This window comes from Bos javanicus, chromosome 25 (genome assembly GCF_032452875.1).
Source record: "Bos javanicus breed banteng chromosome 25, ARS-OSU_banteng_1.0, whole genome shotgun sequence".
Taxonomy (NCBI): domain Eukaryota; kingdom Metazoa; phylum Chordata; class Mammalia; order Artiodactyla; family Bovidae; genus Bos; species Bos javanicus.
This window is the reverse complement of record NC_083892.1, coordinates 33,305,008-33,364,038: the sequence shown is the minus strand read 5'-3', so window position 1 is coordinate 33,364,038 and position 59,031 is coordinate 33,305,008. Positions and strand designations below refer to the sequence as shown.

General features: G+C 47.2%; 1 long non-coding RNA gene across 1 annotated transcript; it reads left to right on the top strand.

The window, feature by feature from the left end:
* Positions 1-1,762: 1,762 nt before the first annotated feature.
* On the top strand, positions 1,763-52,074 carry LOC133238596 (uncharacterized). The gene is made up of 4 exons (XR_009733577.1): positions 1,763-2,620; positions 13,850-15,928; positions 40,684-40,798; positions 48,101-52,074. It is a non-coding gene; the product is annotated as an uncharacterized LOC133238596 (long non-coding RNA).
* Positions 52,075-59,031: the final 6,957 nt, after the last annotated feature.

Here is a 59,031-nt window from a genome sequence, read left to right as displayed (position 1 = left end):
AAGAAGTGTTTGTACCTAAACAGTATTTCCAGGGTAACTTGCCTTCCAGGGGGTGGGGGTGAGGAGCGTGGGGGAAGAACTGGTTCAGTGCTGACGGCCCCCACCCCCCATGACCCACAGCCCCTCTGGGTTTAGGAAACTTGTGCCCTGGGAGACCATTTCACACTTGGATCTTGGATGGAGCCTCAGGATGACCGAATGAAACACTCATTCCTTCTTTGTAGGGCATCCTGCATGGATGGGCAGAGTCCAGGAGTTCCTTAAGGAGACAGAGGGGTAACCCTACAGTGACTAGTCCTGGGACCCCCTTTTCCTTCTCCTGCTCCTCAGGGGACCCTCTCTCTGGCAGTGCCTGATTACACATCTCCGTATGCCCCTCGACTTGTAAGATGAAATCCTATCCACATGGCAGCACTTGCCAGGCTGTGTGTGGCAGTGCCTGTCCCCTTCTGCAGCCCTGACCTTGCCCTTTCCCCTGCCATGCCTGCCACACACCTGCCCTTGGATGGCCCCGCTACTCGCGGCAGCCAGGCCTCTTTATCTGGCTTCCTACTCCTTCAAGCCCAGCTTGAGGGTCATGCCTCCTCCTCCAGGCAGGCTTCCTTGGGCTGCCAGAGAGAGCTGACCACTGCCTCACAGGCTAGCTCACACCTGGAGATGACCCACGGTAGCTCGGGTCTCCGTGTGTATGATGACCTGGTTCTTAGCCTTCCGACTGCAAAGCCAAGCCAAGGAGGGGGTCCCTTCGCCTCGGCACTATGGCCTCAGAGCCCGAGCAGGGCCTGGAGCGCGAATCCTTCCCCACCTGGACCGCCCCCACCTTTGCGGAGATGTCCTCAGAGAGGCCCCAGACCTCGGGCTGTTCTGTCTTGGATTCACCGAGGTCCCGGATGGACAGGGACGTGGCAGGGTGGTCAGAGCCGGGCAGGCCGGAGGACAGAGGTACAGCCTACAGCGGGTGGCCCCCTGATAGCTGTGTGGGAGTGGGAGGGCCTGGGTCCCCTCTCCCATCACTAAGCCCCTCTCCTCTGTCTGAGCCCCCTCCCCCTTATTAGATCCGGTCCTAATTGCACTCTTTCCCCGTCCCTCCCCACTCCCCCTGGGCCGGAGGCTTTGCCAGGCAGGTGGAACCCCAGCTGCCAGGGGGCAAGTCTCCGGGCGCCCCGGGTCCTGGTGATTCGGCGTCTTCCCAGGGGCTGGGCAGGAGTGAGACGCTTCCCTGGGAGACCTCGGGCCGCCCTCGCCCGTGGCATGCTGGGAATGCCGCCGCGCACTGACCGGCCCCCTCCGCCGGGGGAGAGGCGCTTCGGCCGGTGGACTTTTAAGGACTGAACCGGAGCGAGCTGCGTCCCTGGCCTGGCCGAGCTGTCCTCGGATCTGGCCCTGTCTTGGAGGGGCTTGGCCGGGTGCCCCGGTGGGGAGAGGTCTCGGCGCTCAGATCAGGAATGGACCGGGCTTGGAAGCCTGCCGGCTCTAGCTGGGCCTGTGTGCCTCCGTCCCCGCTTGGGCGGTGCTGCGGGACGGGAACCGCTGTCCCTGACTAGCGGGGGCTCCGGGCCTGGTTTGGACCTTCCACCTGAGCCGGGGCCTCTGGGTGCTTCTTAGGAGGCCTGGAGACGGGGAATAGGACAGTGCCTGTAGCCCCAGCTGCCGTTTTCCAGTGCCGGGCCCTTACTTGACTTAGGCAACGGCCCTCTGGTTTTATCGTCACTCCCATTTCACAGATGAGAGAATTGAGGCTCAGACGCATCAAGTATCTTGTCCCACGCCTTCTGGCTGATCTATGGTGCAGCCGGGATTTAGACCCAGTCTTTGGTCTTTTGGTCTCAGAGGACAGAAGATGAAGCAGAGGAAGAGTAATATCCCCACCCCCCTTTCTGTGTCCCCCTGATCTTTCCTTCTTCACTGCAGTTTTGGGTGATTCCTCCCACCTTCGGGCTTCGCCCATGGATCCTGAGCCCCATGCTGTGTCCCTTAGCCCCAGAGGCTGTGGCCCACCTGATGTGATACTTGGGGCCTTGCACCCGATTCCCGACAGGCCCAGTCTTTCCCCAGAGGCTGGTAATGGCCTCCCCTGCCCTCTTCCTTCCTGGGCTGGAATTGGGTCCCTGGTTCCCAGATGTGACCTTCAGGCCCTCCACTGCCCAGTCCTGCCCCATTGCACTCTGGAGTTTGACATCCAGCCTCCTGCCTCGTCCCAGGGCTCCAGGAGGAGGACCATGTCTGGGTCCCCCTGGGTCCCTGGTGCCAGCCCGTGTGGGGAGGCCTTGACCAGGTGCTCAGCTGGAGACTGGGGAGGGAACGGGTACCTGAGGAAGCCCCAAGGTGCTGGGGATTCCAGCTCCTGCTGGAGGGGGCCCTTCCCCCACCTCGGTGACCTGAGCCGTCCCTCCCAAGGCCAGCCAGCTCTGGCCCCGCCCCGCCACTCTGCTTTGTCTCAACTGCTTCCTGGAGGACCTGCTGCCGGACTCACATCCGTTGTTTCCTGTGTCTTGGCCACGTTGTCACCTGGGGTTACCTGAGGCCAACGGAGGGAAAGAAGTCCGGTGGATTTCAGGCCAACTGTGTGTTTGCCAGGAGTCTTTGCAAATGTTGCCTGCTGACTACCGGGACCCCCAAGGTAGGGGTTATGGCCTTTGGAAAACACAGGAACACTCTGCCCTCCTCCCTTGCAAGCTGGGTGGTGGGGGAGCAGTGAAAACGCCACCTCGTCCTTCTCTGGGGCTCAACGGGGCTATCCCCGAGCAGTCTTCATCCCTGACCTGGGGCTCAGAGACCCTGTGGGGGCAGAGACTAGAGCTCAAGCTTTGGGTCAGACCCACTTGAATCTATATCTTAGAGCCACCCTTACACAACTCCACCTTTCAGACCCTTCTTCAAAGTCACCTCAGCAGGAGCCCTCCCCTCCCTGAGCGGTCCAGCCCAGCCCTCCTGCCCCGAGTCGGGCTGTCTATATCTGTCCTTGGCACAGAGACTCCTCGAGGAAGCAGGAGACCCTGAGGGTGGTTGGGGACTTAGCAACTTCCTTCACTCTCTTCTCTGGGTGGCCGTTGACCCCCAATCCCACCCTCTCATGTCACCACTGAGAGAGAGATGAGACCGGGAAATACTTGTCTGATGGGGAAGGGGAAAGTACAACCCTGATCTGGGATGATGGTCTGATGAGCGCAAAGCCCTCGCCTAGGATGTGGGTCTCACCGTGTGTGTGTGTGTGTGTGTGTGTGTGTGTGTGTACACAGCCTTGACTTGGGAGGCTTATTTTTAGAGACAATTAGCCTTCTGAAATGATAGTCTGAGGGTGGAGGCATGGTCCTAGAAGAGGGCACGGGGGAGGAAGACCTGAAGTCGACTCAGGGAGAGAGTAGGCAGCTGAGTGTGTCTGCTCCTTGACCATCCAGGAGCAAGCTTTGGGTTCTCAGCCAGGTGTGGGATCTGGGCAGTGGGGATGGAGTGGACCAGGCTCCGGGCCGGAGGAGCAGGTGTGGGGGTGGGTAGGGACTCATGGATGGATACAGGGACCGGGGGTTGGGGTGAGCAGCCTCGCTTGCCCCGGACTCCTGGCCCTTTTTCATTCCCTGGACACAGAGCAGGTGGCGGCCTTCCTTGAATGTCCCCGCCCCAGCCCCGCCGTCTGGGTTCCAGACATGGCCTCGGCTTATGGGGCCACGTTCCCTCCCTGGCCAGCTTGGCAGCCACTTCAGACACGCTCGTGCCTGGATGCCCCCTGCCTCGCTGAGGACAGAGAACACAGTCTGCCTCCCCCAGCCCCAGCCGCCCCCGCCCTGCTAATCCCGAGCACATGGGCCAAGCCAAGAATGTCTTGCATACTCTGGCGGGCGGGCTAGCCACGAAGCCTCCTGGAGGGGCATGAATCACGGACCCCGCCTGCCAAGTGCTCACTTGGGACGTGTTCGAGGCTGGCCGTGCCCAGAGCTGATGGGGAAAAGGGAGGGAAGGAGAGCTGGCAGCTGCGATGGGCAGACAGAGCAGTTTTGAGGGGAGAGATGTCTGCTGGACCCATCCCTGGTGGCAACACAGAAATTATGTTATAGGATTTTAAGAGCCTGGAATCCTACAGGAGTGACTTCTCGGAATTCCACGGGTCTGAAATGTGAGACCCGTGGAATGTCACATTGCACCCCTCTGACAGCACGCTGATGCCAAGGCCCCATCCTGCAGGTGGGATGCTGAGGCTCCAAGAGGGCAGAAGGCTCTGCTCCAGGTCACATGTGGAGTCAAGCATTGGGCTGGGCTGCACCCCGGCCCCCTGCCTTGGGTTGAGGCCCTTTCTAGTCCCATGGCAAGCAGTGTCTGTTCCAGCTCCTGTCCCAACACAACCGTGTGCTCCCGACTGATAGAGAGGAGAGAACATTGGAGACCTCCTTCTCCTCCAGCTCCCCCATCACTCCAAGCACACAAATCATCCCTACCTTATCTGCAACAACTCCCGTGCCCAGCTGGCCTTCCCCTCCCTTCTGTCCCCATCATGAAAGGAGTCTGCCTGAGGCCCACGCTTGCTCCCACTGTCTGTACTTGCTCATGCTCTTGTGCCAAAACTGCCCACCGAGTGCTGGGTGTCCTCCGGCCAGAGACACTGAGCGATCACCCTGCTCTCCCGTGTCCGCAAACGCTCCCTAGTTCTTGGCACGTCACCAGCTTAGTTTTTCCCTCATCTTAAAAGGAAAGTGTCTCTGGGTGCCGCCCACCCTCACCTTCACCCCCGAGCTTTCTCCATCAATCCATCCATAGTCAAGTTTCTTTAGAAGGTTGTCTACACTTCCCATCCCCTCCATCCTCACTGCCCACCCTCTCCGGATCCCTCTCCAGTCCTCTACAGATGGAGAGGGGGATGCCAAAGCTCTCATGGCTTATTGCTACTGCTCCCAACCATGCTGTCTGCCCTCAACTTCACCTGTCACAAACCCCTGCCCACGCTGGTCCTTCCTGTCTCCCCCGTTCCCTCCCTTGGGGCTCCTCCTTGGGTTGGTGATCAGCCTAGATCCCCTCCTCTGCTCACCGTCCTCTTCCCTGGGCCGGCAGTCTGATTATCAAACACTGGGGTTGATGACTGTCCCCACTGTCCCCGGATCGGATGGCCAGCTCCATCTCCCCAGGGCCCCAGACCAGTACATCCAGAACCAAATTGACGTACCCACCTGGGTGAGCCACGGGCCCTCACACTCGGCTGTCTGGGGTTCCCACCTGCCCTGCTCCTCCCCAGGGCTCCCCCACTTTCCGTGAAGCTCCCCCCACCCCCACCTACCTGATTCCAGGTGGAGATGCGGGCATCACCTGAGACTCCTCCCTCTCCCTCATCCCCACCCTTGGTGCCAGGGATCGACCAAGGCCAAGCCATGCGATCCCATGACTTGGTTCTCTCCCTGCTGTAGTCGCCTTCATTCTGAGCTCATCTTATCTGGCTCGGACTGTTGCAACATCCACATCACTCATCTCTGGCCCTCCAGCTGGTCTTCCACGGGGAGCCAGAGGGCGCGTCTTCCCACGCAAACCTGCCCCTGCCCCCCAGGGCAACGCCCTTCCCTGGCTCCCCACGGCTCCCCCCGCCCCACAGGGCCCTCCACATCTAGGTCCTTGGCCACCCCTCTGGCCTGACCCAACACCCCACCTTGTGTTCCATCCACCTCCAAAGACCCATCACCTCCAACCAGGCAGGACCGATTCTCCTTTCCAATCTCTTACCTCCCATTTCTTCCCTTTCTCAACAGACTGGCCAAGTTGAAAGTCCCCTCGGGTAGGTTTCCAGTGGTCCTGTGGCCACTCCACTCACCACTCTGCACACCGTCCCTGCCTGGCTGTGTCCCCTGCTCCTGTGTGAACTCGGAGGGCAGGGCTGGGTCCCGTCCTTCTGGTCCCTCCACAGCCTGGAGTAGGGGGTGTGCTCACCACACACGTACTAAACGAACAAACGAATGAGCCCAGCAAGGCCTCAGTCCTCTCCTTGGGGACCCTGCTCATCTGTTGCAATCCGAGGCCCCAGTTGCCCTTCTGGCTCTGAGTTCTGAGCACTCAGGTCTGAGTTCTGAGCATTTTTGCCACGGGCTGATGGCTGGTGTGTGGAGATTTATTGTCCTCTGAGATTTCTAATCCCACCGGAGAGGGGCAGTTGGGTGGGTGCCTGGGAAACCCGGGGGCTGGCGACAGTGGGAGGGAGGAGCAGGTGGGCTTATGCATGGGCTGGCACTTGGCTCTGACTCTGGGGACCTTATCCGTGGAGGAGTTGGCTGGGGAGGGGGCAGGAGGCCTGTCTCCCACCCTTCTCCAGACCTGCCCTGGAAACCCAGGCTGAAAGACCAGTGGGTGGAGGAGCCAGGGGAGAACTGGAGTTTGTGCAACAGCCTTCAATATGTTTGCAATAACAGGGAAATGGAAAAAATGTTAATTTAATTTTGACAGTGCCCTGGGGATAGCGCTCATGGCTCAGAGCTCACTGACTGCCACCCTGTCCAGCCCTGCTCTGGAGACTCCAGGGAGGGAATGTGGGCGGTGAAGGAGACGGTTGGGACTCCCCGTCCCAGGCTGTCCCCCTGCTCCTGGTCACTGAGTGGACCCCTCCCTCCATGAAGCAGCCTGCTCAGGGTTTTGAGAGCCATGTGCCTTCAAGCTGAATGAAGGCGGCTCACCAGGGAGGCGAAGACCAGTTGCTCACTGCACATGCCTTCCGGGGTTGGGCCTGGGGCTCTGATAAAGACCCCCAACTGGGAAGGGCCAGCCTCTTCTGCCTTGAGCCTGAATCACTGAAACTCTGATGATCCCTGTGTCTGCCCCCAGAGACCCTCGGGGAGGGTACAGCAAGGGCCAGGGTCTCAGAAGACCTGACTCTGAGAGCCAGCTCAGCTCTTGAGCAGCTGAGTGACCTTCTCAGAGTCACGTCCTCTCTCTGATCCTCTGGGTCCTCACTAGGAATGTGCTGGTGCCTGAGTGCCTGGCTGCAGGCAGGGCAGGGGACCTTTGGGTGGAACTACCAGGGGCTCTGACCCCCCTTTCTGGCACTTAGAGCCCGAGGGTTCGGGATGCTCACCCCCAGATCTCAGGGCTGTTGATCTCCTTGCACGTTGGTTTCTGTGTGTCTCTCCATGTGCCACATTTGGAGGTGGGGTGGGGGCAGCACTGGGGTCAGGAACACAGCCCCTCAGCTTCTTCCGGGGCTCTCGGGTGATAGGGGCTGAGTCACCCCTGGTTGCCGTCTTAGCGATGTCACAGGTGCATTGATTTAGGATCTCCAGAAAGCAGACCTTGAGACAAGGTGTTGGCTGCAGGTCTTTTATTTGTGAGAAGGCCCCAGGAACCACAGGTAAGGGGGTGGGAGGACAGGCAGGGAAGGGAGAAAGGCCAACGTGAGCAGGCAGCCCAGGGCTCCATTCCCCCGGGGCATCCTCTGAGATAGCACTGCCAACAGAACATTCTGTGTGCTGGGGATGTTCTAAATCTATCCTGACTGGTATGGCAGCCACCGGCCGCATGTGAGGTACTGTGTGACTAGTGCAACTCAAGAAATGTATCTCCACTGGCTCAGATGGTGACGCATCTGCCTGCAACGCAGGAGACCCAGTTTCGATCCCTGCGTTGGGAAGATCCCCTGGAGAAGGGAATGGCAACCCACTCCAGTATTCTTGCCTGGAGAATCCCATGGAGACTGGCAGGCTGCAGTCCACAGGGTCACAAAGAGTTGAACTCGACTGAGTGACTGAACAACAACTGTAGGCATTCCTGGGGAGGCTTGGATACTGATCCGCTCTTAGGGGGCATCGATCCCCTAGAGCTCTTGGCAACACCCAGCCGAGCCAGTGTTCTGGTGTCAGAGAGCCCTCAGGCAAAGAAGGAGAAAGACAGAGGCAGTAGCTTGAAGCCATTTTCATACCAGAAACACGCCACCAGCAGGTAAACTCAGGTAGGCTGAGGGGTCTAGGTAGGGCGTCCACGGATACGTCTCATGGACAGATTGCTAACAACCCAGGATGCTGGGGCCTCTGACCCACCCGCTTCCTTTCGTCCTTGGGGAGTCTGCTGGGCAGGGAGGAGGGCAGGTCCTTTTCCTCTGGGATCTGCTCCATCTGAGGGGCCCTCAGCGGGGCTGACGGGGCCCATAGCCATGGCTGAGTCAAGTAAAGCAGCTTTCTGCTCCTGCCATGGCCGTATTCTCCCCGGGTGACCCAGGACCGTGTGCCCTGTGAGCCAATCCTTAAAATCACTCTCTCTCTGTTCTATTGGTCTTATTTCTCTGGGGAACCCTGACTGATACATTACCTAAAAGTTCATTTACTAAGCAAGCGTCTTTGTGCTTTTTTAAAATTAAAATTTAAAAAATTTTTTGGCTGTGCTGGGTCTCTGTTGCTGTGCACGGGCTTTCCTCTACTTGCGGCCACTTTCTGGTTGTGTGGTTCGTGAGCTTCTCGTGGTGCTGGCTTCTCTCGTTGCCGAGCACAGGCTCTAGGGCGCGTGGGCTCAGTAGCTGCGGCTCTCCGGCTCAGTAGCTGCGGCTCTCGGGCTCTAGGGCGCAGGCGCACAGTCTTAGTTTCTCCAAGGCATGAGGAATCTTCCTGGAGCAGGGATCGAACCCGTGTCCCCTGCATTGGCAGGCGGATTTGTAACCACTGGACCACCGGCGAAGTCGGAAGCCAGGCATCTTTGTATTCCTAAATATGTATCCAGCATCTGCTCTGGGCTAGACCAGTGATGGGCCCTCTGGAACCGGATGTGAGGAGGTCCCCTCCTGGGACTTCTCTTCTGTGGGTGTTGATGTAAATGTCACCTCTTCAGAGGAGCCCTCAGACCTTTGGAAAACTGATTGATCCACCCCATTGTTATTCTGTTTCAATGCCTTCAAATCATGTTTTAAAATTATTTTATTAATATTCCTTTTGGGGGAAGAAGGATCTGTTTCTGTTTACTTAATAGAGGATCCAAGTGCCAGGAGGAACTTCACATCCAGTAGACAACAAATCTTTATTGAATAAACACATGAATGAATGTATGGGAAATGCCATTTCTTGTTGCCAAGGCCCTCTCATTCAGTGAACACTTGGGAGTGCCAGATGGGGGTTCAGGGTCCCAGGCATCTCTAGGAGCCATAGTGGATGATCTGGGGAGCTGTGTGTCACGGTGAGCCCAAGGAAGTCTTCATACGTGGCCCGAACTCCAGTGTGGATTTCACACCTGGACTTCCCGTGTGGCCTGAACTCCCACCTACAGGCCAGCCTGTTGGTCAACTGTCTCTCTTTTTAAATTAGTTTATTAAAAATATTTTTTATTTTTTAAAAACCTCAACTTTATTAAGGTCCAATCAACACACAATAAGCTGCATCCATTTCAAGTTTCATGGGCATGTGTGCATGCTAAGCCACTTCAACTCATGTCCAGCTCTTTCTGCCAGGTTCCTGCCCCCCAGGCTCCTCTGTCCACGGGATTCTCCAGGCAGGAATACTGGCGTGGGTTGCTGGGCCCTCCTCCCGGGGATCTTCCCCATCCAGGGATCGAATCTCCTGCATCGCCAGGCGGGTTCTTTACCACTCAGCCATCAGGGAAGCCCATTGCTGAGTATATCAATAATTCCCTTTCCTTGCTGAGTAGAACACCACTGGGTACACCATTTGTTTATCTGCTCACTTGTTGATGAACGTCAGGGAAATTTCCAGATTTTGACTAGTTTGAATAAATAATATGTTCTAAACATAGGTGTACAATCCTTTTTATGAACACATGTTTCCATTTCTCTTAGAAATCTGCTTGGAAGTGGGATCACTGGGCCATATGGTAAGGGTATGTGCAATTTTTTTAAAACTTTAGTTTTAATTGGAGGATAATTGCTTTACAATGTTGTGTTGGTTTCTGCCACACATCAGCGTGAATCTGTTCAAACCGCCAAACTGTTTTCCAAACCGACGGCACCATTTTCCTTTCTCATCTGTAACAGATGAAAGAAAGCCCTAAATACTCACTGACATTTGGTATTAGCAAGTCTTTTAAAAAAGTTCTTTTTCATTGTGGTGTAATTTGCCTACAGTGAAATGATGCAGCCTTAAGTGTATCATTCAATCAGTTTTGACAAAGGCATATCAAAACTCAGAACATTCCCATCACCTGTGAAACTTTCTGTGCTCATTTCACATGTCCCAACCCCTCAGATGGAGAAGGCAATGGCACCCCACTCCAGTACTCTTGCCTGGAAAATCCCATGGACGGAGGAGCCTGGTAGGCTGCAGTCCATGGGGTCGCGAAGAGTCGGACACGACTGAGCGACTTCCCTTTCACTTTTCACTTTCATGCATTGGAGAAGGAAATGGCAACCCACTCCAGTGTTCTTGCCTGGAGAATCCCAGGGACGGGGGAGCCTGGTGGGCTGCCCTCTATGGGTCATGCAGAGTCGGACACAACTGAAGTGACGCAGCAGCAGCAGCAGCAACCCCTCAGAATCAACTGTTGGTCTGATTTCTATCAGACTTCCTTGGTGGCTCAGACAGTAAAGAATCTCCCTGCAAGGCAGGAGAACTGGGTTTGATCCTCTGGAGAAGGGAATGGCAATCCACTCCAGTATTCTTGCCTGAAGAATTCCATGGGCAGAGGAGCCTGATGGGCTAAAGTTCACGGGTTGCAAAAAAATCAGACATGACTGAGCATCTAACCCCTTCACTTATACTCTTCACTGTCTTCTATCACCATGAGTTGGGTCTGCCTGTTCTAGAATTTTATCTTTCATTTGGCATGATTTTGTTGTTGTTGTTGTTGATCACGCGCAGGAATCTTAGTTTGCCAACCAGAGTTTGAACCTGGGCCATGGCAGTGGAAGTGCTGAGTCCTAATCACTGGACTCTCAGGGAATTGATTCCCAGTGTAATATTTTTGAAATTTATCCATGATGTTGCTTGTACTTTGTTCCAAATACTTCCCCACTGTATGGACATCCCACAGTTTGTTTATCCATTCTCCTGTAGAGGGACATTTGGGGTTTAATAGTTTGGGGCTATTAGAAATAAAGTTGCTCTGAGTGTTTGTGTTCAAGTCTTTGTGTGGATATACCCATTTCTCTTGGGTAAATCCTCAAGAATAGGTAGAGTTTTTGGACTATATGGCAAGCATATGTTTAACTCTAAGAAATTGTCAAACCATCTTCCAATGTACATTTCAGCCAGTAACATATGAGAGTTTCAATGTCTCCATATCCTCTGTAACATTTAACATTGTCAGTCTTTTTCATTTTAACTTTTCTAAAAGGGTATATAGTAGTATCATTATGATTTTAAGCATTTCCCCACTGATTAGTGATGCTGATCACTTTTCGATGTGTTTACTATTTTTGTACTTTCTTCTGTGAAATGTCTTTTCAAGTCTTTTGTCCATTTTTAATTGCATTGTCTTCTTCCTGATTTGCAGGAATTCTGTATATATTCTACATTCAAGTCTTTTGTCCGATGTATGTTTTGTGAAAATTTTCTCCCAATTCTGCGGTTATTCTATGTATTTTCTTGTCAGTGTCTTTTTTTTTTCTTGTCGGTGTCTTTTGAAGAACATGTTTTTAATTTTGATAAAGTGTAATTTAAATTTTTTATTTTAAAAATATTAAAATACAAATTTTTTCTTAAAAACTTTTTTTCAAATTTTTGAAACACTTGCCTACCTCCAGATTGAAAAGCTATTTTCTCGGTTTCTTCTAAACTTTGTAACTTTACCTTTTACTTCCAGGTCTAGAATCCATCTCAAATTAATTTTTGTGTACTGTATAGAGAGAATAAATGTTCTTTTTTTTTTCCCCACGCAGATATCTGATTATCCCAGCACCATTTGAAAAGCTTTTTTAAAGAAATCCTAACAGGTCATGAAGATTCTTTCCTATGTTTTCTTCTAAAAGCCTTATAGTTTTAGTTATTAAATTTAGATTTTTAATCAATTTTGAGCAAGTGTTTGTATATGCTGTAAGATAAGGGCTCGATTTTGTTCTTTTGCATGAGGAAAATCAGTTTTCCCATCACCATTTGGTGAAAAAACTGTCCTTTCCTTATTGAACAGTGTTGACACCCTTGTCAAAAATCAACTGACCATCACCGTGAGGATTTAATTCATGAACACAGCCTATCTTTCCATTTATCTCGGTCTTTTAAAATTCTTCCAGCAATGTTTTGTATTTTACAGTGTCCAGGAATCACACCTCCTTGATTAAGTTTATCCCTAAGAGGTTTTTAGTCATTTTTGATGTTATTGTAAACGGAATTGTTCTTTAAAAGTCTTTTTGTATTGTTCATTGCTAGTGTATAGAAAGACAACTGGTCTTTGTGGGTTGATTTTATATCCTGCAATTTTGCTGAATTTATAGCTTTTGTAGTTGTATATGTGTTTGTGTGTGAATTCGTTAGGGTTTTTTTACATATAAGACCATATCATCTATGACTGGAGATAGTTTTACTTTTCTTCCCAACTTGAATACCTGTTATTTCATCTTCCTGCCTAATTGTTTTGGCTTGATTTTCTAGTACTGTGCTATCAGGTAGCAAAAATGGGCATCGTTGTCTTATTCCCAATCTCAGAGAAACAGCTTTCAGCCCTTCACCACTGAGTATGATGTGTGCTTTAAGTTTTACATACATGGCCTTTATTTTGTTGAGGAACTTCTATTTCTAGTTTATTGGGTATTTTTATTTTTACCATAAAAGGTGTTGGATTTTGTCAAACGCTCTTTATGCATCAGTTGAAATAATTATGCTTTAAAAATGCATTCTATTAATGTGGTATTTTACATGGCTTCATTTTTTCATATGTTGAACCACTTGCATTCTGGGGAGAAATCACACTTGCTCACGGTGTATAGTTTTTTAATAAGCTGCTGAATTCAGTTTGCTAGTATTTTGTTGAGGTTATTTTGCATTTATATCCATAAAGAATATTAGTTTGCAGTTTCGTTTAATGTCTGTGGCCTTGGTTATCAAGGTAATATTGGCCTCATAGAATGAGTTAGCAAGTATTTCCTCCGCTTCAATTTTTTTGGAAAAATTTGAGAAGAATTGGCATGAAATCTTCCTTTGATTGATGGCAGGAGGAGAAGGGGATGACAGATGTTGAGATGGTTGGATAGCATCACCGACTTGATGGACATGAGTTTGAGCAAGCTCCAGGAGTTGGTGATGGACAGGGAAGCCTGGCGTGCTGCAGTCCATGGGGTCGCAGAGTCAGACATGACTAAGCGACTGAACTGAACTGAACTCCTTAAATATATGGTTGACCACCAGTGAAGCCAACTGGTGGACTCTTCTTCGTTGGGAGGTTTTCAATAAATAATTCAATCTCCTTACTTATTGTCAGTTCAGTTCAGTTCAGTCGCTCAGTCGTGTCCGACTCTTTGCGACCCCATGAATCCCAGCACGCCAGGCCTCCCTGTCCATCACCAACTCCTGGGGTTCACTCAGACTCACGTCCATCGAGTCGGTGATGCCATCCAGCCATCTCATCCTCTGTCTCCCCTTCTCCTCCTGCCCCCAATCCCTCCCAGCATCAGAGTCTTTTCCAATGAGTCAACTCTTCTCATGAGGTGGCCAAAGTACTGGAGTTTCAGCTTCAGCATCATTCCTTCCAAAGAAATCCCAGGGCTGATCTCCTTCAGAATGGATTGGTTGGATCTCCTTGCCTATTCAAATTATCTAGTTCTGCTTGAGTCAGTGGTTAGTTTGTGTGTTTCTATGAATTTCTAACCATTTCAGATAGGTTTTCTGATTTGTTGGCATATAGTTGTTCACAGTATTTCCTTATAATCCCCCTTTTATTTTATTTGTGTAAATTCAGCTGTAATGTCCCCTCTTTCATTTCTGATTTTAGTAATTTTTATTCCCTACTCTTTTTCTCTTAGTCAAGCTGACCTGCCTCTTGAGAAACCTGTATACAGGTCAGGAAGCAACAGTTAGAACTGGACATGGAACAACAGACTGGGTCCAAATAGGAAAAGGAGTACGTCAAGGCTGTATGTTGTCACCCTGCTTATTTAACTTATATGCAGAGTACATCATGAGAAATGCTGGGCTGGAAGAAGCACAAGCTGGAATCAAGATTGCTGGGAGAAATATCAGTAACCTCAGATATGCAGATGACACCACCCTTATGGCAGAAAGTGAAGAAGAACTAAAGAGCCTCTTGAAGAAAGTGAAAGAGGAGAGAGAAAAAGTTGGCTTAAAGCTCAACATTCAGAAAACGAAGATCATGGCATCTGGCCCCATCACTTCATGGCAAATAGATGGGGAAACAGTGGAAACAGTGGCTGATTTTATTTTTCTGGGCTCCAAAATCACTGCGGATGGTGATTGCAGCCATGAATTTAAAAGACGCTTGCTCCTTGGAAGGAAAGTTATGACCGACCTAGACAGCATATTAAAAAGCAGAGACATTACTTTGCCAACAAAGGTCCGTCTAGTCAAAGCTGTGGTTTTTCTAGTAGTCATGTATGGATGTGAGAATTGGACTATAAAGAAAGCTGTGCACAGAAGAATTGATGCTTTTGAACTGTGGTGTTGGAGAAGACTCTCGAGAGTCCCTTGGAGTGCAAGGAGATCCAACCAGTCCATCCTAAAGGAAATTAGTCCTGGGTGTTCACTGGAGGGACTGATGTTGAAGCTGAAACTCCAATCCTTTGGCCACTTGATGAGAAGAGCTGACTCATTGAAAAGACCCTGATGCTGGGAAAGATTGAGGGCAGGAGGAGGAGGGGACGACAGAGGATGAGATGGTTGGATGGCATCACCGACACAATGGACATGGGTTTGGGTGGACTCCGGGAGTTGGTGATGGACAGGGAGGCCTGGCGTGCTGCAGTTCATGGGGTCGCAAAGAGTCGGACAAGACCGAGCGACTGAACTGAACTGAACTGAACTGTTTTTCTCTTAGTCAAGCTAACGCTATGTCAATTTTGTCGTGATTCTATTGTTTTTCTCTCTCTATTTCATTAATCTCTACTCTAATTCCTATATTTACTTCCTTCTGCTAGCTTTGGGTTTAGTTAGCTCTTTTTTTTCTAGGTCCTTAGGTATAGAGTTAGATTGTTGCCTTGAGATTTTTCTTCCTTTTTAATGTAGGCATCAACTGCTGTAAATTTCCCTCTCAACACTGCTTTTGCTACATCTCCTGTGTTTCAGTATGCCGTGTTCTCCTTTAGTCTGTCTTGGGGAGGGGGGTAGGGTCTGTCCACACGCTGCGGCAGTCACCACAGTGGCCACTTCGCTTTCTGGGGGAGGGGCGGCTGGGGGAGTCTGGTACCTCAAGGCTTCCTCGTGTGTCACCAGAAAAGGCTTTTTTCATGCAGGGCGCAGAGTCGCCCACGCGTCACCTCCCTTTCCGGCCAACAGAGGTAAGCAAAGGGCCTCACAAGGGAGGGGCCTCATTGGACAAGAGTGCCAGCCCCCTTCGCATTGCCCAGCCCGCCGCAATCGCTCCCACACCAACAAGGGGGCACGGGCGCCTGCCTTCCTTACGGACCACAGCACCCCCCAAACAGAGCTCTTCACCTGACACAGCACCGTGGAGGAGACCTGAGGAGCTTGCTGGGAAAGGGAAAGGATGCCATCACTCGGCCTTGGGCAGCTGAGCGGTGACCCAGATGCTCCAGGGGCACCTAAGAGGGCCAGGTGGGACATGCTCACGGTGGGATCCCCCACCGCCCGGCCGCGGGGAGGGCCTCTCACGAGACACGCCAAGAAGGTGAGGTGAGAGTGCCATGGCATCAGCAGACACCTGTGAGGCAGGGGCTGGAGACTGAGGATCGAGGGTCAGCTGGTGCCCCATGCCTGCCCTCCACACACCACCAACAGGTGGGCAGGAGCCCCGAGGGCCGGAGAGGAGAGTGAGAAGGGTAGCCCCCGGTTGCCAGGAACCGCCGTCCCTTGTCTGGCACATCCTAGGCCCAGCTGGAGAGACTGGGACATCCCCACGTGGATAATCTGTAAGTATTTTCTAATTGGCCTTTTGATTTCTTTCTTTAATCGTAAATCATTATTTACAATTGTGTAAATTCCCACATATGTGGCTTGTTTCCTTTTCCTTCTGTTACTGGTTTCTAGCTTCATTCTGTGGTGGTGAGAGAAGATATGATTTCAATCTTTTAAAATTTATGGAAACTCACATTGGGCCCAACATATGGTCTATCTTGAGGGATGTTCTCTGTGCCCTAGAGAAAAATGTGTATTCTAGCTGTTGTCTACTGGAGTGTTCTGTGTAGGTCTAATTAAGTCTGATTGTTTTGTAATGTTCATGTCCTCTTTTTCCTTATTGATCTTCTGTCTAGATGGTCTAGACATTTTTTTTCTTTTTTAAGAGCCAACATGTGGCTCTTTATTTATTCATTTTTGGCTGCTCTGGGTCTTCAGTGCTGCCTGCAGGCTTTCTCTGGTTGCGGTGCATGGGTTTCTCATAGAGGTGGCTTCTCTTGTTGCAGAGCACAGACTCTAGGGCACTCAGGCTCAGTAGCTGTGGCACTCAGGCTCAGTAGCTATGGCTCACAGGTTCTACAGTGCAGCCGCACAGAGTTAGTTGCCCTGTGGCATGTGGAATCTTCTCAGACCAGGGCTCAAACCCGGGTCCCCTGTATTGGCAGGCAGATTCTCACCACTAGACCACCAGGAAAATCCCAGTCTATCCATTATTGAAAGTGCACTATTAAAGTCTCCAACTTTAATAGAGAATTGTCTATTTTTCTGTTCAGTTCTGTCAATATTTGATTTATATATTTTGAAGGTCTTCCGTTTTGTGAATAAATGTTTTTAATTGTTATATCTTCTTGATGAATTGACTCTCTCATTAATAATTAATGTCTTTGTTGTAACAGTTTTTGACTTAAATTTTTTAAATTTCATATTAGTTTAACCATTTCAACTCTTTTAATTACAGTTTGCCTTAAAAAAATTTTTTTTTCTTTTCCTTCCTTTTACTTGTGTCCTTGAGTCTAAAAATATTGAATTATAAAATTATTGGCTTTTGTGTTTACTCAGGTAGTTACCTTTACTAAAATTTTTATTTCTTCATATGGCCACAAATTACATCTAACGTCCTTGCATTTCAACCAGAAGTACTCCCTTTAATGTTATCATAGAGCAGGGCTGCTAGCAATGAACTTCTTCAGGTTTTGTTTATCTGGGAATGTCTTAATTTTGCCCAAATCTTTTTGAAAGATAGTTTTACTGGGTATAAAATTCTTCATTAATTTTCTCTTTTGGAGAAAAGAGAGTGTGTACACACACACACACGTCAGCTCTGCTGCTACTGCTGCTAAGTTGCTTCAGTCGTGCCTGATTCTTAGTGACCCCATGGACTGCAGCCTACCAGGGTCCTCCTTCCATGGGATTTTCCAGGCAAGAGTACTGGAGTGGGGTGCCATTGCCTTCTCCAATGTCAGCTCTAGAATGTCTATTTAGTTCCTTAAATATTTTTTTCTATCTCTTTGTTATGTATTGCCTTCCCGATATCCTCAGTTCTTTGTTTATAGTTTCCTTTAGTTCTTTGAGTGTATTTAAAACACTATATTTTAAGTCTTTATCTAGTAGTCTAGTGATCAGACTTCCTCAGGTATAGTTTCTGTTGATTAATTTTTCCCCTATGAATGAGCTGTACTTCCTGATTCTTTGTATGCCTGATAATTTTTTTGTTAAAAACTGGACATTTTGAATATTATAATGTAGTAACTCTGGAAATCAGATTTTCTCTCTTCCCCAGGGTTTACTTTGGTCCCTTTGTTTAGTGACTTATCTAAACTATTTTTGTAAATACTATATTCCTTGTTGTGTATGGTCTCTAAAGTCTCTATTTTACTGTCTCAGTAGTCAGCAGGTGACATGACTGAGATTTCCTTAAGTGCCTGGGACCAAAAGGAAAAAAAGTAGTACTCTCTCGGTCTTTGTGCTTTACTCTGAGCTGAGGCTTTCCTTCAGCCTAAGCCATGCTGCTTACGCCTCCACCTTAGCCCTCACCCTCTGCTTGTGCAGAGCCCACAGAGTTATCAGAGGTGGAACCTAATGACATTTTTGGCTGTGCCGGGTTTTAGTTGCAGCATGCAGGATCCTTAGTTGGCAGCATGTGAACTCAGTTGCAGCATGCAAATTCTTAGTTGTTGCATGTGGGATCTAGTTCCCTCATCAGGGAATGAACCTGGGCCCCCTGCTTTGGAAGCTTGGAGTCTTAGCTACTGGCCTACCAGGGGAGTCCTGACATCTCAGGTCTTTTCTGAGTATTCATTACATCCTGGGCATGCACACTGCACTCTTCTCCCAGTGTGTGCAGTGGCCCCTCTCAGCTGTTATTTCCCTAATAACCATCCTTCTCTCTCTCCTCCTTCCCAGTTTTTTTTTTTTTTTTTTTTGGGGGGGGGTCTGTCAGCCACTTGTCCCACGTATCCCTTTGCCGCAGGAGGACATGAAGTGTATATGACTTTAAATCCTTCCGCAGATGCTGCTGCTGCCTGGAAAGTCACTCCAGGGGTGTGTGTGTGTGTGTGTGTGTGTGTGTGTGTTGACGAGGGAGAGCATAAAAACAGTCAGCTTCCGAGTCATTCCTCAGGGACCCACCAGTGAGATCAAAACATGCAATTCCAGTTTTTAAGAACAAGGTTCTATATTAGCCCCCATCACCAGTCAGTTACATCAGGAGTGCCGGCTGTTATGTCATCCCCACAGCTGCTACCATGCTGGAGAATGAGAAATGAGAGTCAGGTGGGTGAGAATGTCACGGTGTCCTCTTGCTGAAGTTCAGTTTTCCTTTCTCTTCATTAAGCATCTTCCTGGTAGCTGTAAATTTTGGATTAGATTCCAGAGTCCTCCAAAAGCTGATTAAGTCCATTTTTCCCAAGTTGTGGTTGTTTCAGTGGAAGGACTGATTCTTTAACTTGTCCATTCCATCATTTTCTGTGATTTCACCTGGTCTCTGCCTTTTCTTAACTTTACATTTTCATTCAGGTAAAATTTACAGGGACTTCCCTGGCAGTCCAGTGGTTAAGACTTCATGCTCCCAATGCAGGGGGCCTGGGTTTGATCCCTGGTCAGGGAACTAAGATCCCAAATGCCACAACTAAGAGTGTGCATGCTGCAACTAAGACCTGGCACAATCGAATACATAAATAAAAATATTTTTAAAATTTACAAACAGCTATGCACAGCTTGATGAATTTTGCATATGTATACGCTCATACAGCTGCCACTCAGATGAAGACCTAGAGTATTTTCAGTTCCTTAGGAATCGCCTTCATATTCCTTCCAGGAGACTTACCCATTCTCTCAGATAACTGTCATTATGACCTTTATCACTGGAAGTTAGTTTTGCCTATTGTAGAACTTCTTATGAATAGAGTCAAGCAGTAGGTACTCCTCTGAGTCTGGTTATTCTTGCTCAGCCTAATGTTTTTGGGATTCATCCATGTTATTGCTTCTAGCTGAAGTTCATTCCTTTTTCATTACTGAAACAATTCCACTGTGTGACTATATCATGATTTGTTTATCCATTCATCAATTGATGGGTATCTGGGTTGTTTCCAGCTTGGAGCTGTTATGAATAGAGCTGCTATGAACATTCTTGTATGCATATTTTTGTTAATATGATGCATGGACTTTTTTCTCTTTGGCGTTCGTCTGAGAGAACATTCTCTTGGTCACTGGACTCTTGTAGGGGGAAATGCCCTGCTCTCTATACCCAGTGACCTTTTCTCTGTGCCCACCCCATCTGAACTGGGTTTGGCCCAGTTTGGCCTTCTGCTTCTTGAACCCCACAACTCCCAGGAATTCTGTGACTTTTCTCTGCTGGCTTCTCTCCATCCCACTTGACTTTCATTTGTTAGTCCTTTAACTTTTCTTAATCCCCAGCTGGAACACTCCCCCTCCAAAACCCTTCTGGACCCCTTTTTCCATTGGGTCTGGCTGTTCATCTGGGCTCTCTCATTTTCTTCCAAAACCTGACTCTCAATGAATATGGAATCCAAGACTTGACCTTCATCTCTGTCTTCCCTTCTAAAAGTGGGCCAATGGGCAACTGCTTGTTGGACGTCTCTGCTTGGGTGACCCCAAACCCCTCACAATCCACACTTTCCCATTTTCCCTTTCCACCATCCCTCAGCTCATTTTCTCTCCTCTGTGATACACAGCTCAAGAACTGCTCCTTTTTGCCTTTAGCTGCACAAGTCTGGGTCCCCACTTCCTTCACTCTGTCCCTTTCCTTTTCCCCAGCAACCAATCTGGAGAACCCCAGCACCATCCACAGAGCCTTTCCAATGTCTTTGGCGGTGGGAGGGCGTGGGGGGGGCACCCTGCTCCTCTCTAGCCTCATGGCCACTGCCCCAGTTCAGACCTGAACCCGAGCATCCCCTTTCAGTATTGTTGCTGGGCTTCCATCCCCTAGCCTTGGCCTGAGGCTCTCTCCATGGTCCCCATGGCCGGCCCTGGCCGTGTCTGCCTCAGCTGCGAGGCCACACGCCTGGACCCTGCTTTGGGGCCTGGGCTGCAGCCGAGCCAGCCCCAGGCGCCATTCCTTAGCACCGATCGTGCGTGGCGGACACGCTCCGTGGTCGGGGCTCACAGACAGGTTTTTTGAGTTAAGAGATTTGGAAGGGACACCAGCACTGGTTGCAGTTCAGAGTCCATGAGGTGCTGGGTAGACCCTGTGTGAGCTCATCTTTCCTGGGGCAGCTGGACTCAGGGCTAAGCCGGCGGGGGCAGCGGATTGGAAAATTTCACACTCATGCTCACCGCTTGGCTGGCCTCTGGGTGTTTGGCAGCTCAGGTGACTTGTGGGGAGGCCTTAGTCAACCTTTTCCTCCGGCAAGTACTGCAAGGCTGGGTTCACCTCTAGACGGGTCACAAAGGCAGGGCTGGGGAGGTGGGCACCTTGAGAGACAGACACTGTTATGATGGACTTGTACCCTTGTTGGGGAAAGGAGATTCATAAGGAGACAGTGAGTGAAGGTTGGTGCGACTTGTGTGTGTGTGTGTGTGTGTGGGAGATGGCATTGATCATTTGAGACTGAAAAGCTAATTTATTTGTGCTTTAATGTGTTAAAGCACAGTGTTAAATAATTCACCTGCCAGTGCTGGAGATGCAAGAGACAAGTTCGATCCTTGGGTGGGGAGGATCCCCTGGAGGAGGAAATGGCAATCCACTCCAGTATCCTTGCCTGAAAAATCCCATAGACCGAGGAGCCTGGCAGGCTACAGTCTATGGGGTCACAGAGTCAGACACGACTGAGTGACTGAACACGGGCACAATGTGTCCACAACCCTCTGGAAGAACCGCAGCGATGCATCTCAGTGAGACGGTACCTGGTCACAGTTAAGAGCAGGGCTCTGGAGCCAGCCTGCCCTGAGGTCAACATCTAGCTCCACCACTTGCTGGCTGTGTGACCTTAGGCAAGTTGCTTAACCTCTCTGCTCCTCTATCTCCTCATCCATAACATGGTGATAATAATAATCAGCACCCATCTACCTACTTTATCTGATATTCATGATCATTAAATACATTTAGTACAAATGAAGCATTGAGGACAGGACCTGACGCCTAGTAGATACTCAGATATTCATGTTGCTATTACTATACTTTTTCCAGCCCACCCTTCCACACCCTCCCTCCATCATTTTGCTCCTCTCTGTCTATGCTGGGGAGCTCTTACTCCTTCCAACCCAGCTCAAAAATCACCTCTTCTGGGAAACCTCCCCCAACACCCAGATCCTTTTTTCTGTTGCATCAACACTTGCACATTTTATTTTTTGAGCTTTAAAAAAATTATTTTTATTTATTTATCTGGCTGCACCGGGTCTTAGTTGCAGCACGTGGGATCTTTAGTTGCCACATGTGAACTCTTAGTTACAGCATGTGGGCTCTAGTTCCCTGGCCAGGGATCGAACCTTGGGCCCCCTGCACTGGGAGCTCAGAATCTTGGCCGCTAGACCACCAGGGAAGTCCCAGCACTTGCACCTTTTAAGTTTAAACATGTCTTTAGCTGTCTGGCCTTCTCATCAGCCGGTGAGCAACTTGAGGGCAAGCCTAAGTCTAAACCATGCCTTTGTTCCTAACACCCCAAACCCCCTGGTGTTGGTGGTTTAGTCGCTCAGTCGTGTCCGACTCTGTGACCCCAGAACTGTGGCCTGCCAGGCTCCTCTGTCCATGGGATTTTCCAGGCAAGAATACTGGAGTGGGTAGCCATTCCCTTCTCCACCAGACCCCCGTGGCTAGCCCCAAATAACCATCTGATAAGTGTGTGTTGGATGGGTAATTGAAAGAATTAATGACACATGATAAGGAAACATAATGGAAGACAGTTATGAAATTCTACACTATGGCAGCTACGATGAAGTGTCTGCTGCTGCTGCTAAGTCGTTTCAGTCGTGTCCGACTCTGTGCGACCCCAGAGACGGCAGCCCACCAGGCTCCCCCGTCCCTGGGATTCTCCAGGCAAGAACACTGGAGTGGGTTGCCATTTCCTTCTCCAATGCATGAAAGTGAAAAGTGAAAGTGAAGTCGCTCAGTCGTGTCCGACTCCTAGCGACCCCATGGACTGCAGCGCACCAGGCTCCTCCATCCATGGGATTTTCCAGCAAGAGTACTGGAGTGGGGTGCCATCGCCTTCTCCGAGTGAAGTGTCTGACCAGGCATAAATGGCAATGATGCTTCCCCAAGCCAAGGCCAGTGCGTGCCATACTGTGAGATCCTGTGGGTGGCGGCAGTCAGGGCAGGCTTCCTGGGGGAGGAGGGGTCAAAGTGACAAGCCCAGGCTGGTTCCAACTGGCTCCAAAAATGTCAGGCGCTGTGGGATTGGCAGCTGGTGTCCCCATGGTCTGTCCTGGGCCATTGTGCTGCCCCTTTGGGGCCGGGGGAGCTTGGCAGGATGGAGTTCTCCATTCTGGTCCAGGGAAATGACCTGAATGTGAGGTGGTGCTGGTGAGGCCCAGCTCCATCCGGTGACACACGGAACCTCTTAGAGAGGATTTCACGCTCCCTGCCCTAATGAAGACAGTCTCTGTTGTGCCTTGGGAAAACAGAGGTCTCACTCCAGCCTTTTGAAACCAATTGGAAACAAACCTTCCTTCCCCGCCCCTCCCCCAACAGTTTCAGAGGCCAAAAAAATAATGCAGAACGAAGCAGAACCGAATGGCTGAGGAGCTTGGGACCCCGCTCCCTGTGGTGAGCAGAGCGGCCACTTCCTCTTGGAAGGATGGGAGCCAGCTTAGGCCATCTCTCCAAAGCTGAACTCCCTATCTGTTTATCCTGCTGGCTCACCAGAAAGTCTTCAGAGAGGGTGTGGCAAAGCCGATATTGGAATTGAGCCATAGCCACATGCCCACTCGGTGGTGCTGACGCTTGCCCGCTTCCCCTCGTCAGTAAGGTCCCTGCTCTGCAGCCTTTGGCCCAGGTCCAGGGCCCCACGGCTCCTTCTTATACCCTGTCCCCTCCGTAGAGGTCTGACTGGCACCCAGGCCAGGCCCAAAGGGCCCAGCTTCTTCCCACTCGCTGGATTCCTGGCCTGGGTCTTCCCCTCAATGGCCTGCGTGACCTGACCCACGTCCTTGCATCTTTGAGCCTCGGTTCCCCAGAAGAGCAAATGGAGAGAGTGAAAGTGACTTCCTGCCTGTGTGAGGGGGGCGGAAGCCCCTCCATAGGAGATGCGGGAAGGCACACGTGTGAGTTACTGCCATCATGCTCGCCTGTCTCCAGGTCTGAGCCTCCCCTCTGCTCCTCCAGTTCCTTGCCAATGTGTGGTCCAACTCTGGGCCACCCCCCTAGGAAACCTCCCAGGACCACAGTAACCCCAAGGATGCCAGGTCGGTATGCAGTCTGAGCAGTTCGGCACTCACTAGGCACACCTGGTTGTATTTATGTATCTGTTTATTTCAGAAAAAAGCATAGCAATTGGAGGCCAAAGGTTGAGTTGGAGTTCCTACACCCCCACTGCTGTCTAGCTGAGATGGGGAAGCAGCCTGCAGCCTCTCTCCAAGCCCCCAAGTTCCTCATTTCTGAGTGGAGATGGTTATAATCACGCCTACCTCCTGGACTTCTTACAGGCACGATGGGCTGCAGACATGCGAAAGTATTTTGTGGACTATAAAAAGCACTTGGTCACGTCGCTTCTTTCTGTTTCTAGTTTGATGTACGTTTCCTGTGAGAAAGACCTGAGCCAGGGTGATGGAGCCGGGAGGATGTGGTACCAGGCAGGTGCCCGGTGAGTGGTCCTTCTGGACCCCACATGGGGTGGGAGCAAGCCAGGAACGCTGGCCTGCTGTGACTCAGATGGCCCACAGGAGTGCTGGCTGGGGGAGAAGGCAGTGGCAACCCCGTGGATTGATTTCCAGCCCCGGTCCCCGTCTAAAGACATCCAGATGGTTGTTTGACGATGTTACCCAGGAAGCCCATTGCCAGACATGAAGGCTCTGAGAAGAGGTCCAAGGAAACACAACCAGAGGACACAAGAGGACACATCTGATGGTTGAAATGTTGAGTTGCCCAAAGCCCAGCTAGAGACCGTCAAAATACAAACACCCAGTGGGAAACAGAGCCACAGAGATCGGATTGTGAAATGGAGTGCCAGAAAATTCTGAATAATTGAATTATGAAAATTCTTTTTCCTAAATGAAGGAGAGAGGCTGCCGGCTGTGGTGGGGAGGAGGAGAGAGGGCTGGGCCGGGGGAGGGTGTCTTCCCAGGGTCACGCCCGGGCTGGACTCAGCTCCATCCCCTCTCTGTTCCCTGTGCCCAGCCAGAGGCAGGGTTCAGAGCAGCAGACATCAGGGAGACCTGGAGGGTCTCAAACATCATGGCCAGAAGTTGTTATCTTTAATGATGGGGAGCCATGGAGTGGGGGGGGGGGAGAGTCACAGATATCAAGTCCAGATATTTGAACTTGAACTGTGGTGAGGAAGATTGGCAGAATGGAGGGGAACTGACTGGATATCATAGATGGAGAGTGGGGATGAGGCTTGATGATGACCCTCCCACTTTGGGAGCAGGAGACAGAGTGGGTAGCAAGTAGGAGTAGACGTGGGATCAAAAAGGATGGCGTTTATGGAGTTTGGTGGACTGGCCAGCTGGACATGCCCTGAGGAGTTTGGATAAACAGATTGAGGTTTGCAGTAAACACTTAGATCTGGAGTTTCAGGCTTGGGAGCTGTCTGAGGTTGGGTTTCTTAGAAGCAGACCTTGAGATGCAAATTTCTGTGTGAATGATTCATTAAGGAGGTGCTCCCAGGGGAGCCTGGGAAGGGGTGGTGGGGGACGTAGGACAACACAGGAGAAGGAGTCAAGCAATAAAAAGTGCAGAACCCCAGCACCCACCCCTGAGGGGACTCTGGAGTATACTTAGGCTTCTTGGCCTGAGACTGGCATCAGAGTGATTGTTTCTGAGAGTGATGGTTTCTGCCGGTGTAAGCCAGTGGTTAGGGATTGTGGTAGCAAGGGATGGGAAGGTTGCTTGGCGTCTAACTCTCTGCAAGTGCAGGGAGGCCTCCAGCAGGCCAAGGGCTGTCCTCCAAAAAGGGGCCGAGAGCCAGCTGTTGACCAGGAGAGCCTAGCAAGTCCAGGTACGCAGAGTCGTCCCAGGGTTCCGCGTTGGGGAAGATGAATCATACTGTTTGCTCCCTGAGTCCACAGCAAGTTGACCATCATCAAAGCTGGCGTGGGTGGGTTGGCCCTGGAGAGGGCAGAGCCTGAAGAGGAGAGCAGAGGGTGGGCTCTGGGCAACACTGACTGTCCAAGTTCCTGGCTGGGAGGGGCCTTAAAAAAAACAATGGTTTATTTGGCCACGCTGGGTCTTGGTTATGACACGTGGGATCTTCGCTCTTCATTGTGGCTTGCTGGATCTAGTTTGGAACGTGGGCTACCCTCTGCATTGAGAATTGGGAGTCTTGGCCATTGGACCCCCTGGAAGTCCCTGGGAGGAGACTTACAGTCCACCTGACGCAGTTTCCCATGGATGCCAGCAAGCGTCAGTCACAAGTGATTTCTTGTTGTTTAGCTGCTAAGCCATGCGGACTCCTCGCAACCCCATGGATTGGAGCCCTCCAGGCTCCTCTGTCCATAGGATTTTCCAGGCAAGAATACTGGAGTAGGTTGCCTTTCCCTTCTCCAGGGGATCCTCCCAACCCAGGGATTGAACTCCCATCTCCTGCATTGGCAGGCGGGTTCTTTACCACTGAGCCACTTGGAAAGTAACTCTACTCAAATGACTTCAGCAGGAAATGAAGTCTTTGACCCTGGTCGCTGAGAAGTCTAAGGGTATGGCCAGGTGCTGGAGTGGAAATTACGTGACCAGGTTTCTCTCTCTCCAACTTTTGACTGTGGCTCCCCTTGTGTGCTGGTCTCCCTCGGAAAGGCTGGTGTCTGACAGCCCCAAGCACTATCCTTCAATTTCTCAGTACAAAAGGAAGAAGGACAGTCTTCCTCGCAGCTGCCAAATGTCAGATCTCAGAGAAGACCAGTTATCCTGCTGGGGTCACATGTCCATCCCTGACCCGGTCGTTCTGGGGCATCCTATCCTGAAAGTACCCACAGTGGGTACAGTCATCTAGCCGGCATCATCCACTCCCAAATCTCTCTCTCCCTCCCTTTCTCTGTGTATTTCACTCAGGCCCGAGTCACAAGACTACTTCTAGGAGGGGGGATTGGGAAGGACCAGCCCCTCCAAACCAGATGAAATGACTTCTCCATGGGAAGAAGTTTCAACTACTGCAAGAATCTGCATGTAATGCGGGAGACCCAGGTTTGACCCCTGGGCTGGGAAGATCCCCTGGAGAAAGGAATGACTACCCACTCCAGTTTTCTTGCCTGGAGAGTCCCATGGACAGAGGAGCCTGGTGGGCTACAGTCCATGGGGTCATGAAGAGTTGGACATGGCTGAGCGACTGACATGAAAGAAAAGGAGGAAAGTCTGGGTTGATGACCGTGGACATCCTGCCCACTTTGGATGGCCACCTGGCCTCCCCTTGTGTTTCTGAGATGGGGATGCTCCCCTCCCCAAGGCGTCTAGGAAGGTCAGGGTGGATCCTAGGAAGGCGAATGGGACGAACAGAGGGCCTACCCTGGAGAGATGAAGAGAAGAAGAACAGGCTTCAGCTAGGTGGTTGGAGCCTGTCTGGGATCTGAGACAGGGGAAGGGGCAGAAGCAGGCCCTACATGGAAGGCCCTGGGGTCTGGCCTTGGGGTTTGGAGACACTGCTCCTGAGACACTGGCTTATGGGGCAGATAGAAGAGCAGATACTCCCCATGTCAGGCTGCAAACGGGGAGCTGAGCGGACCTGGCAGGAGAAGCTGCCAGCTGCTGGGGCTGTTCCAGGAGTCAGGCAGGGGGACATAGCTAGCATCCAAGGCCAGGGAAGACTTGATGGTGGCCCTTGAACTCTGACCCTACTGGTCAACATGATAGAGCTGGCCAGCACCTGGGGCACTAGGGTAGGAGTCAGTCCCCAGATGCAGGGGGCAAAGAGCATGCCATTCCTACAGGGACAGAAAGTCCATTAACAGTAGGAAGTAACACGACGTTTTAAAGCACTTATACTAAAAAAAAAAAAAAAAAAAGAGTTAAAAATAAAAGAAAGTAGATTAGTCGTTGCCCAGGGCTGGTGGGGTGCTGGGAGGGAGGCAGGGGATGATGGCTAAAGGATATGGGGTTTCTTTTAGAGGTGATGAAAAGATCCTAAAGTGGTTACACGTATCTGTCAGTATACTAAAACCCATCAAATGGTACACTCTGAATGGGCAAGTTGCCAGGTGTGTGAATTATATCTTAATAAAGCCTTTTCGTTGTTGTTTTTAAAAAAGTGTTATTGGGACAGGTCGCCAAACAGGAGTGCTTGGCAAGGAGACTGAGGCATAAGCCTCTCCTGTGGGCTGGCTGGGCCCCCATGAAGGAATAGAGGCTGCTATGGCCCAGATGGTCCCCAGAGTGTCCCCAGGCAGGTGAGAGCCTAATGGAACCACCTGCAGATGCCATCTTCTGTTGCTACTATGGGGAGGACTCGCCTGTCTGAGCTCCCACTTCCATCACCTGCTTATCTATACTAGATCCTAAGGCGGGGGGCACTCTCTCTCCTCTGTACCCTCTCGGCTCTGTAGTCAGGGAACCTTGGCAAATGCACACGTATATTCATGTCACCCCTCGAGTGACAAGCGCATCTGACCTTCTTGCACATCCAGCCTCTGCTAACCCCTGCTAACTGACCTCTTTCCATCCTTTGAACTTGACATGGCCTCAGGGCCTTTGCATTTCTGGTTCTCAGGGACCAAAGCTCCTTTCTCCTCTTTGGGCCTAGGAAAACAGGAGTAGCTCCTACCTCCCCTCCTGAAGACCACCTCTCCCCACGCCCAAGTGTACATTCCTGCCTGTTTGGAATGTAAGCTCTCTGGGTCTGTGTGTGCTCACCCAACCCAGAACACCCCATAAAAATGTGTTCAATGAGCAAAAGGAATGTTCTCTCTGGCCTGGGAAGGCTGGAGCCTGCAAAGCGAGCCTGTGGGTCTCCTGGGTGCGAGCAGACGAGGCCAGCAGGTGAATCCTGTTCCCCAGTCATGTAGCCTGATGAGTCCTGGGCCTGGGGTCACGCATCTCTCTGTGGCCAGCACCCTGGAGGTCAGAAAGCCCCACAGCCGCACGTTTGTTGAGCTGGGGCAGGCCGTCCTGAGACTGCGACAGGGGTGAGTTGGAGCTGGAGGCTCTGAGGGTAAGGAGAGCTTTGGCCTGGAAAATCACATCACGAGCTCGAGGCTGGCCTCAGGACAAGGCAGGGAAATTGCTAAGGGCCTGGCGTTCCAAGAGGCGGCCTGTGCAAGAGGAGAGACTCATTCTTGGAAAGTCGAAACCCCCACGGGGGCTGCAGCGGGTCTTTGAGCTGCTGGCGCGCGCGCCATTCTGGCTTCGGAACCAACCAGAGTGGTGAAAACAGAGTGACTGGAGAGTCTGGCCGCCTCGCGGTGTGGACAGGACGGTGAGGTCCAGGGGACCGGGGCCATCCTGCGAGGCCGCGGCGAACTGGGACGCGGGTCCAGGTGCCCTGGCTCCCGGCCTGCCCTCTTTTCTTTCTGTCAGGCCGCGGCCGCCGCTGCCTCTTCCAAGTGGGAAAATCCACGTGGCACTTCTTCTTGATTCTGGAAGGGATGGTGCAGTGAGCGTGTGGACGCTCACAGAGCTTCGCGTCCGAAGTGGATTTCCCTTCCCGAGGTTTTTTCTTAACCTGGAGTCATTGCTGATTTACATTTTACCCCTTTTGCTTATCGTGTAATCTCCAGCTACACACAGACACATACACACAGATAAATATGCAAACACAGATGCACACATTGCAAACCGTGAGTTCATATTGATGCACTCAACTGCTGTCCAGCACCCTAGTTTGGTTAAACCAAACTTCTAGACTTCTCCTTTCCATGTATGTGCATTCCCCTCCAACAGTGAAGAAATACTACCTCCTATTTTGTATTTATTTGCTCAGAGAAATCGTTTTAGAGTTGGTAACCCATACCACCTTAACAGGAAAACCTATTAATTGGTATTAAATATGCCTTTACATTTCCTTAAGATAAAATTTAATATAGAAAATGCACACATCTTAAGTGTGTGATTTGATGAGCTTTAACAAATACATACACTTGTATGACCCACGGCCCAACTGTCTTGATAAGCCATACCATAGCCGGGGTGGCTTACATATTAGGCACTTATTTCTCATGGTCTGGAGGCTGGAAGTCCAAGATCAGAGTGCCAGTGGATTTGGTTCTTGAGGTTTATCTTCCTGGTGTGTAGATGGCTGTCTTCTTGCTGCGTCCTCATTAGGCAGAGAGAGCACTCTGGTCTTGTTCTTCTTATAAGGTTGCTAATCCCATTCTGGGGGCCCCACCATCATGACCTCATCTAAACCTAATTACCTCCCCAAAGCCTCATCTCTAAATGCCAGCACCTTGGGGGTTATGGCTTCAACAAATGAAGTTTGGAGAGGCACAAACATTCAGTACCTAACATCAGTCAAAGTAGAGACAATTTCTGTCGTTTTAGAATATTCTCTAGAGCAACTAGGGACAGAATTGGCTGGGTGATGAGAAAAGTGTATGTTCAACCAAACAAGAAATGGTCAGAACTTTCCTCACAGTTTTCCTATTTTTTATGTTCTCCCTAACGATAAAGAAGAGTGGTACTGTTAGTGTTTAAATTTCATCCTTTAGAAGTGGAAGCATACAGCATGTGTGTGTGTGTGTGTGTGTGTGTGTGTGTGTGTGTGTGTAGAAAGAAAGAAAGTGAAGTTGCGCAGTTGTGTCCGACTCTTTGCTACCACATGGACTGTAGCCTACCAGGCTCCTCCAACCATGGGATTTTCCAGGCAAGAGGACTGGAGTGGGTTGCCATTTCCTTCTCCAGAGGATCTTCCCAACCCAGGGATCAAACTTGGGTCTCCCACATTGCAGGCAGATGCTTTACCATCTGAGCCACCAGGGGGCTATATATGTGTGTGTATACACACACACACACACACACACACATACACACACACACACACATAAGTATATGTATACATATATTCACATATTCTTTTTCAGTCTGGTCATTCTAATAGATATATAGTGGTATCCCTTGATTTTAATGCATTTTCCTGCAGAAAATTACATTCAACTAATTTATAAAACTTCGTTTAGGAAGTGTCTAAGGTTCAGGTATATTTTGCCTGTTTTTTTTGGGTTTTAATTTTTTATTATGGATTTGTTTGGAGTTTTTTACATATTCTGGATACAAGTTGTTTGTCAGATCTATGTCTTGCAAGTATATATTTTTTCAAATCTGTGACTTGTCTATTTCTCTTCTTCGGTTCAGTTGTTTAGTTCAGTCTCTCAGTCGCGTCCAACTCCTTGCAACCCCATGGACTGCAGCATGCCAGGCTTCCCTGTCCATCACCAACTCCCAGAGCTTACTCAAACTCATGTCCATCGAGTCAGTGATGCCATCCAACCATCTCATTCTCTGTTGTCCCCTTCTCCTCTTGCCTTCAATTTTTCCCAGAATCACAGTCTTTTCCAGTGAGTCAGTTCCTTGCATCAGGTGGCCAAAGTATTGGAGTTTCAGCTTCAGCATCAGTCCTTCCAATGAATATTCAGGACTGATTTCCTTTAGGACGGACTGGTTGGATCTCCTTGCAGTCCAAGGGACTCTCGAGAGTCTTCTCCAACACCACAGTTCAAAAGCATCAATTCTTTGGCGCTCAGCTTTCTTTATAGTCCAACTCTCACATCCATACATGACTACTGGGAAAACCACAGCTTTGACTAGACGGACCTTTGTTGGCAAAGTAATGTCTCTGCTTTTTAATATGCTGTCTAGGTCGGTCATAACTTTTATTCCAAGGAGCAAGCGTCTTTTAATTTCATGGCTGCAGTCACCATCTGCAGTGATTTTGGAGCCCCTCAAAATAAAGTCTGTCACTGTTTCCATTGTTTCCCCATCTATTTGCCATGAAGTGATGGGGCCGGATGCTATGATCTTAGTTTTCTGAATGTTGAATCTTAAGCCAACTTTTTCACTCTAACTTTTTTACTGTGAGTTCTTTCCTTATTGGTCACTTAATTTTTTTTATTTCGTTGCACTGGATCTTAGTTGCGGCACACAGCACCTTCAATCTTTGTTGCATCTGCTGGGATCTAGTTCCCTGACCAGGGATCGAACCCCAGCCCCCTATATTGGGAGGGTCGAGTCTTAGCTACTGGGCCACCAGGGAAATCCCTTGGTAACTTTTTTTAATGTGATAAAATACACAGAACGTACAATCTACCATCTTAACCATTTTAAAATTCAGTAGTGTTTAGTGCATTCATAGTATTGTGCAATGGTCACCACTGTCTAATTTCATTTTCATCAGTCCAAAAGGAAACCCAATACCCATTAAACTGTCATTCCACATTCTCCCTTTCCAGCCTCTGGCAACCACTAATCTACTCTTGGTCCCCATGGATTTGACTATTTTGGATATTTCATATTAACAGAATCATACAGTATGTGGGCTCTTGTGTCTAGCTCATTTCAATTAGCATAACATTTTCAAGGTTCATCCACACTGTAGAAATAAGTTCACATCCATTCTGTGAATAAGGTCGTGTCATCTGTAAACAGACGTGGTTTTGCTTCTTTTCTTTTTCTTTTTTTTTACTTCTTTCCTCATCTGGAAGCCTCTGCATCTTTTTCTTGCCTTGCTGCCCTGGCTAGGACCTCTAATGCCATGTTGAAGAGAAGTGGTAAGAACAGACACTCCTGTCTTGTTCCCGATCTTAGGAAAGAAAAAATTTTAGTCTTTCACAATGAAATATTATGTTGCTCTGGGTTTCTCATAGATGGCTTTCATCAGATTGAGGAAATTCACTTCTATTTCTAGCTGGTTGAGTGTTTTAATGAGGAAAGGGTGTTGGATTTTGTTGTTATTGTTTTTTTACATTTATTGAGATTAGTTTGTGTTTTCCCCTTTATTTTGTTACTATGGAATATTTCACAGGTTGATTTTTGTGTACTGAACTAAGTTTGCATTCCTGGGATAAATCCCACCTGATCACAGCGTATAATCATTTTTGTATGCTGCTAGATTCAGTTTTCTAATATTTTATTGAGGATTTTCCTTCTATTTTCATAAGGAATATTGGTCTATAATTTTCTTTCCTTGTGAGAGTTTTGTCTGGCTTTGGTATCTGCAAAGTACTGGCCTCACAGAATGGCTTAGGAAGTGTTCTCCTCTCTTCTCTTTTATGGGAAGACTGTGAGAGATTGGTGTTAATTCTTTTTAAACATTTGGTGAAATTAAACAATGTAACCATCTTGTCCTGGGCTTTTCTGTGTTGAAAGTGTTTTGATTACTAACTCAATTTCTTGTTACATGTTTTTTCAGATTTGCTTTATCTTTTTCAGTCTCTCTTGGGAGTTTGTGCATTTCTAGGAATTTTTCCATTTCATCTAGGTTATCTAATTTGTTGTCATAGTATTTTCTTATAATCCTCTTTATTTTTGTAAGATCTGTATTAGTGTCTCTTCTTTTATTCCTGAGTTCAATAATTTGAGTCGTTTTCCTTTTTTCCTTCATCTGTCTGGCTAAAGGTTTGTCAATTTTGTTGATCATTTCAAATGACCAATTTTTGGCTTTGTTCATTGTCTCTATTGAGTTTCTTGTCTCTGTTTCATGTATTTCCATGCTAATATTTATTATTTCCTTCCTTCTGAGTCCTTTGGGTTTGGTTTGCTCTTTCTCCCCCTAGTTTCTTTTCTCCTTCTTGGGTCGGGCTGCGTGGCATGCAGGATCTTAGTTCCCCAATAAGGGATCCTACCCACACCACCCTCCAGTGGAAGCTTGGAGTCTTAACCACTGGACTGCCAGTATGCTAGGTTGTTGATTTGGGATCTTTTCTCCTTTTTAATTTGGGTGTTTATAGCTATCAATTTCCCTCATTTATAGCACTACTTCTGCTCCATCTCCAAAGTTTTGGTATGTCGTTTTTGTTTTCATTAATCTCACAACATTTTCTAGTTCTCTTTGTGATTTCTCCTTTGATCCACTTTATTTAAGAGTGTGTTGTTGAATTTCTGTGTATTTGTCGATTTTCCAAATGTTATTAACTTCTAATTTCATCCCATTATGGTCAGAAAACCTACTTGCATTATTTCAGTCTATTAAAAGATATTTATGGTCTAACATATCAATTATCCTGGAGAACGTTCCATGTGCGCTTGAGAAGAATGTGTATCTTGCTGCTGTTAGGTAGATGTTCTATAGACGTTCATTAGATCTAGTTGGTGTATATTCTGTATCCTGATGACCTGCTGTCTAGTGTTCTCTCCATTATTAAAAGTGGAACATTGACATATCTAATAAGGGAATTCCCTGGCAACTGCCAGGGCCCAGTTCAATCCCTGATCAGGGAACTAAGATCCTGAAAGCCGCATGGCAAAAAAAAGAAAAACAAGAAAGGAATACCTAAATATCATAGTTGGGGTGCTTATTTTTTCCGTCAATTCTTTCAGTTTTTGCTTTGCTTTGTGTGGGGCTCTGTTTTTAGGTATATACGTTAACAATTATTCTATCTTATTAATGTGTTGACCTTTTTTGTCATTCTGTGATGTCCTTCTGTGTCTTTGGTAACATTTTTTCCTCTTAAAAAGTATTTATTTATTTGTTTGGCTGGGCAGGGTCGTAGTTGCAGCATGTGGGATCTAGTCCCCTGACCAGGGGCCAGACCCTGGCGCCTGCGTGGGGACTGCAGAAGCGTGGTCACTGGGCCACCAGGGAAGTCCTAACAATTTTTTTTTTTTCTTAAAGTCTATTTTGTCTGAATTTAGTGTAGGCACTCCGTCTCCCTTTTGGTTACTGTTTGCATGGGCTATCTTTTTCCGTGCTCTTTAAAGCTATTTATTTATTTTTATATCTATTCTGCCAATCTTATGTCTCTTAATAGGAGAGTGTAATCCATTTAGTTCAGTGTATTTATTGATAAGGAAGGCCTTGCTTCTGCTGTTTTGCTGTTTGTTTTCTTTATGTATGTCTTTTCATCCCTGGGTTCCTCCGTTCCTCCCTTCCTTTGTGTTTATGGAGTGTCTTGTGTATCACTTTAATTTCTTGTTGTTCCTTTAAATACATACTATTTCAGTTATTTGGGGTTGCCATGGAGATTAAAATGAACATTTTAATTTGTAATAACCTAGTTTCCGTTAATGCTAACTTAATTTCAATAGTATACAAAAATTTTTGTTCCTATATAGCTTTGTTACCCTCCACTTATATGGTTCTTGTTCAAACTGCGTTTTTATCCATTGTGTGTCCATCGACATATTAATAGATTTGTAATTATTGCTTTTCAGGTCTATTTTTTGTATGCATCCTCCCTGGTATGTACATTACCTGCTCGATCCCCAGAAATAGATCAGAACTTTAAAATCCATGTAGACATCTCATTCCCCAGCCTTTCCTAAAAAAAAAAGACAGACTTCTGGTTAGGCTATTGTTTGCCTCAACTTTTATCCAGTGCCTCAGGCAGCAGTGACTAAAACATTTGCCTATAAATGTTTTTAATAAACACCCCCCCACCCACACCCCGGCTCTCTACCCCTGGGCCAGTTCTTAGTTAGGCAAAATGAAGACAAGCCTTCTGAGTTGATTTTACAGGGAACCACAAGATTGGTCAAAACAAATAATTACATTTTTGTGTGTGTGTGAATGAGGTCTGTTCTGCTCCCTCCACCACCATCAATATGGATTATTATTTTCAAAACTACCACTGAGCTGGAGAGTAGATGAGACAGGGGTAAGATTATACACCGCAAAGCTTGCTGTCTTGCTGAAATTCAGCTGGTTTTCTTGAACAAGTGCTCCCAGGTTTCTTGAATAAGTGCTCCTTTGTTTAATTTCCACAATTGCAAAAAAGCGATTCTGACATTTTTGCCTCATTTTACTGCTTTTATTGAGGCTGAAATCTTGGAGTTCCTGACTCTGCCACACTGACGTCACTCTTCCGGTAGACTCGTGTTCTTGAGAGTTGTGCGTATCATTGCATAAATCAGGAATTTCTTCCTTTTTGCTGGTGGGTAGTATTCCACTGTAAAGATATGCCATAATTCTTAGTTCATTCATTTTTTAATGGATATTTAGGTTCTTTGCAGTTTCAAGCTTTTATAATAAAGGTACTGTATACGTTTATATATAAGGCTGTGTTCAAATATATGCTTTCTTTTCTCTTGGATACCTGCCCAGGAATGAGACTTGCTGACTATTTGTTTAATTTAGTAAGAAATAGTCATGGACAGCAAAAGAGACACAGATGTGTAGAACAGCCTTTTGGACTCTGTGCGAGAGGGAGAGGGTGGGATGATTTGGGAGAATGGCATTGAAACATGTATAATACCATATATGAAACGAATCGCCAGTCCAGGTTCGATGCACGATACAGGATGCTTGGGGCTGGTGCACTGGGATGACCCAGAGGGATGGTACAGGGAGGGAGGAGGGAGGGCGGTTCAGGATGGGGAACACGTGTACACCTGTGGTGGATTCATGTTGATGTATGGCAAAGCCAATACAATATTGTAAAGTAATTAGCTTCCAATTAAAATACATTTATATTAAAAAATACAGGAAATAGTCATGGACTTGCTGTGTGGTCCAGTGGTTAAAACTTTGTCTTCCAATGCAGGGGGTGTGGGTTCTATCCCTGGTCAGGGAGTTAACCAAAACATAAAACAGAAGCAATGTTGCAACAAATGCAATAAAGACTTTAAAAAAATCCACATCAAAAAATAAACAAACAACTTATCCTTAATAAAAAGAAAAAAAAGAAAGAGTCAAAGTGTTTTACAGTGTGGCTGTGCTATTTACATTCCCGCCAGTGTGATGGTTCCAGTTGCTCCATATGCTGTTAATAGTAGGTGTGGTCAGTTTACAAAAGATTAACAGTTTTAATGGTTAATGCATTTGTGTCTTAATATGGACTTACCAGAGATCAAATTGCCAACATCCACTGGATCATGGAAAAAGCAAAAGAGTTCCAGAAAAACATCTATTTCTGCTTTATTGACTATGCCAAAGCCTTTGACTGTGTGGATCACAATAAACTGTAGAAAATTCTGAAAGAGATGGGAATACCAGACCACCTGACCTGCCTCTTGAGAAACCTATATGCAGGTCAGGAAGCAACAGTTAGAACTGGACATGGAACAACAGACTGGTTCCAAATAGGAAAAGGAGTACGTCAAGGCTGTATATTGTCACCCTGCTTATTTAACTTATATGCAGAGTACATCATGAGAAATGCTGGGCTGGAAGAAGCACAAGCTGGAATCAAGATTGCCGGGAGAAATATCAATAACCTCAGATATGCAGATGACACCACCCTTATGGCAGAAAGTGAGGAGGAACTAAAAAGCCTCTTGAAGAAAGTGAAAGAGGAGAGTGAAAAAGTTGGCTTAAAGCTCAACATTCAGAAAACGAAGATCATGGCATCTGGCCCCATCACTTCATGGGAAATAGATGGGGAAACAGTGGAAACAGTGTCAGACTTATATTTTTGGGGGGTTCCAAAATCACTGCAAATGGTGACTGCAGCCATGAAATTAAAAGACGCTTACTCCTTGGGAGGAAAGTTATGACCAACCTAGCTAGCATATTCAAAAGCAGAGACATTACTTTGCCAACAAAGGTTCGTCTAGTCAAGGCTATGGTTTTTCCAGTGGTCATGTATGGATGTGAGAGTTGGACTGTGAAGAAAGCTGAGCGTTGAAGAATTGATGCTTTTGAACTGTGGTGTTGGAGAAGACTCTTGAGAGTCCCTCGGACTGCAAGGAGATCCAACCAGTCCATTCTAAAGATCAGGCCTGGGTGTTCTTTGGAAGGACTGATGCTGAAGCTGAAACTCCAGTCCTTTGGCCACCTCATGTGAAGAGTTGACTCATTGGAAAAGACTCTGATGCTGGGAGGGATTGGGGGCAGGAGGAGAAGGGGACGACAGAGGATGAGATGGCTGGATGGCATCACTGACTCGATGGCCATGAGTCTGGGTGAACTCTAGGAGTTGGTGATGGACAGGGAGGCCTGGCGTGCTGCGATTCATGGGGTCACAAGGAGTCAGACACGACTGAGCGACTGAACTGAACTGAATGACTAATGAGGTTGAGCATGTTTCATATGCTTATTTGCCCTTTATACATCTTCTTTTGAGAGGCATCCACGCATTTTGCCCAGTTTTTAAAAGACCATTTTTCTCTCTTTTACTGAGCTGCATAAAAGTCCACTGTCATCTATAGATACTGTGAAGATTTTCTTCCATTCTGTGGTTTACCTTTTCCTTTTCCAAACAATGTCTTTTTTAAACTGTAGCTTTATTAGAGATAGAGTTTCTTGTTTGGGTACCATTATAATTGGTACTGTTTTTGAGATTTCAGTTTCCAATGGTTTGCTGCTGGTGCATAGACTTTAAATTGTATGTTTCCATCTTTATAAATTTATTTATAGTTTTAGGAGCTTTTGAGGGGTGGATTTCTTGGAATTTTCTTTGGAGACAATCATGTGTTCCATAAATAGGGACAGTTTAAATTCTTCCTTCCCAAAGTGCCCTTTATTTTTTTTCTTTTTTTATTATCTTGCCTTGGTCTTCCAATACAACGTTGAATAGAAGGGGTAAGAGTAAACATTCTTATCTTGTTCTTGAATTTAGGGAAAGTATTCAATCCTTTACCAGTAAGTATAATTTTGATCAGTCGCTCAGTCGTGTCCGACTCTTTGTGACCGCACGGACTGTAGCTTGCCAGGCTCTTTTGTCCGTGGAATTTCCCAGGCAAGAATACTGGAGTGGGTTGATATTTCTTTCTCCAGGGGATCTTCCTAATCCAGAGATGGAACTCACGTCTCCTGCATTGGCAGGCAGATTCTTTCCCACTGTGTCACCTGGGAAGCCCCTATAATTTTGATAAGTAAAAGTGTTAGTCACTAGGTCATGTCCGACCCTTTGCAACCCTGTGGACTATAGCACACGAGGCTTCTCTGTCCATGGAGTTCTCCAGGCAAGAATACTGGAGTGGGTCTTGCCATTCCCTTCTCCAGGGGATCTTCCCAACCCAGGGATCAAACCCAGGTCTCCTGCTTTGCAGGCGGATTCTTTATTGTCTGAGCCACCAGGGAAGCTCCAAGTATGATTTTAGTTCGGAGTAATTTATAGATGCCCTTTATCAGGTTGAGGAAGTTCCTTTCTATTCCTACCTTTTTTTTTTTTTTAAGACTTAAAAACATATTTAAAAATTTTTTTAATTTAATTTTTTGGCCATGCCACACATTGCAGTATGTGAAAATCTTAGTTCCCCAATGAGGAATCAGACTCGATTCCCCAGCTTTGGAAGTGTGGAGTTTTAAACACTGGACCACAGGCAAGTCCTCTATTCCTACTTTGATGAGAATTTATCCGGAATGGATAGGGATTCCCTGGTGGCTCAGACGGTAAAGTGTCTGCCCGCAATGCAGGAGACCCGGGTCGATATCCAGGTTGGGAAGATCCCCTGGAGAAGGAAATGGCAACCCACTCCAGTACTCTTACCTAGAAAATTCCATGGATGGAGGAGTCTGGTGGGCTACAGTCCATGGGGTTGCAAAGAGTCGGACACGACTGAGCGACTTCACTTTCACTTTATCCAGAATGGATGTTGAATCTTGTCAAATACATACATTGATATGATCTTCTGTGCTTTCTTTTTTAGACTGCATTAATTAACACTCAAATAGTAAAACAGTCCTGTGTTGCTGGAATAATACTCAGTTGGTTGCTGTGAGTGGCAGTGGTCTGTCCTCCCGTAATTTATTCCTCAAAGTCTATGCTATCTAGGGCCAGATCCACACACAAAGCTCAGCCGTGAGCACACGGGTTCACACATACAACGTTACCAAGTTGTTTTCTTCTTCTTTTTGGCTGCACCACACCCTTAGTGGGATCTTAGTTCCCTGACCAGGAATTGAACCCTGGGCCCTCATCAGTGGAAGCTCGGAGCCTAACCACTGGACTGCCCGGGAATTCCCCCAAATTGTTTTCTTGAGTTCCTTTTTCTCAGCGATCTCACACTTTCCAGCTTGTGACTACTCGTCTTCCTTGTCCCTAATTAGAAAGCCAGGCTTTAGTTTCTCTGCTCTGCAACACCCTATTCATGATGACTTCTTCCTTTAGGATCAAATGGCAAGGAGATAGAGAGAAGGCAACAAGGGCGCCCCCGGTCCTCTCGGGACCACACTGCCTCTTGCCGTGGAGAAGATGCCTTTTAAGTCTGCCTCTGCCTTTTAACTTTTAACTGGGGTTGAAAAGAACATTGAAGAACATTTTCTGTAAAGGACTGGCAATAAATAAATTAGGCTTTGTGGGCTGCATATGGTCTTTGCTACATATTCCTTCGCTTCCTTTTTTTTTTCTCCTTTGCTTTCTTTTCCACAATGCTTTGTGAATGGACAAACCATTTTTAGCTTGAGGGCCATGTAAGAACACGCTGCAGGCCATAGTTTACCACTCGTCCTACAAACCATTGACATTTTATATAATCATTGATACGGTGGGACTCAAATCTGCTATCCTGATATTTGTTTTGTATTTGACCCATCTGCTCTTTGTTCCCTGTTCCCTCTTTTTCGGCCTTCTTTTGAATTAATTGAACATTTTTTATGATTTTATTTGATCTCACTTATTAGTTTATTAGGTATAACTCTTAGTTTTTTATTATTTAGTGATGGTTTATGACAGTGTGTACATCTTTAACTTATTAATCTACCCTCAAGTAACATTATACACTTAAAAATATATAGTCTAAGATCCTTACAAGATTGTGCTTCTATTTTCTCCTTCACCTTTGTGCTTCTGTTGTCAGATATTTTGCTTCTACGTGTTATGACTGCCACAATACATTGTTACTATTTCTGCTTTGAGTAGTCAATTCCCTTTTGAAAAGATTTAAAAAGGAAGAAAAAGACTTTTTCAAGTTTATCCACACACTTACCATTTCTGATGCTCTCCTTTTCTTTATGTCCATCCATATTTCCATCTGGTATCATTTTCCTCCTGTCTGAAAGACTTCCTTTAACATTTTTTTTTGAAGTGAAGATCTGCTGGTGATTAATTCTTGCAATTTCATATGTCTAAAGAAATCTGTAGGCTCTGGTTCTGGGTAAAATGTAGTAAGCGCACTCCACCCTGTCTCTCCTACTGAATACAGCTGCAAAACCTGGATGGAATACATGGAACAGCGATCTGAGGACTCTGAAAAGTCAATATTAGTAGGAACATTGGAAAAAAAAAAGACAAGAAGTTGGAGCACCACCGAACCAGTGGTGAGTCTACCCGTTATTTTTTTCCTACAGTGTCCTCCAGTCTGAGCACAAGTCAGCCTGAAACCAAGAACTGGTGTTGGCAGGAACAGTGAGAAGCCCAGGAGGAACCTTATGGTTCCCGCTGGAGGAGCAGGAAAGGGACCTCCTAAAGCCTAGAGAGAGGAGAGACTTCTTTTTCTTTTTCTCCTCCCGTCTCTCATGCCACTGCCCCCAGCAACTTCCTGGTAATGACGTGAGACCTCCCAGTGGAGCCCACAGGATCCATTCCTCAGTAACAACAACCTTGTGAAGTGAGTTAAGAGTTAACCTGAATAGCTCCATAGTTACTGAAGAAATTGAATTTATAGCTAGAATCGACCAGTGAACCCATCTGGGTCTGCTGCTGTCTATTTTGAAAGGTTGATAATTATTTGGAGTTAATAATTATTGACTCAATTTCTTTAATAGATAAAGGCATATTCGAACTTTCTCTTCCTTCTTATGTGAGTTTTGCAGATTGTGTCTTTCAAGGAATGGATCTGTTTCATTTAGGTTATCAAATTTATAGGCAGAGTTGTTCATAATATTTATTATCCTTTTAATGTCCCTGGGATCTTTAAGGCTGCCTCCTGTTTAATTTCTGGTAATAGTAATCTTGAGTCCTCTCTTCTTAGACTGGTAAGAAGCTTATGAATTTTACTGATCTTGTCAAAGAACTGGATTTTGGTTTCATTGATTTTCTCTATTGATTTTCTGTTTTCAAGTCCATTGATTTCCATTCATTTTTATTGTATCTTTTCTTCTGTGTGTGTGTGTATGTGATCAGTAGTATCTGACTCTTTGTGACCCATGGACTCTAGCCCACCAGGCTCCTCTGACCATGAGATTTCCTAGGCAAGAATACTGGAGTTGGTTGCCATTTCCTTCTCCAGGGCATCTTCCCAACCCAGGGATTGAACCTGCGTCTCTTGTGTCTCCTGCATTGGCAGGCAGATTCTTTTGCATTAGTGCCTTCTGGGAACCCCTTCTTCTGCTTACTTTGGGTTTAAATTGCTCTTCTTTTTCTAGCTACCTAAGGTGGAAGCTTAGTTGATTGATTTTAGATCTTTCTTCTTTTTTAATATACTGAAAGCTATAAATTTCCCTCTAAGATCTGCTTTTACTGCATCCCACACATTTCGATAAGTTGTGTTTTAATTTTCATTTCATTCAGAATATTTAAAAAATTTTCTTGGTATTTCTTCCTTAATCTGATTGCTATTTAGAAGTGTATTATTTAGTCTCCAAGGATTTTGGGATTTTCCAGGTATCTTTCTGTTGTTGATTTCCAGTTTAATTCCATGGTGGTCTGATACAGACATTGTGTGCTTTTCATTCTTTTAAATTCATTAAGATGTGTTTTATGACCCCAAATGTGTTACAGGCTATCTTAGTCAATGTCCCATGTGAACTCGAGAATCTGTATTCTGACATTATTGGATGAAGCACTCACTAGATGCTGCTTATATCCAGTTGTTTGATGTTGTTGGGTTCAACTGTGGCCTTGCTGATTTTTCTGCCTGCTGGATTCATGCACTTCTGATAGAGGGGTATTGAAATCTCCAAATATGGTCGTGGTCATCTATTTCTCCTTGCAGGTCCATCAGTTTTTGCCTCACATATTTCAGTGTTCTGTTATTAGGCATGTATGCATAAAGGATTGTTATATCTTCTTGGAGAAATGGCTCTTTTGTCATTTCCGCCTTTTGTGGTTTTAATTGAGCATTTTTATTCTATATTATCCCCTTTCTTAGCATATCAGTTACTACTTCTTTTTTTAGTGATTGCCCTAGAATTTGCAGTATATATTTACAACCAGGCCAAGTTCACTTTCAAATAATACTTTACCACTTCACAAGTAGTGCAGCACTTCAGCAAATGGACTCTGATTCCTGCCTCCTGTCCCTGTTGTCATCATTCATTTCACTTACACATAAGTACACACACACAAATAAGTATACATGGTACTTTGTTGGTATTATTAGGTTGAACAAGCTATTATCTTAGATCAATTGAGGATAAGAAAAATACGTTTTTAAATAGCCTTCATTTATTCTTTCTCCCGTGCACGCTCTTTCTTTATGTAGAAGTGGGTTTCTGAACTTTATTATTTTCCTTCTCTTAAGGAATTTTTGAAAAGCATTGTTTGTGGGATTTCCCTGTGGTTAGGAATCCACCTTGCAGTGTGAGGGATGCAGGGTCGATCCCTGGTCAGGAAACTGGGATCCCACGCGCAGCAAGGCAACCAAGCCAAGCGTTCCAGCCACAACGAAAGATCTCGCGTGACACAGCAAAGATCTCGTGTGCTGTAACTAAGACCCTCCTGACACAGCCAGATAAATAAATATTTTTTAAAGAAACCATTTTTTTTTTTTGCAAGGCAACAAATGCTCTCAATTTTTGCTCGAGAAAGCATTTCTCATTCACTTTTGAAGGATATTTTCCTCCTAGAATTCTAAAATGGTGGGATATTTTTTTTACCCTCTTAATACTTTTTAAGTATTTCACTGCACTCTCTCCTTGTTTGCATAGTTTCTGAGAAATTGGATGTAATTCTCATCTTTTCTCTTCATTTTTCCCTGGCTTCTTTCAGGAATTTTTCTTTATCTTTGATTTTTGGTAGTTTGGATATAATATGCCTGGGTGTAGTTTTCGGCATTCATCCTGATTGATGTTCTCTAAGCTTCCTGGATCTGTGGTCTGGTGTCTGACGTTAATTTGGGGGAAATTCTCAAACAAATTATTGTTTCAAAAATTTCCTCTCTTCCTGTCTCTCTCTCTTCTCCTTCTGGTATTCGCATTAAGCATATGTTACACCTTTTGTAGCTCTCTCCCAGTTCTGTTCTGCTCTGGTATTTTTTCTCCCAGCCTTTTTTTCTCTTTGTTTTTCCATTTTGGAGATTTCTGTTGAGACATCCTCAAGCTCAAAGATCCTTTCCTCAGCTGTGTCCAGTCTGCTAATAAGCCCATCAAAGGCATTCTTCATTTATGCTGCAGTGCTTTTGATCTCCAGCATTTCTGTTTGGTTCTTAGAATTTCCATCTCTGCTTACATTGCCCGTCTGTTCTTGCATGCTGTCTATCTTATCCATGAGCACCCTTAGCATAGTGATTATAGTCGCTTTAAATTCCTTGCTTTTATATTAATAATTCCAACATCCCTGTCTTATCTGAGTCTGGTTCTGTTGCTTGCTCTGCCTCTTCAGACTATGTTTTTTTGCCTTTTAGTATGCCTTGTAGTTTTTTTTTTTCCCTTGAGAGTTGGACATGATGTACGGGGCGATAGGAATGACTATAAATTACCCTTTAGGCATGTTGTGATAAAGGGGGTGTAGGGGAGCACTCCATAGTCCTAGAATTAGATCTTAGTCTTCGTGAACAGATGCTCCTGGACTGTGAGCTTCACAAGTGCTTATTGTTTGTTTTTCCGGCCTTAGGTGGAACAGGATGGCTAGAATGGGATGGAGCTGGGTATTTCCCTTCCTCCAAGACAGTTAGGCTCTGTTAAACCCCTCTGCAAGTAAGTCTCTGGTTAGGTCATTTCTCCTGAATGCAGGCTTTGTTAAGAACAGAATACTCTGGCATGTTTCATAATGGTTTGTTTTCTTCTGCACCTGCCAGAAGCCCTGGGGGTTTTTCTCTGATATTCATTATGAGAACCTGATAAGTCTTCAGGAGGTAAAACTCACACAAGTGTGTCTGTGTTGGTGGGGGGGGGGCGCGCGGCAGGCCACCCTCTGACTGCATCCCCTTGGAGTTTTTGTCAATGAGACTTGTCCACGCTCAGCCTCCAGCAGTTTGTTGATTGTAATTGAGGTTTCCCCACCCCAGTACTGCTTTCTGCACGGATAAGCTGTAGTTCTCTGTGTCCACCTGCCTGTCTCTACAGTTTGGGTGGGGAGGGGGCAGTGATTTTCCCCATGACTGTGCTTCTCTGATGGATCTGAAGTTAATCATACTTCAGTTCATTCAGCCTTTTACTTATTGTTAGGACAGAGTGATGACTTCCAAACTTCTTCCATGTTGGATGGGAAATGTTTCCATTTTTAGCTTGCTGAAAAGTGTTTTTATCATGACTGTATGTTGAATTTTGTCAAATGCTTTCTTTCTGCCATTATTAAGAAGACTATGTTATTTTTAACCTTTATTCATTGATATATTTTATTACATTGACTGATTTTTTTTTTTTTTTTTGTAAACTAACATTGCATTTCTGGGATAAATTTCCAGTTGACTTGACTTTTACCTTTTTTATGTGTTTCTTGGTTGATTTGCTGATCCTCCTAATGGATTTTTGCATCTTTATTCAGGACAGCTCTTTGTCCATAGCAAGGAATCAGCAAATTTTTTCTGTGAAGAGTCAGGTAGTAAATATCTGAGGCTCTGGAGACCGTGTAATCTGTGTCACAACTACTCAACTCTGCCACTGTAACATGAAGGCAGCAGTGGAGAATACACACATGAACAGGTGTGGCTGTGTTTTCTTAAGACTTCCCTGGTGGCTCAGACGGTAAAGTGTCTGTCTACAATGTGGGAGACCCGGGTTCGATCCCTGGGTTGGGAAGATCCCCTGGAGAAGGAAATGGCAATCCACTCCAGGACTATTGTTAGGAAATACTGTATGTAAATAATGTGTGTTTTCTTAAAACATTATTTACATAAACAGACTGCAGGCTGATTTGGGCCCGTAGGCCATGGTTTGACAATCCCTTGTCTAGGTTTGTTAGGTTTTTTCCCCCCTTGTAATGTTTTCGTCTGGTTTTGGTATCAGAGTAACACTGGCCTCATAAAATTAGTTGGGAAATATTCTCTCTATGTTCTCTAGAAGTTTTTGTGAGATTGGAATTACCTCATTCTTAATTGCTTGCTAGAATTTACCCGTGAAGCCATCTGGGCCTGGAATTTTTTTCCTTGTTGGAAAGTTTTGAACCATAAAACATAAATTTTAGTAGATATAGACTCATTCAGATTTTTCTATTTTTTCTTTTTTACAGAGGTATAAATCACATACCATAAAATTCACTTTTTTCAAAAAGGGAACAATTCACTTGTTTTAAGTATATTCACAAAGTTGTGCAACCATCTTCTCATTTCATAAACATTTTCCATCTCCCCCTGAAAAACTCCATTCCCATTAGTTTACACTCATTCTCGCTTCCTCCCAGCCCCTGGCAAACACTTTCTGTCTCTATGGATTTGCTTATTCTGGACATTTCATATAAATGAAATCATATGACACATGACCTTTTGTGGCTGACTTCTTTCACTTAGCACAATGTTTTCAAAATTCATCCATGTTGTAGTATTTGTAAGGACTTCATTCATCTTTTTGTGGTCGAAGATTATTCCATCGTATGGGTATACCACATTATGCTTATCCATTCATCAGTGATGGATATGGGAACTGATTCCACTTTGGGCCACTATGGATAACGTTGCAGTGAGCATTTACATACATGTTTTCACGTGGACATACATTTTCAGTTCTCGCATGTGTGCATGCTCAAGCGCCTCAGGTATGTCCGATTCTTTCTGACGGGATGGACTGTAGCCCACCGGGCTCCCCTGTCCTGGCAGTTCTCCTGTGGGTATATACATGAGAGTAGAATGCCTCCTTTGGCAACTCTATTTTAACTTTTTGAGATACTGCCAAACGCTTTTCCAAAGTGACTGCACCATTTTATATTTCTGCCAGCAACGTACGAAGGTTCCAATTTCTCCACATTCTTGTCAACACTTTTTATTGTCTTTCTTTTTATTACATCCATTATAGTGGTTTTGATACATCATGGTGTGGTTTTGATTTTCATTTTCTTAGTGACTAATGATGTTGAACTTTTTTTCATGTGCTTATTGGCCATTTGCATGTATATCTTCTCGTGGGAAATGTCTATTAAAATCCTTTTCACATTTAAAGGATGACTTATGTACCTTTTTATTGCTGTTGTAAGAGTTCTTTATATATTCTGGAAACTAGTCCCTTATCAGAAAAACGATTTGCAAATATTTTCCTCCATTCAGTGGGTTGTTTTTTCACTTTCTGGACGGTGCTTTGAAACGTGAATGCTTAAAATTTTGATCAAATCCAATTTACTTAATTTTTTCTCTTCTTGCTTGTGCTTTTCATGTCTTATCTGAGAAACCACTGCTTAGTCCAAGATCACAAAAATTTACTATATCTTCTTCTAAGAGTTTTAGAGCTTTAGTTCTTTGATTTAGGTCTTTGATCTTCTGAGTTAATTTTTGTCTATGGTGAGAGGAATAGTTTTATTACTTTTCCTTTAGAATGATTCATTTCTAGTTTATGTAATAAACTCAATTGATTTTTGAATATTTCTCTTATATTCTAAAAGCTTGCTGAGTTTGTTTATTAGTTCTAACAGGTGTGTGTGTGTGTGTGCATGCACATGTGTTTGTATTTCTTATGGTTTTCTGTGAATAACACCCTGTCATCTACACATCTACACATAGTTAATAGTTCATCTTTTTCAACCTGAGTGGTTTTGCTTCTCTTTCTTGCCTAAATACCCTGATATCTTTGTCTTATTCTTGGTCTTAGCAGGAAAGCTTTCAGTTCTCACCATTATGTATGACGTTAGCAGTGGATTTTTCATAAATGCCTTTTATCGTGTTAAGAAAGCTGTGGTTCTCTTGTAGATCCCTGAGCTTCCTTAAAATGATGATTTTGAATTATTTGTCAGGCAATTCATAAACCTTCATATGTGAGGGGTTCAGTTGCTGAAAAATTACTGTGTTCTTGTGGTGGTATCATGTTTCCTTAATTTTTTTGTGTTCCTCAAAGTCTTGCATTATTGTCTTCACATTTGAAAAAGTAGTCACCTTCTCCAGTCTTTACTGACTAACTTTGGGAGAGAAATACTGTCACCAGTCAGCCCAGCTAGGAATTCTGAGGTTCAGACCTTTCCTATGGTTGTGGCCACTCCACACCTCATGTGCCCTCTTGGAGGGAAATTTTAAAAATATATATTTATTTATATATTTATTTATTTGGCTGCACCTGGTCTTAGTTATGGCACATGGGACCTTCAGTTTTCATTCTGGCATGCGGGACCTTTGTTATAGCGCGTGGAATCTTTAGTTGTAGCCTGCGAACTCTCAGTTGCGGCATAAGATCGAACCTGGGCACCGTGCCTTGGGAGCTCAGAGTCTTAGCCACTGGACCACGAGGGACGTTCCTTGGAGGGAAATTCTTAAGATTGTATGCCTTCTATTGATTCTATGAAGCCAGGCTAGAAGCTGAGAGGCTACTGTTTTATTTCCCTAGGCTTGTGCCCTGAGAATACTCAAGCTTGGTGCCTTCTGTCAGTCCCAGAATCACGGCAGCTTTCTGCTTGTGCTTGTAAGTTGTCTGCCAAGACTCATACTTCCTGTCCATGACGGTGTGTTCAGGGAGCTGACCAGAGGAGGCCAGTGACGTGTGCAGAGCATTGGAGATACACTTGGGCCAGTTGAGGGATCTGCAGGTGAGGCTTGCTAAGGGATTCCCGGGTGGACTTCCTGGTGGAGTCTACAAAGTGGTTTGTGGGATCTGCAGCCTCTTGATGAGCTTTTGTTTTGTCTTTTAAATTGGCATGTGGGATCTTAGTTCCTGGACCAGGGATTGAAACCATGCCCCCTGCAGTCGGAGCACAGTCTTAACTACTGGACCACCAGGGAATTCCCTTGGATAAGTTCTGAGCCCTAGTTTTTGTGCTCCCAGCCTTTCTCAACCCCTCAGCTGTGCTGACCGTGTTCTGGGTTCTGGGTGGGTTAGAATAAGTGGGCCTCTTGGGTGCCATCCACCTTGACTGGGAAAGCCCGGTGTTGACTTACTGCTCTCTCATTTTTCCCTGGGAGAAAGGACAGGCCCAGAGGGTCTCTCTTGGCATTGAACTATGCCACCTTGAGAGGGGGTGACATAGGCATAGGGCAAGTATTCATCGACTGTCTCCAATGTGTGTGTTCTCAGATTTTCTTTTCTCCGACAGTGAAGGAACCTCTCTGCTGGATTCCTGGACTCCCACAAAGGTACTGTCGTCACCAGTGGTAGCCAGAACTGACGTCCTGCGGGCGGGGATGACGACAGGAAACTCCTATTCTGCCATCTTGCTGGTGTCCTCTAGCATCAGTTCTTCTTTAAACATTTGGCAAAATTCACCCGTAAAGCCATCGCGTCTTGGGCTTTTCTTTGTGAGAAGTTAGAACCCACCTGCCAATGCAGGAGACATGAGACGTGGGTTCAATCCCTGGGTTGGGAAGATCCCCTGGAGGAGGGCATGGCAACCCACTCCAGTATTCTTGCCTGGAGAATCCCGTGGACAGAGGAGCCTGGAGGGCTACAGCCAGTGGGATCACAAGAGTTGGACATGACTGAAAACTTAGGACAGAGGACAGTTATTATTATTAATTCAATCTCTTTACATGTTAGAGAGCTTTTTGGTCTCTTTTGAGTCCATTTTAGTAGTTTGAATATTTCTAACTATGTCCATTTAATCTAGGTTATCTACTTTGTTGGTATACAGCTGTTCATGGTATTGCCCTATAGCTCTTCTTACTTCTGTATAGTTAGTAGTAATGTCTATTCTTTCATTCTCAATTTTAATAATTTGAGACAGCTCTTTTTCTCATTCAGGCTTGCCAAAGATTTGCGAATTTTGTTACCATTTCGAAGAACCAGATTTTGGTTTCTTCCATGTTCTCTATCATTTTTCTATTTCATTTACTTCCCTTTTATCTTTTCTTTTTCACTCAGCTATAATTTGCCCTTTTACCTTCTGTGTCTTCGTATGCTGGTTTTGATAGTTTGTGTAAGGAATATGTCCATTTCCATTTGTTATTGAATATATTGACTTGATATTGTTCATAATCATCCCATGTTATCTAGTTAGTGTATATATAGTCTCTAGCGATCCTCCTTCTCTCTCTAATAATATTGGTCGCGTAATGGTCTCTATTTTTTGGTTGAAGAATCCAGTCTGGGTTTTACCAATTGTGACAAAAGCTGTACAGCAGCCCTACAGTCCCCACCTTCTGGTGTTCACTTACTTGGGTGAGCTGCTCCCCTCAAGTGCACATGTGACCTGCGACTTGCTTCTAATCAGTTGTTGTCATTGTTCAGTCGCTCAGTCATATCCGACTCTTTGTGACCGCATGGACTGAAGCACGCCAGGCTTCCCTGTTCTTCCCTGTCTCCTGGAGTTTGTTCAAACTCATGTCCATTGAATAGGGGATGCCATCTAGTCATCTCATCCTCTGTCACCCCCTTCTCCTCCTGCCTTAAATCTTTCCCAGCATCAGGGTCTTTTCCAATGAGTTGGCTCTTCGAATCAGGTAGCCAAAGTATTCTAATCAGTAGAATATAGCAACGGTAAAGGAGTGTACATGATTATGTATATGTGATTATTTTGTATGAGTTAATAATTCACATTACTAGGAGATGGCCCCCCTCCACCATGGCTTTGAGGAATTAAACTGCTATGTTGCAAGCTGCCATTTGGAAAGGGCCATGTTGCCAGGAGCTGCAGGTGGCCTCCAGCTGACGACAAACTAGAAAGTGAGGCTCCAAGCCCAGCATCCCATAAGGAACTGGATTCTGTCGATAACTATGTAAGTTGGAAGTGGTCTCCTCCTGAGCTGAGCCATAGACAAGACACCTTAAGTGTAGTTTCGTCACGTCCTAAAGCAGAGGACCCAGTTGATCTGTGCCTCTGACCCACAAAACTAGGAGAAAATTAACGTATGCTGTTTAAAGCCACTATGTTTATGACACTATTGTTATATAACAATAGATAAATATGTTAGTGATTTGGACCTTTCAAATCAACTGCTTTTGGTATCAGCATTTTCTGTATTGTTTGTCCACTTCCTATTTCATTGACTTATGTTCTTATCTTTATTATTCACATTTTTCTATCTCAGGTTGAATTTGCTCTTTCATTTCTTAGGTTTTTAAGACAGACCCTTTACTCATCGATTATCAACTTTTTATCTTTTGTACAGCAGTTAAAGCTATAATTTCCCTCTAAGTCATTGCTTTTAGAGCTGCACTCCACAAACGTTGGTGTATTGTGTTTTCATTTCCATTTGGTACAAAATACTTTCTAATCTCTCATGTGAAAAGACTCTGATGCTGGGAGGGATTGGGGGCAGGAGGAGAAGGGGACGACAGAGGATGAGATGGCTGGATGGCATCACGGACTCGATGGACGTGAGTCTGAGTGAACTCCGGGAGTTGGTGATGGACAGGGAGGCCTGGCGTGCTGCGATTCATGGGGTTGCAAAGAGTCGGACACGACTGAGCGACTGATCTGATCTGATCTGATCTGATGGGTTATTTAGAAGTACATTAATTTCCTAAGATCTAAGAAAATTTCCAGGTTTTAGAATTCGCCTTATTTCCTCTTCTCTTAGGGATCATATTTCTGTACTGCTTCTCGTCCGTGTTGAAGAACCGCTGTGTCGTATGTTTTATTTGGTTTTCTCCTTGTTAAGGCCTTGTTAAGGGAGGGCAGATGCAGTCCGTTACTCCGTGTGACTAGGCTCCGAGCGATACGTTTGGGTTTAACGCTCCTGCCTTGCTGTTTGTTTTCTGTTTGCTCCTTCAGCTCTGTTCACCTTTGCCTCTTTCCCTTCCTTTGTTGGTTGTTGGTTTACATTTATTTGGCCGTGCCAGGTCTTAGCTGCGGCACGTGGGATCTTTAGCTGTGGCCTGTGAACTCAGTTGCAGCGTGCTGCATCCAGTCCCCTGACCAGGGATCAAGCCTGGGCCCCCACACTGGGAGCATGGCAACTAGCCGCTGAACCACCAGGGAAGTCCCCCTCCCTTCCTGTGGACTGAGGATTTGTCTTTTGGTTTTAGCCTTCCATTTTGATCACTTTTGGCCCATTAGCTACTTCTCTCTCTATGTGTGTGATGTGTGTGTGTGTGTGTAATTGCTCTCGAGTTTGTACTTTGGATTTGTAACTTATCCAAGTTAAAGATCCAGTCTATCTTTAAACTATTAACTAATACTTTGTGAATAATATAAGACCCTTACAACAGTATACTTCCACTTCCATCCTTCGTGCTGTGGCAGTCCTTCATTTCACTTCTGTGAAGGTTCTAGACTCCACAATACAGTGTTATTTTTTTTTTCTTTAAAAGTCAGTTACCCTTAAAAAATGTTTTAAATTTCTTTTCAAAACAAACAACTTTTCACTGAAACCGAGTTGATTTACAATGTTCTGTTAGTTTCAGGTATGCTGCTGCTGCTGTCGCTTCAGTCGTGTCCGACTCTGTGCGACCCCATAGACAGCAGCCCACCAGGCTCCCCGATCCCTGGGATTCTCCACGCAAGAACACTGGAGTGGGTTGCCATTTCCTTCTCCAATGCATGAAAGTGGAAAGTGAAAGTGAAGTCGCTCAGTCGTGTCCAACTCCTAGCGACCCCATGGACTGCAGCCCACCAGGCTCCTCCATCCATGGGATTTTCCAGGCAAGAGTACTGGAGTGGGGTGCCATTGCCTTCTCCTTCAGGTATACAGAAAAGTCAATTATCTTTCAAGGAAATAAAAATGAGAGAAAATCTGTTTTATTTTAGTCCACATATTTGCCTATTTGTCATTTCTGGTATTCTTCATTGTCAGGTAAATCATATTTACACATCTTTTTCCTTCAGCCTGAAAAACTTTCTTTAAATTTTTTTTGTAGGGCAGGGTGCGCTGGCAATGAATTTTCTCACCTTTTGTTTGTCAGAAAATACCTTTATTTTTCTTTATTTTTTAAAGAAAGAAATTTGTTGCAAAAAATGCTAACCAATTATACATGTAATAGATGAATCAGTGTTGTTCTGTAGTTCTCCAAGTCTATATTAACATTCTTTTTAATTTTTTTTCCCCTCCAAGCTGCAGCTGAGCTCATCCAATGAATTTTTCATTTCAGACATTGTATTTTCAGCTCTAGAAGTTATATTGGTTCTCTATTATATCTTCTATTTCTCTCCTCATTACATTTATTTTTCCTTTAAGATCTTGAATACTTGTATCATAGCTGTTTTCAAGTCTTGTCAGCTGATTGGATTATCTTTGTCATTTCTTGATCTATTTCACTGATTTTTTTTTCTTGGTTATGGGGCACATTTTCCTTCTGGGTTCCCCAGAAACAGAGCCTAAGTCTGTATTAGAAGTAGATGCTGTGATTTCATGAGGTAAGGAAGCAGAATGTGGCCTCAGGAAAAGTGTGTTCTTGGCCTGATCCACAGGGAAGACTCAAGAGCATAAATTGCACCACGTGTTGGCTTTCCTGGAGGAAGGGAGTCCCCGTTTCAGCTGGCCATTGATCGTAGGCTGCTCAACATCCAGACCAATAGCTCCTATCAGCTCAGGGCTGTTCTCAGGAGAAGGGGCAGCTGGGCGCTGCCCATGTTCACAGAAGGTGCACAGCCAGCAGCAGGCATTGGGTGGAGTCTTGCATGGCCTTCATGGTGGCATCTTTCTCTGTCTCAGAGTCTTCTAAGCAGGGGTCCTCTCTGCCTGACGAGTGCAACCTGGGATGTTGGGGTGGGGTTCACTTCCCTAGCAGCAACCCTCAGCCAGTAAGAAAACACCCATCTCCTGTCACTCAGACCAATCGGATTGGCATTCTGTGTAAGCCTGGAGGTTCCGGGGGAACTGGGCCCCTGCTGCCTGTGGCAGAGAGCATCCTTAGGTTGCCTTCATGCTTTCCTTCCTCCTTCATTCTGTCTCTTGAAATCCTCTCCCAAACGCATGGTCTAGTTCAGGCCCTGTCCTCTTGGGAATCCAGACGAAAACGCCTGGGGCCGAGGTTCTGGATGGAACCCTAAGGGTAACAGAGACCTGTTGGGCCTTTCCAGGTGACTTGATTACATTTCCACTTTAGAACAGTCCCAGGGGCGGTGAGAAGCGGACAGCGCCACAGTGGACTGTGGGAGAGGGGGTCAGCTGGGAGGAAACAGAGGGAGAGAGACAAGACTTGTGGCTGGTTAGAGAGTCTGTACCCCGAAGCGCTGGCAGCCTGGAGCCCTGGGCCTGGGGCAGGAGGGGCCCTAGGGAGGGGCTGGTTTGGGGGCAGCAGGCAGATCCAGTTTATGCAGTGTCCTCCTCTAAGGAAGCAACGATGACAAGAAATGTCCACAACAGGCACGTCTGTAGTGATAGCGAGTAGGGCTGGTGGGAGTAGAGATGGAGTCTGGAAGGATTAGGAGTTAGGGGGTGATAGACCAAGGCTTTCTTTTTGGGGTGATAAAATGGTCTCAAACAGACAGTGGAAATGTGTGTCCAACTTTGTGAATATGCTAAAAACCATTGAGTTGTATGCCTTAAATGGGTGAATTGTAGGGTGTGTGAATTCTATCACAATCAAACTGTTATTTTTTTAAAACAATGAGTGCAAAGTTGTGCAAGGGACTTGGGGTTGGCAGAGGGAGGGAACCTTGCTGACTCACGGACGGTGGGCTGGGCCTCAGACGTTCTTTCGCTCACCCACCTTGTTTACCAGTGGGGTACAGGGAGAAGGTGAGTCAAGGGCTTATACCCAGGTCTCCAGACTCTCTGGGGGCGCGTCTCCCGCCCCGGCCATCTCCGGTCACTTGGCCTGCAGCTGGCTGCTCCATCCACTGCAGCATACACTTCCCTTCCCTTAGGCCAGTGTCCTTCTGAGAGGTGGGTGACAAATTGGATGAATGACTTTTCTGCTTTCTGCCCCCTCCCCGCTCCGCCTGGCCTGGTGAGTCTGACTGCCGCCCCAAGGGTCTCCCTGCTGCCAAGGACGCGGCCTGGGAGGACCCAGCTTGGGTGGAGGGAGAAGATGTTTGGTTCTCTGAGCAAGAAGGATTGGGAAATTGAGTCTGACACCTGGCAAGGCCCACTGCCCGGGCAGCACGCAGGGGAGCCTGGCCAGCACCCTGACTAGGCTCTTCCAGGCCAGCACCTCGCCAGGGTCCTGGCAGAGGCCAGAAGCGGGCGCACCGTGGGGTAGAGGGGGTGTGGGAGCAGACAGCCTGCGGGTAATGGAAAAGCTAGAACATCGGTCATGGCGGGCCTGCAGCATTCGTGTGTTGATGTCAAGAATGGAGGAGGAATTTGTGACCTTTTACCAAAGATGCTGGAATTCCCAGTGGCCGCCTTGGAGCCCATGCTTGGACCACTCCTGGAATCTTCTTGCTGTCATTGTTCTACCCTTGCTGCCAGCAAGACCCCCAACCCCTCTGCCTCAGATACCTCCATCAACCTCGTCATCCCACCCCTGGCAGCTCCCTCCAGGCCAGAAGCCTACCTAGCACTGGTACCCAGCATGCCCCTTCTCCCTGCTCAGTGTCGATCTCAGCTCCCCACCTTGCTGGCCCCAGGGGCTCAGATCTGCTCCTCATCTGCCCAGTAGAGCCTTTGTTCTCCTGCCTGACTGTGGCCAGGGCCTTGCTTCCTTCCTAGAACAGGAGGGCCTATCCCCAGGCCACCTCCCGACTGTCTGGCACCCCGGGCACTAGGCCTCTCACTGAGTTGGAAGCCCCTACCCTGTCAGCTGCCTGAGTCATGGCTGATGCTCCATTCACATTAGCTAATGCTTGGGAGGCAGCTGGGTCCCCTTCCTGCCCGTGATGTTATCTGGAGCCAGATGCTCATCAGTGACACTGACTGGCCAGAGGGGCTTCTCTGACTGAAAGTCATGGCTGGAGGAGCGTCGATGCTTGGTGGAGAGGCTTCTGAGTCAAGAGCTACTCCCAGCAATTCTCTGGCCTTCAGTCTCAGTGTTATTGTGGCCTCCGGTTTCACTGGCCGCAGCTCCACCCCCATCGCCACCAGCATCACTGCCCAGCACCTCCAGCCTGCCCATCATATCCTCCATCGTCACCTCCAGTCTGTCCACCACTGTCACCATCGCTGTCACCCCAGACCTGTCCCCACCAGCTCCACCGGCTCTGCTGTCACCACCGCCATTGTCTCCGCCACTGTCTCCATCATCTCTGTAATTTCCCCATCCTCACCTCCACCCTCACCTTCACCTCCATCCTCACCTCCACCCTCACCTCCATCCTCACCTCCACCCTCACCTTCACCCTCACCTCCACCCTCACCTCCATCCTCACCTCCACCCTCACCTTCACCCTCACCTCCACCCTCACCTCCATCTTCACCTCCATCCTCACCTCCATCTTCATCTCCATCCTCACCTCCATCTTCACCTCCATCTGCACCTCCATCTTCACCTCCATCTTCACCTCCAGCCTCACTTCCATCTTCACCTCCATCCTCACCTCCATCTGCACCTTCATCTTCACCTCTATCCTCACCTCCATCTTCACCTCCATCTTTACCTTCATCTTCACCTCCATCCTCACCTCCATCCTCACCTCCATCCTCACCTTTGTCCTCACCTCCATCTTCACCTCCATCCTTACCTTTACCTCCACCCTCACCTCCACCCTCACCTCCATCTGCACCTTCATCTTCATCTCTATGCTAACCTCCATCTTCACCTCTACCCTCACCTCCACCTTCACCTCTGTCCTCAACTTCATCCTCACCTCCATCTTCACCTCCACCCTCACCTCCATATTCACCGCCACCCTCACCTTCATCTTCACCTCCATCCTCACCTCCATCTTTACCTCTATCCTCACCCTCATCCTTACCTTCATCTTCACCTCCATCTGCACCTTCATCTTCACCTCCATCCTCACCTCCATCTTTGCCTCTATCCTTACCTCCACCAACTTTATCACCTCTACCATCACCACCACTGCCACCCACCCAGCTCCCAGGTTGGACCCCTAATATCACTAGATATTTCTTAACAACCAGTCCTGTATCTGCTCGGAGAGTTGACCCTGGATGTGGCATGTAGCCAGAATTGCAGGTCCCTGCTGCCTCTTGGCTCACATCTATCCATGAGTTGGGACACTTGCCTTGCATGGTATTGGTGGCCCAGTGTTGGAGTGACTGGTTTAGAGTCCACGCAGGCAATGCCTGGGCATCAGGGGGCAGCTCCCGGTCAGAAGTCAAGGGGCCAAAGAGCTTGTCCTCACACATAACCTCAAAGAAGACAGGAGATAGGGTAGGGGAAGAGCCCAAAGTAGAAGTCAGCCAGAGTGCCACGGACTCGGTGCGGCCTCCAAAAGTTACCACTTCTCTCCAGGTCCTCCCTCTTCCAAGAACAAACCTCCATTTCTCCACAGAGAGCTCCCGACAGGGGCAAAGTGTGTCTCCAGCCTCCACTCCCCCGAGGGTGTGCTGCTTGGCAGGGTAGCCCCTCAGCTGGCCTGGGTGGTTTCCAGCTTCCACCTCTTACCAGATCTGAGATCTTGAGGAAGTCACTCATTCTTTCTACAAACCTTCCATTTCCTCATCTATAAACAGGGGGTGAACATTAGACTCTACCCCTTAAGCCTGCAATGAGGATTAACTGACATCATGCACGGATGGCACTTACTCAGATTCTTACTGGTGCCCCAGGCCTGCACTTTGCAGAGGGGGACACAGAGCTGGCTGGTCAGCTGGGGGGATGGGGTGGGGATCGGCAGGGAGAATTGCTGAGGTCATCCACTCAGAAGTGACAGAGCAAGGACTGGCAGCCAGGCCATGAGCCTTCTGCTTTCTTTTCTGAGTTCCTGTTGACTTGGGAGCTCTCGAGGGGCACACAGGGACGCTGAGGCCTGGCTCCTGCCCTGGAGCCCATGGCCTGGGCCAGGGAGGGGAGCAGATGGGGCCCCTGGCAGCAGATTTGGGCTGAGAGGGAGTGTGCTGTTCCAGGCCTGCCTATGGGGGCTCAGCATGAGATTCTGGGGGGACTCAGGGCAAGGACCCCAGAAAGCCTGGGTAGGGCGTGTCCTTGGGAGCCATGGGGGCTTAGGTCACCAGAGAGGAGAAAGATGGCATTACAGTTAAGGGAAACTGAGCAAATGTTGGAGCCCAGTGGGGGCATGGCATGTGTGAGTCCAAAAGGGAAGATGCCCGGCCAGTGGGTATAGAGGATCCTGGGTCCTGAAGGCTGAATGTTAACAGGGTCCTTGGAGGTCATCACTGTACCCACCTGGTTCAAAGGAGAAGCAAAGGGACTTCCCCAGCAGTCCAGTGGTTAAGACTTTGCATTTCCACTGCAGGGGCCGCAGGTTCTATCCCTTGTCTGGGAACTGAGATCCTGCATGCCTTGAGGCAAAAAGCCAAAAGCCAACAAGCAAACAAGCAAAAACAAGCAAAACAAGCAAAAAGCAAGAACAAAGGAGAGACTAAGCCAGAGGAGGGCCAGGCAAGGGTGGAACCAGGGCTGTCACTGGACTCCCTCCTTCCCACCTCCCTGGGCTGGAGGGGTCATTCTGACCATTGGCACACCTGTCCAACATCATGACATCTGGTGGCCCAGTGCTGGCTGGAGTCCTGGACTTCTTTCCTGTCCTGTCCTCCTTGTTCTGGTACCAGGGTCCTGTCTGGTAGTCCCCCTGGGGGGACTTCAGGAGACCAGTCAAGAGAGGGACCCAACCCAACGTTAGAATTCCTTGCCACCGAGCTGTCAGGAGACTTTCCATCCTATTCACCATCTTGCTGGGAGCGGTCACTGCCTGTCCATTGTCAACAAGAGCTGCCCTTCAGAGAGTCCAGCTAGAGCCCGGGCACCATGTCAAATTAAGACCCTCATGTCATTGCAGGGAAACTGAGGCTCAGAGAACTTAAGTCACCAGCCCAAGTTGCTTTACTAGAACAGGGCTGAGCTGGACACAAGGGCCGTCTGATGGCCCCCTCACAAGACTCCCTCCTCCAGTTACTTGACCAGAGCCTGTGGGGGTCTAGGATGAGCTGGACAGTGATTCGGGGAGGAGTGGAAAATAAGATGAGCAGCTGTGGCCACAGCCAGCTGCCTGCGGGCCAGGGCTCCCTGCCACCCACAGTCTAGCCCACTCTCTGCCAGGGCCTGTTGCCTGCTGCACTGCAGGCGGCTGGAACGCCCAAGCTCCTGGGGCCACCACCCTCTCCCCTTGTGGCCCTGGCACAGCGTCCCACACCAGTGGGCCTGGATGCCCAGACCGCCATCCTCCAGAGAGCACCAGTTCTGCTGCCCAACATGGCCGGCCCTGGGGTCTGCCAGTGGACAGACAGCCCTGCTGAATGGGGGGGCACCAGGCCTCTGGGTCTGCCTCTGGCCGTGATTGGGCTCCTGGCCACCCAGGCAAAGGACTGCCCCTCTGCCCACCACCCATCTAGGGCAAGCTATCTAGGGTGGGAGGT